This window comes from Puma concolor, chromosome A1 (assembly GCF_028749965.1).
Source record: "Puma concolor isolate L17-30 chromosome A1, mPumCon1.1.hap2, whole genome shotgun sequence".
In the NCBI taxonomy this organism is placed as follows: Eukaryota; Metazoa; Chordata; class Mammalia; order Carnivora; family Felidae; genus Puma; species Puma concolor.
Window position 1 is genome coordinate 74,912,454 of NC_141667.1, and position 72,089 is coordinate 74,984,542.

Here is a 72,089-nt window from a genome sequence, read left to right on the forward strand (position 1 = left end):
TGCAAATGGCCAGATGCCATTCTTTTTTATGGCTGAGTCACACTCCATTTAACACACGCGCACACACACACCACAAATCTTCTTTATTCATCTCCTTTCTTCTTTTTAAAGTCATTTTCACATAATGTTTTGGAAAAGATTTCATAAACTAATATTCTATTATAAAATTTTGTGTTTCAATTCTGTATTAAATTATAAAATTTAACACAAAGTAATTGATTCATTAAACAACTAAAAAATTGTTCTCATTCAAAATACCATAGCATGTAATATAAATATGCATATGGTCCAGTGTTTGGCATATACTGAGTGTACAATAAATATATATTCAATGAATGAAGACTCAATGCCAATACTGTTCTGCTTATTTGTGTGTGGGTGTGTGTGCAAGCGTGCACATGTATGTGTGGTGAGGGCTGTGAGCTCATGTTTGGTTTATTTGTCTGGATGTAGAACACTGTAGTCCATCCAAAAATATAGGACATAGGACTGCTATCATTTTTTACATTTTTTTAAAAAAAGGAAATGAGATACAAAGGTTCAATGTGTTCCTGCCTACTCTAAAAAAACTTTTCTTGTCCCTGATTTGTCTTCACAGAGTCCTTACAGGCTACCTAAAATTGCATTAAAGTCCTGGGACAAAGACAAATGAGGTTCCTGCTCAAGGTACTACAAGACCAATTAGCAGCATATAAAATATAAATATGATCATAAATACATTAAAATAGAGCCTTTAGGAGAAGTAGGTCAATGGCAAATTTGAAAATGAATGAGATTTACAAGGTTAAATACCCTAGATGGCCATAAAATAATAATTTAGAAGAAAGTGCAATATATTCTATTTAAAAAATGATATTTTATAAAAATCATCTCATCTACAAAATGATGCCCTCCAAATCGTCAAGCTTCTAAACTGGGTTTACCATCTTTAATTTTCTCATGTCTCTATTAAAATCCAACACAAATTCCAACACTCTTCAGTCTCAGAAATTTACCTTCCTGGGGAAAATGTGTAATGCACTACATTCCTTTCTTCTTAATAATAGTTATTGTTTTTACATATTTATTATTTTTTTCCAAAGGGAAAAGGTATATACTTTCTACTGAGTTATATCTTTTTTTTTTTAATTTTTTTTTTTAACGTTTATTTATTTTTGAGACAGAGAGAGACAGAGCATGAGCAGGGGAGGGTCAGAGAGAGAAGGAGACACAGAATCTGAAACGGGCTCCAGGCTCTGAGCTGTCAGCACAGAGCCCGACGCGGGGCTCGAACTCACGGACCGTGAGATCATGACCTGAGCTGAAGTCGGACGCTTAACCGACTGAACCACCCAGGCGCCCCTATATTTCTTTTTTAAGTAAGTTCTATATGGGGCTTAAACTCATGAACCTGAGATCAAGAGTTCTATGTTCTACTGACTGAGCCAGCAAGGCCCCATGAGTTACACTTCTTTATGTGGATTGTTACCTTAGAAGAATATCCTTTTCCATTAACTCCCCCTTTCACATTTATTTTAAATTTGTGTTTTTTTTCTCATCATTCACTCATAAGTATAGTCCATGTTTACCAATGCCTCATGTTATTACATCTTAGCTATCACAGGACTTAAACATTTTAATGCAGAGGTGATGGCTTATGACAAAATCCTAAGTGAGAATTAAAAGTACCCACTCTAGAAAAATACCCATTGTCAGTTTTGCAATAATCAACATGCTTTTTTATATATTTAAGATTCAACTAAGCCCTTTGGCAACATCCATATTATAAGTGTATCAGTTGGTAAATTCAAAGACCCTACTACCTCCTGTTTTTATATCTATGCTTGGCTCAGTAAAAATGTACCACTCAGTTATGGGTCTTACTTGTCTAAGCAAACAATAAATTTAGACTTCATTTCCAGAATAATGCATATTTTCACTTCTTGAATAAATACCTAGAAGTGCAATGGCTGGGGCACAAGGTGAGTAAAAGTTAAATTCTTAAGAATGTTAACTGAATACAACCACTTTCTACCAGCACTACCATTATTCCATACATGGCTCACCTGCAATGTTTCTATAGCTTCCCAAAGGCTCTGTTTCTATCCTTGTCCTCTTATTGGTCACTAAAACCACAGCAGTGATTTCAATATGTGAATCATATTACAGCATTGGTCTATTTAGAGTATTTCAAGAAGTTCCCACCACGCTTGTAATAAAACCTAACCTTTTTATCATAGGTCCTCATTTATCTCTCAAAATTTACATGCAATGTTCTACAGCCACATTAACTGCTTGGTTTTCCTCAAAACCCATCAGTGTCCCACAAATTAAGGACTTTTAACTTGATATTCCCTCTCCCTGAGTGTAATTTCTCAAATATTACTGTAGCTTATTTTTTCACTTCATCAAATTGCTTTTTAAAGGTCACTTTTGGGGCGCCTGGGTGGCTCAGTCGGTTAAGCATCCGACTTCAGCTCAGGTCATGATCTTGTGGTCCATGAGTTTGAGCCCCGCATCGGGCTCTGTGCTGACCGCTCAGAGCCTGGAGCCTATTTTGGATTCTGTGTCTCCCTCTCTCTCTGACCCTCCCCCATTCATGCTCTGTCTCTCTCTGTCTCAAAAATAAATAAACGTTAAAAAAATTAAAATAAAATAAAGGTCACTTTTTAGTTTGGTCCAAACAAGCCAATTTTAAGAATATACATTTCAGGGGCGCCTGGGTGGCGCAGTCGGTTAAGCGGCCGACTTCAGCCAGGTCACGATCTCGCGGTTCGTGAGTTCGAGCCCCGCGTCGGGCTCTGGGCTGATGGCTCAGAGCCTGGAGCCTGTTTCTGATTCTGTGTCTCCCTCTCTCTCTGCCCCTCCCCCGTTCATGCTCTGTCTCTCTCTGTCCCAAAAATAAATAAACATTGAAAAAAAAATTAAAAAAAAAAAGAATATACATTTCAGTAATTAGCTAGGTTTAATTTGTTTTATTTATAGCATTTATTGCTTTTTAACACATATAAAAGCATAAAACCATACATTTATCACCTGCCAGTGGCAATAGAATAAAAGTTCCAGAGGGTGAGGGATTTTTTCTTTATTCTTTTTGTACAGTTTCTCTAGTACCTAGAATAGTACCTAGAATAGTACCTTAAATAGCAGGAATTAAGACATTTGTTGTGGTTCCAAACAACAAATGAAACATCCTACACTTTGGCCCACTTGCTTTTGTATCACCACAGACTTCACTGAAGGGGATAAGAAATGTACAACGTATGACATGTAGTTAAACAACCTAATCTAGTGACCTCAAAGTATTTTTCTATCATTTTCTGCAGTCTGTTCTCATTTTCCTGCTTATATTAAATGATTAACAATTATAAATGCAGCTTTGCAACTGAATCAAATCCTTAGTTTTTTGTTTCCTTCAGATGAAATTACCTGATAACCCATAATCATAATGAACTCAATATATTGCATTTTCCATAGTCATCTCTGTTTGGGTGAGCATTACTTCTGAAAATCACGCATTCAGATTAGGGTCCAAAACATTCAAGACCATTAGGGTTAAATTGACACTCAAAACTTCTCTGCAAATCTATCATATTTGTCTTTTTTTAAATGTTTATTTATTTTTGAGAGAGAGGCAGAGAATGAGTGGAGGAGGGGCAGAGAGAGAGGGAGACACAGAATTTGCAGCAGGCTCCAGGTTCTGAGCTGTCAGGACAGAGCCCTACTTAGGGCTCGAACTCAAGAACCATGAGATCATGACCTGAATTAAAGTCAGTTGCTCAACCGACTGAGCTACCCAGGAGCTCCTATCATATTTGACTTTTATTTTTATTTTTATTTTTTTTAGCAATAGCTATTGTATTTCCTGACAGAATAGAAGCCATCAGACTGGAGAACTCTTACCCTCCTTTCACTCTTTATTAAGGTCTATCTATTCAAAATAAATATATTTTGTTTATATAAAATATATAAATATATTTTGTCTATCTAAAAAAAATAAATATATTTTGTTTTATCAGTACTATTTCAAAAGAAGAAATGTCCCTAGAACTCTCAAAGCCAAAATCTAATTGTCCACTGAATCCTATCCTCCTTACCTTAAGCTTTAGATGTCCTTTCTTTCTCCATTTCTAATGTATCATTTCTATAGATCTAAGAACACATTGTACTATTCATGTCCTAAAATCAAAACAAAAATCCCAAAATACTCCTACTTGCCTGTCACATCATCAAATTCGTATCTCTACTCTACACAACCATACTTCTTCAAACAATAGTCTATATATACTTTCTCCACCTCTTTATTCCCTCAGTATTCTTAGACATCCTCCAATCTAGGTTATACCTTGATTCAAATTGATCCAGCCAAGGTGACCCACGATTTCATATTGTACAATCCAATAATTTTAACCTCAACTCATTCTATTGGTTGATTTTGATTACTTTAGTTCATTAAGTATTTTCCTCCTTTTCCATCCATGATAGAATCAAATCTTAAATTTCCCTCTGATATATGGTCACCTCATCTCAACCTGTAATGCCTTCTCATACTTTACATGACCAAATGGAAGCATGTATGCCCTCAGAAAACACATGCACAAGTACACGCTCAAACAGATATGTAACCTCACACAGATATGCATATCTCACATACACATTCCCATACACACATTTCATGCATATCCCTGCACATCCATATACATACACAGACACTACCGAAAGATAATCCTATGAATTATGTGTAACCCCCTACACCGTCACTTGTACACTGGCACCCCCTCACCTAAACAGACACATATGCATCTCCCCACACACATTCACATACATGTATACATCCACCACACTTGCACACTTACATACACAAATGCACATATCCTCCATACAAACATACACACACATGCAAATTTCACATGCAGACACTCATGTACTCTCAAGCATGCACACCATACACACTTCTTTCAGACTTGGAGTGTGTATACTCAAAAAAATGAACTGTGAGGGGCGCCTGGGTGGCGCAGTCGGTTAAGCGTCCGACTTCAGCCAGGTCACGATCTCACGGTCTGTGAGTTCGAGCCCCGCGTCAGGCTCTGGGCTGATGGCTCGGAGCCTGGAGCCTGTTTCCGATTCTGTGTCTCCCTCTCTCTCTGCCCCTCCCCCGTTCATGCTCTGTCTCTGTCTGTCCCATAAATAAATAAAAAACGTTGAAAAAAAAATTAAAAAAAAAAATGAACTGTGAGGACACAGACTCAAAACTTACAACTTTCAGAAAATGAGTCAGAATCTAAAGTAAGTCTACTCTTTTCTCACAATTGCATCCTCATTTCATCACCTAAAACTCTCCATTCCTCTAAAAAGTGTACCTAGTATTTGCCTATATATTTCCATTTTGTTTGCCACCCAGCTAGATTTACCATCATTGTTTATCTACCTCCTAACATTTTTCAAGTTGCCTATTTTGCCCTGTCTATCCTATATGATTTGAACTGTGTTACTATTTCAGAACACAATTCAGATTAAACAACTAACATTTAAATTCATTCAATGACTGTCTATCAAATTCTATTTTCATTATTAAAATTGGCCTATATTGAATATATAATACTAGAAACAAAATGATAAAATAAATATCATCTATTTTAGGTAACATTTTAAATGGTTTAAAATAGATATGATAAAACTCATGTAATGTATTTCAAGGTAAAAAAATAGCAATATACCATTTCACATATAATTCCATTTCAGAGACACTATAACAAAATTTTATCAAACACTAAGAAACCATGGACAAAAATACATACTGTGGTATTACTATAATAGGGCTATTCAAAACAACATAAAAATAACACTAAGAAAAAAATAGCACTAGGGGAATAAAGGATGAAGTATCTATTCAACAGGGTATTATATACTCAAGGTATTTTTGAATAGTTTTTTAATGTTTTATTTATTTGAGAGAGAGCAGGAGTGGGAAAGGGGCAGAGAGAGAGGGCAGGACAGAGGATCTGGAGTGGGCTCTGTGCTGACAGCAGTGAGCCAGATGGGAGCCTCAAATTTACAAACTCGTGAGATCATGACCCAATCCAAAGTTGAACACTCAACCGACTGAGCCACTCAGGCACCTCTAGAATAGTTTTTATTTATATAATCAGTGTTCCTAGGAAATTGAAAATGTTTAACTATAAAAGGTATAAAAAGGGTTTAAACTTGTACCTACAATCTAATCATAGCTCAATTAAAACTAAAATAAAGAATGCAACTGATTTCTATACATTGATTTCGTATACTGCAATTTTCCTGAATTCATGTATCAGTTCTAGTAGACTTTGGGTGGAGTCTATCAGGTTTTCCATGTACAGTATCATGTAATCTGCAATAACTGAAAGCTTCACTTCATCTTTGCCAATTTTTATGCCTTTGATTTCCTTTTGTTGTCTGATTGCTGATGCTAGAACTTCCAACACTATGTTAAACAACAGAGGTGAGAGTGGACATCCGTGCTGTGTTCCTGATCTCAGGGGGAAAGCTCCTAGTATTTCTGCACTGAGGATGATATTAGCTGTGGGCTTTTCATAAATGCCTTTCATGATATTTAAGTATGTTCCTTCTATGCCGACTTTCTTGAGGGATTTTATTAAGAAAGTTTGCTTACACTAATAATGAAGCAACAGAAAGACAGATAAAGAAACTGATCCATTCACAATTGCACCAAGAATCATAAGTACCTAGGAATAAGCCTAACCAAAGATGTAAAAGATATGTATGCTGAAAACTATAGAAAGCTTATGAAGGAAATTGAAGAAGATATAAAGAAATGAAAAAACATTCCATGCTCATGGATTGGAAGAATAAATATTGTTAAAATGAAAATACTACCCATAGCAATCTACACATTCAATGCAATCCCAATAAAAAGTGCACAAGCATTCTTCTCGAAGCTAGAACAAGCAATCCTAAAATTTGTATGGAACCACAAAAGACCCCAAATAGCCAAAGTAATATAGAAGAAGAAGACCAAGCAGGAGGCATCATAATCCCAGACTTTAGCCTCTACTACAAAGCTGTCATCATCAAGACAGCATGGTATTGGCACAAAAACAGACGCATAGACCAATGGAATAGAATAAAGACTCCAGAATTGGACCCACAAAAGTATGGCCAACTAACCTTTGACAAAGCAGTAAAGAATATCCAATGGAAAAAAGATGGTCTCTTTAACAAATGGTGCTGGGAGAACTGGACAGCAACATGCAGAAGGATGAAACTAGACCACTTTCTCACACAAGTCACAAAAATAAACTCAAAATGGATCAAGGACCTGAATGTGAGACAGGAAACCATCAAAACCCTAGAAGAGAAAGCAGGGAAAAACCTCTCTGACCTCAGCTGCAGCAATTTCATAGTTGACACATCTCCAAAGGCAAAGGAATGAAAAGCAAAAATGAACTATTGGAACATCAACAAGATAAAAAGCTTCTGCACTGCAAAGGAAACAATCAACAAAACTAAAAGGCAACCAACTGAATGGGAAAAGATATTTGCAAATGACATATTGGACAAAGGGCTAGTATCCAAAATCTATAAAGAGCTCACCAAACTCCACACCAGAAAAACAAAAAATCCAGTGAAGCAATGGGCAGAAAACATGAATAGACACTTCTCTAAAGTAGACAACCAGGTGTCCAACAGCCACATGAAAAGATGCTCAACGTCACTCCTCATCAGGGAAATACAAATCAAAACCACACTCAGATATCACCTCACGCCAGTCAGAGTGGCCAAAATGAACAAATCAGGAGACTATAGATGCTGGCGAGGATGTGGAGAAACGGGAACCCTCTTGCACTGTTGGTTAGAATGCAAACTGGTGCAGCCAGTCTGGAAAACAGTGTGGAGGTTCCTCAAAAAATTAAAAATAGACCTACCCTATGACCCAGCAATAGCACTGCTAGGAATTTGCCCAAGGGATACAGGAGTGCTGATGCATAGGGACACTTTTACCCCAATACTTATAATAGCACTTTCAACAATAGCCAAATTATGGAAAGAGCCTAAATGTCCATCAACTGATGAATGGATAAAGAAATTGTGGTTTATATACACAATGGAATACTATGTGGCAATGAGAAAGAATGAAATATGGCCTTTTGTAGCAACGTGGATGGAACTGGAGAGTGCTATGCTAAGTGAAATAAGTCATACAGAGAAAGACAGATACCATATGTTTTCACTCTTAGGTGGATCCTGAGAAACTTAACAGAAGACCATGGGGGAGGAGAAGGCAAAAAAAATTAGAGAGAGAGGGAGCCAAACCATAAAAGACTCCTAAAAACTGAGAACATCTCAGGTTTGATGGCAGGGGGAGGGAGGGGAATATGGGTGATGGGTATTGAGGAGGGCACCTGTTGGGATGAGCACTGGGTGTTGTATGGAAACAAATTTGACAATAAAGTTCATATTAAAAAAAAACTAAAACAAAGAAAAATACACAAAAGCATTAATAGAGGTAACAGTTCAGTGATTTAACCATTTTAGCTTACCTCCTCTTTTCTTATCTGCATTTACCATTATGAGAATATATAAAGGAAAAGCCAGTTAACAACAGAATTATTATTTTCCTTTTTCTCTACCCTATGACAAATGGAATAAAAGTAGCTATGGAAATCTCTAGGTCATTAACCTTTTTGTATTCTTTTTGTAAACCTCAGGTTATTAATTTTTACCTATTCAAGAAAATTAATCTTAGATGCATTATTTATTTATTTCAAAGTGCCTTTTAAATATTGAAAGTATCTTTTATTTATTTATTTGGAAGTGCTTTAATCAACACCCTGACTAGAATGAAAGTTCAAAATAGATGCTATTCAAATGATGGCATAATTAGGATGGATGGCTATTACATAAACTAACTTCAAGGTGTTACTAGAAGTATTAAATGCAAACAGTAAGTATAATACAGCAGCTAAATCCTAAATGCACAATTAAATTAACAATTTTGTTATCCTTCCTTTGTTTGATAATGTAACATGTTATGAGGAAATAACATGGTCATGGGTGGGTTCTTTAGAAGCAGAATGTGATGTTCTAAATTTGGGGGGCAGACCTAGAGTGCAGTTTTCTCAAAAATACTACCAGTCAGGTGTGAAAAAAGCTTGACCGGACAGAGGAATACTTTGCATTACAGAATATTTGCACCAGCTTCCTGGGCTACCCTAAAAGTGGTTATGGAGTTGGCATGGCTCTTAAGAGTCATCCCCAACTGTGGGAAGGGCAATAACTCTTCATAGCCCTATACTGACCAGTCACTGGCTGTGGGCTACTTCTAAAAAGGGGGGTATAACCTTGGTATAAGTAGCTCTTTTCAACCAGGGTAATTACTAGAAAGGTACAAGATAATAGCCACAACACTCCGAAGAAATAGGAAAAAAAAAAGTGCTTCTATCTTCAACAAGGTGTAACAGGTAATAAATAGGAATGGAGTACAGCATAAATTCAAGTTTACTAATTTTACAAGTCTCCTAAAACTGCTATACTAAATATAGTGACTGTTTCCTCAATTCTCTAAGGTTATATTCCTACTTTACAGAAATCACTCCTGTAATAAAGAAAAATTACAAATATATAATGTTATCCTCTCTATTAGTGTTGAGATCATTGAGTATTTTCAAACCATAGTTTTTGACTTTAGAAGATACAGGAACAACTTAGAGTATTTGATAAGTAAAAATTCCTTTCATACCACCAGATAATCTGAGTTATATTTTTATAGGTAGTAAGGTAATACATAATTTTAAGTAACATTTTTCTTCTTTGTGTGTTTATTTTTCTTATACTCAAAAAGCATTAATTGTTGGAAAAATAGAGAGGGTATGGTAAAAATTGCACAGAGCCAAAGTTGAAAAGTTCTAGAACTACAGTGGCAACAAGCACACCCAGTGACCGTGTTTTGGTTTCTATATCCATTATCCAATAAAAGGAAACTGAGCTCCTTGGACAAAAACCCATTTCTATGCAAGGACAGTGAAAACAGAAGATGAGACTAGAACATCTTGTACCACCAGAAAACAAGAAAATACTAAATGATGATGATGATGATGATGATGGGGATAGTAACGATGATGTTGATGTTGTCATGTTCAAAGAAATTGAAGTCAACATGAAATATTTTCCCAATGTACAAAATTGGAACAATTTAAGCAACAAAATGAATAATGTTGATTGTTGGTTTGGGCCCCAACATTTAAAGAGCTTAGAAGTTCTCATTCTTGTTCTTACAAGGAGAAAAAGCTGAACACTCTACCCATGTATTATTTTTCCTGAAACTATCAGAGAACTGAGGCCATAGGATAGTCATCCCCAAATATGGAGAGACAGCTTAATACCAAGAATCAAATACCAAGACTCTTAATACCAAGAATCAAAACTTACATCAGCTTATGGATCTGAGAAGGTACAGAAGACATAAACTAGAAGTAACACTTAAATGGCAACTTTTATAAATTGCTGGGGGCTGAGTGTGGATGAGACTGAGAGTAAAAATCTCTAGAAGCCAAAGTCTAGGGAGAGAGGACCACATTTTCAATGGTTTTAACTCTAAAAATCAACCAGATTCTCAAGGTGAAGTACCAAGAAAGATCCTCTCATGAGTCTAGCAGAGGGGAAAGAAACATAATCCTTGTGAACAATTCCTAGAGTATCCTTCATAACAAAGTCCACTCTCCAAGGGAGAGTTTTCTAGAACCTTACCCCAAATGGAGAAGGGCATTCTTTCTACACCAGCATGCTTTGTCTTCCTACCTCATCTAAAGGAGACAAAAAAAAGTTCTGCTGTTGCAATAGTACTTCTGATGGACTCAGCCCTGATGAGGTCCCCACTACAAGACTTAAGATTTAAAGATAAGATTATAGAATGCTTCCTCTACCTAACAACTGAAAAACACACCAAAGGGGCTTCAGTTTAACAGTGAATTATAGCTGAATGAGCAATAAATTGCTCTCTTTGAGGAAGAGGACATCTATCAAGCAAAGAGCTATAAACAAGGAATCTTCAAATTAGATTAGAGGTTAGAGGTTAGAGACAGCTCCAATAATAATAGATTCCTCTATTTCTCCTTCTATTTCTATTCAGTTTTGAACTTCATCATGCACTGTTCCTGTTTATTCCTGTGAAGTGTCCTTGTTCTGAAGACTTTCTTTTGAAGTACTGCAAATAGGACACAACTACATGCTGTCTACAGGGAACCTCCTTTAAACAAAAAGGATTAGGTAAAAGGAGGGGCGCCTGGGTCTCTCAGTTGGTTAAGTGTCCGACTCTTGATTTCAGCTCACATCATGATCTCATGGTTCATGACAGTGAGCCCTGCGTCAGGCTCCATGATGACAGCTGGGAACCTGCTTAGGATTCTCTCCCTCCCTTTCTCTCTGCCCCTCCCCCACTTGTTCTCTCTGTCTCTATCTCAAAATAAATAAACACTTAAAAAATAATTAGGTAAAAGGAAATAAGGGGGAAATATGTAACATGCTAACACTAATCAAACGCAAGCTGGTATAGCCATATTGATTTTACACAAAGAAAACATCAAAACAAAGAAAAGCATTAAGAATAAAGAGTGTCATTAAATGATGAGAATCAAAAACAATCTTGAGAGTCAAAAACAATGATAGAATTAAAAGGAGAACTAGAGGTATCCACTAATTGTTGTGGGAGATGCCACAGCCCTCTTTCCGTTATAAATAAAGCAGGCAGAAAATCTGGAAGGATACTTTGGACACAAATGGCATCATCAATAAGCTTTATATAAATGACATTCACATAGTACTACAAGAACATCTGAACACTCCTCACAAGCTCTCATGGAATCCTCTCCAACATGGACACCACTCTTGGCCATGAAACATGTTTTTAGAAAAGCATAGAAATCAAATAAAAAATGTTCTTAAACATGATAATTAAACTAGTACTATGGTCAAAATGTTTGTTTCCCTCCATAATATATAGGTTGAAATTTTAATCCTTGGTGTAATAGTAATGGGAAGTGGGCCTTTGAGAGTTGCTTAGGTCATGAGGATGAAGTGCTCATGAATGGGATTAGTGCTCTTACACAAGAGACTAAAGGTGACCAACTCTTAGTACTTCTCACCATGTGAAGACACAAGAAGGTACTGTCTATGAATCAGGAAGTGGGTCCTCCATATCAAAACAGCTGGCACCATCATCTTGGACTTCCCAGGCTCCAGAATTGTGAGAAGTTAATTTGGTGTTTATAAATCACTAAGCCTCTTTTATTTTGCTATAGCAGCCCAAATGGAAAAAAACAACTAGAAATCACTAACAGAAAGATAGCTAGAAAAATCTCAAATATGTGAATATTCAGCAACATACTTCTAGACAACACATAGGTAAAATCTGAGATAAACTGCAAGTATCTGAAAATAAATGAACAAAATGAACATGAAAATATAATTTACCTAAATTTATAGGATGTAACAAATAGAGTGTTGAGGAAAAATGACAGGATTCAACATATATATTTTAGAAAGAATGTATATCTGACATCAATAACTTAAATTTCTGCCACAGGAAAGTAGAGAAAGAAGAGCAATATAAACCTAAAACAAGCAGAAGAAAACAAAAATTAGAGAAGTCAGTAAAATTGAAAAAAAGGAGAATAACAGAAAATGAACAAACCCAAAAGCTAGGTCATTTGAAAAAAAACAATGAGGAGTTGGATTGCTGAATTGTTAAGCATCTGACTTCAGCTCAGGTCATGATCTTAGGTCATGAGCCTGCATCAGCCTCTCTGTTGTCAGCACAGAGCCCACCTCAGATCCTCTGTCTGCTTCCTCTCTCTGCCCTTCCCCTGCTTTCTTTCTCTAAAATAAATAAACACTTAAAAAAATCTTCTTAGAAAGAAAAGAACAATGAGATTAATAATTTCTTGCCATGCTAAGAAATGAGAGAGGACACAAATTACTAAATCATGAAATGAAATCCTCACTACTGATGTCATGGACGTTAGAGAAATAAAGAAAAACTATGAACAAGTCTATGCTCCAAAATTTGATAACTTAGATGAAATGGACCAATTTCTTGAAGATGAAAAACACCAAAATGCACACAATGATAAAAGGATAATTTGAATGGACCTATGTCTATTAACCTGAATCAATTGAATCAATAATTAATTATCTTCCCCAACAGTAAACAGCAAACCCAGATGGTTTCATGGTGAATTCTACAAAACATTTAAAGGAAATATTATAACAATTCAAGAACAATATTTTAGTTAACTTTTCATTATTCTTTCTTAGAATTAAATTACTTGATCAAGCAGTGTATCATTTGAAATTTATTTGTTTTTGGAAAATGTGTTTTAAAGAAACCATTTACCTCCAATAATATCACTAACAACTTAGAATAACTTTTATATTTTCCTTTTCTAACAATAGCACTGGTCAAAATGGTAACAGAAGCAATATTGCATCCACTTCTCCAAATGCAGGGGTAAACAAGATGTGCAGCTGTAATCAAATCTCTTTTTACAGAAAATATCTAAATGTTCATGACAAGTTATTTTTACATTTTCTGTTTGTTAAGCTATGATGGAACTAAGTTTTGACTTACTCTAAGTTTTATTGTTATGATAGCACTTAATAAATTATTCCTAAGACCTAATTAGGATCAGATTTTAACCATTAGAGTTTAAAGCTGTAATTTTATTTCCTTAAAAAATTTTATCATCATGGTAACAGATTAGGGCCCACCATCCAGTGAAAAATCAGATTTATCACTAGGGTCAAGTTTGGAGACCATACCATGGCAAGAGTGGATGGAAATGGCAGAACTCTAAGAAAAAAAAAATTGAAAGAAAGAAAGAAAGAAAGAAAGAAAGAAAGAAAGAAAGAAAGAAAGAAAGAAAGGTTCAATAATGTAATCTATAATGCTTCAAACCATGGACCGATATTAATAATTATAACCATAATTACATTTTACTGGAATTAAGGGCAAACTATGTTCCTTTTGAGCAACATTGTGTGAAGGGCTAAGCATTGTTGGTGATTCTAAAATGAGTGGCAGCTCCTGGAACTAGCAGGACAATTGCTCCTAGGAGGAGAGGCATAGTATGCTTGTGTGTGTGAAGAATTTTTGTACCATTCTACCAAATATTTTGCTCCCAATTTACAGATTCTGTATCAATACAAATGTAATTACTTAGTACAAATATATCATACAGAGATTTATCAAGATCTTAAGAAGGCCTTGGTGGCCTAGTCGGTTAAGCTTCTGACTCTTGATCGTGACTCAGGTCATGGTCTCCAGTTTGTGGGTTCTAGGCCCTACTCGAGAACCTGCTTGAGATTCTGTCTCTCCCTCTCTTGGACCTTCCCCACCCATGCTCTCTCTTTCTCAAAATAAATAAATAATCTTTAAAAAAATAAAGAAAATCTTGGAAACATTCTACTGATGGTAATGTACAATGTAACAAAAACAATCCTCATTCAATGAAAATCTTCTAAAGGGAATTTTCCTTGGATCATTCACACATCCCAAACGATTTAATTATTGTACATTTATTAACTCCAATCACAAATTTCCACTGTATTTTAACTGCCTGCTTTAAGAATCCTTAATATAGGCAATAAGTGCATGTGATATGTTATTTTATACTAGGAGTTTTAGTTTCATTTATTGAAATTATACTATTTTAACATTGTCATTGATTCATCATGTGAAAATCATTTTATCCTGTATCTCTCATGTTTTCCAGGTTGTAAATCCAAACTGTAGTCCTTACTCTTCTACCAGAGAAGAGTATTTTCTTCTAATATAACCACCAAATAATTATGTACTTTATAGACAATGTTTATATTAATGAGTTCTTTCTCTATCAATCTTTAGCAAGCACCTTTGGAAAAAGAAGAAACATTATTTAAACATTTACATTAAAAACCTTGAGATACCTAACCATCCAGGGGCCCCGGTTGGCTCAGTCAGTTAAGCTTCCCTACCTTGGCTCAGGTTGTGATCTCATCACTCAGCTAGTGGGTTGAAGCCCCATCTCAGACTCTGTGCTGACAGCTCAGAGCCTGGAGCCTGCTTGGGATTCTGTGTGTCTTTCTCTGTCTCTCCCCCACTCATGCTATCTCTTTCTCTCTCTCTCTCTCTCTCTCAGAAATAATAAACATTAATTTTTTTTAAATCTGTCCATTTTCAATTTATATTTTTACTAATTAGTATTTATTTTATTAAAGGGAATTTGGCAAGATGTTTTCACTTACAACAATATGAATAGTTTATCTATATTGAAGTCTTTTCAGAATGCTTACTTTTGAAAATGACAGTTACAGGAAAGAAAAAAAAAACATTTGTCTTAGAAAGCAGTACCAAATTTGGTGAGTAGAGGGAAAAAGGGACATAGTGGGGTCACAAAAAATTAATTTGATTAGGATAAAAATATTCATTTTTCTAATTATATATTCTTAAATCCTACGTACGAATTTCATTCCAGCCCATTTATAAACAATTGTAGAAGTAAATTTTACTTTTCTTGAAATGGTTGAGATAAACATACAAATGTGTGCAGTAAAGGACAACAGAAATCCCATAAAACTGATCAAAGTGTTTTCCCAAAATATAATACCTCTAGCACAGTTAGTTGCAAATAGCATGAATCAGTAATAATTATTGGGTTCATCTGGGATTTGATTTTGTCTCTAAGCATAATACTAATTCTAGTTATTTAAATGAATACTTGACCAATTTTACTTACACGGCATCATAATAACCATGCGTATCATTAAATCTTAGATTAACTTTGTAATTACATTTAATTAAGACCTTAAACTCTATTTAGATATGTCCCACCTTTGTCAAACTTTGGCAGAAACCACAGTGGTAGGCAGGTAGGTGTGGTCAAGATGTTGGGATAGCTCAGGAATAACAAAAGCAGCACTGATGCTGTGAAGGCTTTGGATCCATCATTGGACACGTACATGGTTGTTTCTTTAAGACAAATACCTCCAAGTGGACTTGCTAAATGCGAAGATATCCAATTTTTAATTTTGACAGAAAATGACGAATCTCCCTCCAGTGCTTTTTTTCCTTACATCTCCAATACCATTTGTCACCAATATTTATCAACTTGAAAGATAGAAATGCACCCATAATTTTAAGATTTTTTTATGCTAAAGGAATGAGCACATGCCTACATGTTTATTGCTTATGTTTCTTATCTTTTGCCAATTTTCTATGCTTTTCTAAATTACCTATTGAGTTTTAAAACCTTATTTGCATTAAGTAGCACAATGCACTAATATGGTAATAGCATTAAACCATACTTACTGTTTTTGTGTACTGAAATGTTTTTTTCAGATTTATAGGTTTTTCAAATTTTTGGTGGAAATATGCCGAACAGATATTTTAAATAACATAATTTACAATCTTTGCTTTTATGGAATTGCTTAAGTTGTATTTCCTAAAAAATGTCTTCTCTTGCACAAATATCCATATATTAAGCATAAAAGGCAAAATCCAAATTTATCCTTTAACTTTATATTTATATTAATATAAACCATTAAATCCAAATTGCAGAGAAAGATGTAAAGCAGGAGGATTCTGAGCTCTCACTTCCTCTCATAAACACACCAAGGCTGCAAATGCATTTATTTGCAATATATACTATTATATTATGTGTGTATATATATATATATATATGCATAAATATATGTTATACATTATATGTACAATGCCCAAAGTACATTCAAAAATGATCTCAGGACTAGCAGAACACCTTTCACACTGCTATGGAAATAAACAAAAAGCCATACAGGACAGGAGGGGCAGGCATGCAGTTAGTAACCAAACCCCTGATGGAATGACCCACAGAAGCGAGTGGTATCACAGGCATAGAGATATTCCTTGAGGAGCAACGAGGTCAGGTCTTGAAGTGGGCAACTTAGCCCTAGGAATCTGCCCAGGAAGACACCCCCCATAACATCTGGCCTTAAAAATCTGCAGAGCTTAACTCCAGGGGAGACACAGGGCTATAGGAAACTGGAACCCTTCTCTTAAAGGCTCATGAATGTCAAGATGCAGCATTAAATCATAAACCCATTAACTAACTGTAATATAAACTGTACCACTGTAATAGTTTTGTAGCCACTGCCTGTTGCTATTGTGATGAGCTCATGTGTTGCTAGTATCCATTTAAAACACCAGGTGATGCTAATCATCTCCACAGTACAATTTGTCTCTCCAATAACTGTATCACAGTAAAAAGAGACATCTCACAGTTCTTATATATTTTTCACTGAGTTTAGTACAATGCATAAAAGTTTAATAACACCATGGGACCCACGTGAAATGTAACTAGTGATGTTGGAAATGCTCCCCAAAGTAGAAAGAGGTCATGACATTACAACAAAAGGTTGAAATGCTGGATGTGAACGATGTATTGAGGTCTGCAGCTGTGGTTGCCCGCCATTTCAGGATAAACGAATCCGGCATAGGGACCATTGTCAAAAAAAAAAAAAAAAAAAAAAAAGGAAATTTGTTAGGCTCTCCCTACAGCTACCCTAGCAGGCATAAAAACGTTGCTCTTTTTGCAAAATTTGCAAAATACCTTTTTATCTCCTGTTGAAAATGTAGCTTTTATGTGGGTACAGGATTGCTATAAGAAAAGTATATACAGACACTAACTGGTTTTGGAGAAAAAAGCCAAGTCATTACACGACAACGTAAAGCAAAAGGAAGGTGAAGCATCTAAAGATGGAGAACTTAATGCCAGCAAAGGATGGTTTGATAATTTTGTAAAGAGTATTGGCCATGACAAAACAGATACTAGACGATGTAGCCAAATGGCTCCGATAATTCACAAGCTTTTGACTTCTTTGATGACATGGAAACACACTGAGAACAAAGCAAGAGGTGGAATGATGAGTATAATGTAGAAACCTTTTTAGAGAAATAAAAAATGAAACAGACAGAAATTACAATGTATTTCTGTCAAGTTATCTAGTGTGCCTGCTGCTCTGCCTCCCGTTTCCACTGCCTCCACCATCACTTTGAGAGGCCAACCATCCCTCATCCTCCTCAGCTACTCAAGGTGACAACGTGGTTGAAGACCTTTAGGATGATCCCCTTCCACTTAATAGTTATGCTTTACAGTTAATAAACTTGTGTGATTGTCTTCATGTCAAATCGAGTTACTGTACGAGAACTGGAAGAGACTTTTTTGGGTCATCACCACTTCAGTTTCCATTGTGTATGACATCATGTGCAAGACTTGTATGGAACTGGGTAGCCTATCTTAGGCGTTGAGATAGTTAATATACAATTATGTTAGTTTTCTTACTGTTTTTAACTTTGCTTTGAGAAGAATGACATTACCGGATAGTACACCTCTCTATAAAGAAACTACATACCTGTCTTTCATGTGTCAGTGGTGTTTTTTTTTTAATTAACAATGTTTCTAACACTGTATTGTGAGTATGACAATAATACTCCGTCATAAAAATTTTATAATTTTATATTTATTCATTAGTGTATATTTATAATTTTATATTTATTCTTTAGTGTATAGGCAAGGCTACTGTCAAATAATCTAATTGATTGCCTTAGGCTACCATAGAATAATCATAGTGGAATTTCTTCATTATCAGTGCATGACTCATTATACCTACACATTTCTTTTTCATATTACCTTTTCATTTTTTTATATATAGTGTTAATAATCTTGATAAGTTCTTTAGCGTTTTTATCCTGTGAGACATATTGACTTAGTGACAGATAATTCATCTTATCAAGAGAGGATAGAATACTTACATTGTCAATGAATAAGTACCGTAAATGTGCTTTCTTTATAATTTTATTAATATTTTCTTTGTCTAGCTTTACTGTAAAAATATACTATATAGTATATATAACATACAAAATATATTTTAATCAACTGGTTTTGTTATCAGTAATGCTCTGACCACTAGTAGGCTATCAGTAGTTAAGTTGTGGATGAGTCAAATTTCTATGTGGATTTTCTACTGCATGAGAAGTTGGTGTTCCTAACCTCCATGTTGTTCAAGTGTTAAGTGTATAGCCAAAAATACTGTAGTAACTTTGTGTGTTTACAGATAATAACTACGCATATCATGGTGAACATTTCACATATGTATCATTGCCAAATTATTCTGTTGTGTACCTGAAACTAATAAAATATTGTAAGTGAATTATACTTCAATTAAACATAAAATTTTAAAGTATTATTCATCCTTCACTATGAAACAAAATACCATCTACACAGAAGTTTTTCTTAACTTTTTTTAATGTTTATATTTTGAGTGAGAGAAAGAGCGAGAGAGAGAGAGAGAGAGAGAGAGAGAGAGAGAGCGCTAACGTGAGCAGGAGACGGGCAGAGAGAGACAGAGACACAGAATCTGAAGCAGGCTCCAGGCTCCAGCATTGAGCCAGACATGGGGCTTGAACCCATGGACACAAGATCATGACCTGAGCTGAAGTTGGACATTCAGCCGAATGAGCCACCCAGGCTCCTGTAAAGCTACATGTTATTTTATAACATATTCTTATTTTTATATAAAACACTTTATGTATTAACATCATACATGAAGTAAAAATACATTAAGTAATGTATAATACTGAAAATTAGTATTTGGTTTGATGCCACATTTAGACACATGATAATTATTTAAAATTTAAAAATGCAACAGTCTTCTATTTAGAGAAACATACTGGACCTTCAGAGTCTTCAAATTTTATTCATCCCTACTGCTGAATATATGTGAAATACAGTATTCAACTAGTCCAACACTTTCATTTAACCATGAAGAAATTGGAAGAAATTGCATCCAAGGGAGCTTATTGGACATATCGAAGACCTCACAGATAACAGTGGAAGAATGAACAAGATTTAGGATCTGCTTATATTCTTTATGTCAGCTCATCACGATGTGTATTGTCATCTCCTTACAATAGTAATTGGTATGACTAGTAGGATGTCAAGGAAATGAACAATGAATTAAATAGATTTGAATTAAATGCTTTCATATTTTCCCCCCAAATGCCTCTTTAGAATCCCTGAGCAACACCTGTGATGCTATCCTGGAAATATATATGAATTTCATTTCGAAATAAAGAGATAAAGCTTTTATTTTACTATTAAACATGTTCTCTTGAATTGATTTACATATATCTAGAGATCCAGTAAAACTCAATACAATATTTTAAGATCTTTTAGAGGTAAAGAATTATGAAAATTAAAGATGCTGGAGTTTAAAAGAACTAATTCATAAAAAAGATGACTTAGGCTTGTGAATATAGAGAACATCAGGCTTACCCTCTCAAAGCTTTTAAATATTACACTTAATGCTACATGACTTCATGAAAATTTTACAATGAAACGCATTCTAAAATCTGAGATTAAATGCACCCTTTTTATATTCACAGTTATTCATAGTTCATGGTTTATCAGTGTTATTATGGAAGTTTGTCCTAATAGGCATCCTTTTTATTGAAAACTATAAAAAACGAATCAACGTAGAAAGGCATTTTAAGGCACAAACATGTTTCTGTATGAAATGATCCTTAAAAAACAAATTCTGGAAGGAGAATACTTAAATTGGATTACAAAATAAATTGATTCATGCCTTCATATGTAAGACATAAATGCATCTAAATCTACAGTAAAGTTAATTAGATATTTCTATTTCTTATATAAAGTAGTTATATACAGTTATTATATAGGTTATAATGACTGATTTAATGCCTAAGAATGATTTTAAAGAGAAATGTATGTTGTATTTAGAAAAGTTCAAGCCATCGCTCATTAAATGAGTTAAATATAATTGAAATATATTTTGATTCATGTAGTCAAACCATATTCACAGCAAAACTGTGTAAAGAAAATATTTTCTTCAAGTCCTCTTTCTTCTTCCTCTCAAAGTCTAAGATTTACCAACCACTCTTCAATTTCAGCTCATATTATGTCTATACCCATTTACAAAGTCTGACAAAAAAAATTGTTTGGAAAAATCAGAGTTTCTTTGAATATAAACAGTATTTCCATTTTCTAATTAGAAGTCATTACATTTCTGTTCTATAGCCTGTCCTCTGAATATAATGTAGTGTTCTTTTTTCACTTCTGTCAGATATAGGTGTAAATACTCCTGATTTATAAATATAGAGAATCTGGGGGGGGGTGAGTGGGACTTGGGAAGAAGCACATACTATCATTTTGAGAGACAATCAAGTTTAGTGCTCATAATTAAATAGCATGAAATTATTTTTTTAAAGTGTAATAAAGCAAAAACTCAGTATAGTAAGAAAAAATAGTCTCAGAGGATCAACTGTAGTTTGTTCCTAAAGGGTCTCCCAATGCCAAGGACAGTTTTATTGAAAGAAGCCTGTTCTTTACTTTTTAATAACATGTTTACTGTAGTCTACAGTTTAATAAAAGTTTTTGGAGTTTCAAATCCTTTAAGCATGCTTAACGGTGTCTCAAGAACAAGGTGCACTGGTGGCTAAGATAACTTTTGATACAAAAATAACACTTCATAGATCTTTTTATTTAGTTATTGACCCACTCCACACCTGCACATTTTTTTGTTGCCACAAGGTTAAAGGCCCAAGCTATTCAATATATACAACAATTGAAATTGGCAATTTTTGTACCTGCTGAAAAATTATTTATTTTGGAAATACTCTTCTTAAACAAATTTCATAGATTGTATTTTCCTTAACTGTGCCCAAATTCATACATAATTTTTGTTAATATCATACTGGCAAAGCTTTTGCAGTGAAAATTCAAGCTCTCAAATTTTACTTGATACTTATCCTGTACTCAAGTATCTTTCTTATGAAATATTATAGATAGTAACATTCATTTTTTAAAGTTTATTTATTTATTTTGAGAGAGAGGGAGAGAGAAGAGAGAATGAGTAGGGAAGGGGCAGAGAAAGGGAGAGAGAATCCAAGCAGGCTCCATGCGGTCCGCACAGAGCCCGATGTGGAGCTTGAACTCACTATGACATCATGACCTGAGCCTAAATCAAGAGCTGGATGCTTAACCAACTAAGCCACCCAGGCGCTCTGATAGTAACATTCATTTTTAATAGCATTTTTTTCTCATGTTTCAGTTTTGCTCCACATTTAATTGTTCATTTTCATTGGGAGTTGGGTTCAAGCCTATGATACTACAGCAGCAATTTATTAAGAACTGGCACTTTTAAGGTTCTGTATTGAAAGATTAACAGTGAATTATAGTACTGATTGAACATTAAACTACCATCTTGTGCAACAAATGTTACAGATAATCTGCTACCTGAAATATTGGTATTTTACGGCTTTGGAGATTACATTAATTACAGTCACTTTAATAATGCAATAATTAGAATGTTTTATGGTAGTCACTAAGGTCAGTTTATACAAGTAATTATTCACCTGCTACAAAGCTTTGTGAAGGCATTAAGTAAGCAAAAATATATACATATATTCTCTTTGTGTGGGGCTCTCACAAGCTGTGATGTTTAGGAAGTGTAATACTAGTGAATGGTGTTTCTGTGACAAAAAAAAAAGCATTTGAAATAAAAATGGGTAATCTCTGGCATTACATTTAAGAAATAAGATATAATGCCTACACATTAAAGTCTGTGTTAACTAATAGTATTTTACTATGTATTAATAAACTATGCTGACAGAAAAATTTTTCATCAAAAATTTCTGGAAAATAACCCATTTTTACTAACAAAAAGGGTAAGGTACTATAATATTTATCTCAATAACTTACCCATCAATTGTATAGAAAAATACCAGTATTAATTTTGGCATAATTCATGTATATTACATTTCTAATTTTATGTTTATCAAAAAACTAACATGGGATACATGGGAGCATTATATATTTAAAAAAGAAAGATACATTGAAAGAATAAGCATTATAGATGGGAAATATAACATTAAATAAGAAATATTGCTACTGATAGGTGTTACAAACATTTAAAGCTTGAGCTACAATCACTGTTAAGAAAATGACCCAGGTGTACAGTATTATAACAGTGAACAAACCTAAATTCTCAAAATATTTTCAACTGCCATGGTTCTACTATACTTTATGTAGTCTGACTACAGCTTTTGAGCCATTATCACTAGGAGTTCAAGAGAACATTTAGGTCTTAGAACCTCATCCGTCAATGAACAAATTAGTAAGCACTTATGGTATGTCAGGACCTAGACAAAGCATTTAAAATACACACAAGAAAAATGTAAACACATATTTTCCACATAAACTTTTCTGTCCCCACTTTCTATTTCCTCGCTTTCAAGAATTCGGCCCCCACTTTCTACTTCCTCCCTATGTTTAATGTTTCAACATAGTATTCCATCATTAGAATATACTCCAGGTACTGGATGTTTAAATTACCCATTCCACTCACCAACAGAAACATGTGTATTGTTCTTAACTAGGCCGAAGAATCGGAAATAGAAAACTATTATCTAAACTTAGTTTTTCCTTGTAATTTACCTTCTCTAATAGTTCTAATGTATTGTAGGAAAGAATGACGGTATCCCCAGTTCATATAATTTTTTTCAGGAATCACATTATGTTCCTCTTCAGGCCTCTTCTGTCCATCATGAACACTGACATGTTTACTGAATAATTTTTCTGCTCCAGGATTTTTTGGTAATATGTGTATCAAATTAGTCTTTCCTCAAATTATGCTAATACCAAATGTTTGTATCTTTGAAGACAAAGACTCCATGATAAAAGACCACACTGTTTAACACATAGAAGATAGTACTAAAATATTCACAGTTCTAATAGCAAGGTATGTTGACAGAAAACAAATTATATATGATTGTTGTCATTTACTTGGAAAATTCAAATGGCTCCTTCTATTCTAAATGAAGTAACCTCAAAGTAACTACAATCAGTGCAAAATTAAGCAAAAGAATTGGTAGAAATAGGAAATGGAGGCTATTCTTACATTCAGTAAGAACATAACTGACCAAGGAGGGTAACATGAATGTTGTGCAGAAAGCAAAGAGAAAAGATAAATAAAAGAAATGCCATGTCATGAAAGGCTGCAGACATTTTCTGAGAAGGTAAAAATCACTTTTATGGAAAGATTTGTGATTAAAATATGAATTGGTTGATTTAGGCTAAAAGTTCTACATACAAGTAATTTGTAGCACTGTATTTAACTATTTGGTAAAGGAATTTTTATTGAATGAGTTGTAATTATTTTTTTTCTCTTCATGTAGAGATGCCTAACTATAAAAATCTTACAATGGAAAAAAGACTTTTCATATGTGTGAATACTTTGATCACTTAAATTTTTTGTTTACTGAGTCAAAAGTTGTCCCTAAACTCATTCCAGTTAGCAACCTTTCCATTATATGGTTGTTTTCAGAAATGATTGTGGAGAATTTCAGATGAAAAGAGGAAACATTTTTCTATCAACACTGTAACAGTCTGATAAGTTAAAGGAAATAGGATCTTACTTTTAAAAGAAATGCTTTAAGGACACTATAATTATAACAGATTATCATACATACCTCAAGTTTAAAATGTTTGAATGACTTATTACTGCAAGATCTTTCACAGACGCTATAATTAGACAGGCCCATGGATGGAGGTCTTAAGGAGCATAGTATTAACTATAGATAGCTGCATTAAAACAAATGCTCATGTGTTGTTGGATATATCACATGGCTTGTATCATCCAGTCCAAGTATTTTTTTTTTGGTATAAACTTAACTGGCCTTTAGTTTCATATTTAACAGCTTATAATTACAGCTGTGTACTTTATACTTAAGAATATACCAAACACCTCTAACAGGCTTTTTGGCTTTCAGTCATTTTTCTCTAATCAATTCTACAGTTTTTCGTAAGCCTTCTTCCAGAAGTACAATTAGATCACATTAATCCCTAGCTCAGAACACAATCAATAATGCCCCATTGCCTACAGAATTAAACCCTTACACCTGAGGATCAGATCCCCTTATAATCTGGTCTCAACTTCAATTTCCAAAAGCATGCCCCATCTCTCTTTTGCTCCTGCTGTGTTCTCTAGCAGCATATTTAAATAGGAAAATGTTCACATCTGATAAATGATAAATTGTTCAGCTTGGTAAAGCAGGGTTTTTTTCTTTTTCAACCTGCATTTTGAAGAAAATTAATAATTACTTCTCACTAGAAGGGAGTCGGTTTTGGAGGGGAGGTGAATACTAGGAATAATGGAGAGGACACCTGACAGCGATCCAAATCTCCTTTTGGTCCATGCTCGCACAGTGTTTTTCTTTTCATGTATCCCTACTTCCACATTTGTATAGTTTTTTACATTTTATTTATAACACTAACTGCCAACCTTAGGTATGTGGTTATTTGCATATAAAATGTGTCTCTTTTATAGAGGAGAGAAAATGTGTAAACTTTTGGATCTGTTTCTTGAAATCTTCAATAGTTTCTCTCTACAAGTGGGTGAGAGCTAGAGATTCATCGCCTGGCTTGACCAACTTAAGAACACAAGAATCTCTCCTCTCTATCAGACTTCAGGCTAGAAACTATCTTCCCATTGCTTAAAAACAAGAGTTTCCTCCCTGCTCAGGTAAAGCTATGATTAAACAATCAACCAAATGCAATCTCAACCTGAGGCCGCACAAAACATCTGCATGCAATAACCACTTATCTTATTAAAGGAGCATGAAAACCTGAAAAGTAACAAACTAATGTGACTGAAATGGTTGATATCCAGAGAAGTGGGCAGTACAAACATGAAACTACCCAAATCACCACATGAGTATGCTTTAAAGCCCAAAACACACAGGCATGCCATAGTAACCAACACTTTAAATAAATAAGCTGGGCCTTGTTTCAGGGTTAGAAACAGGGTTTTGGAAGCCACCACTCAATCTCTACAACAAGCAAAACAAAACAAAAAAACTGAAAAACCAACAGCTCTTCTTGGATCCATAAGAGGAGGGAATACACAGGACAAACCGCTGTCTCCAAATTTGGATAGTCAGGTGAATAGAGGGAGTCACCACTTACCAGAATGAACATTCCTTTGCAGAAATTAGTGCCAGGGTAGCAAAACTTGAACTGTAGTTGATGATTTACTGGAGGCTCATTGTGGACATATCTGGGAGTTAAAAACTCCACAGGGATCCAGGTATAGAGGGGCCACCACACTACTCACACTTCTTTGAGTTTTACCTCCAGGAGGTGGACTAGGTTTTCAGAGTAAACACCGAAGAAAAAACCTCTTTATGCTCTGACAGGGGTAGAAGAAGAGGAACCATTTTAAATACTCCAGAGCACCTGGTTCTTCTTAACAAGGCCTGCCCTCAGGAGAAACTATTTAACTAGAGCCTAAACTGCTGTGGTTTAATCAAACCCATATTGGCCTTTGGGAAACAAAATATCCAACTCCAGCCACACTTAGCCTTTCACTTGGGAAAAGGGAAATGCCCAACTGCAGCTCACTTTAACCATTCTGTTAAATTCCTCCAATTCAAAGGGGGAGATGAGAGAACTGGGAGGCATGTGTGAAGTTCACAGTCCAAAGGAACAGGCTCACTAAAACACTGAGTCCTGACTATAGGCCTATGGAATTCTTCCCATTCCCGCAACCAATTTACCCCAGATCACTAAAGGCCTGTTTACAACACATGTTTTTACCTACGACATCTTATCTGGATATCCAGAAAAACTTACAAGAAATACCGAAAGGCAGCAAACACAATTAGAGGAGACGGGGCAAGCATAAGAAGCAGACATGATAAGGATGTTGGAATTACCTGACTGGCAGTTGAAAACAAGTCTGATGAACATGCTAAGGGCTCCAATGGATAAAGTAGATGGCATTTAAGAAAAGATGGGCCATATTTCCTTTGCTGTGCAGAAGCTTTTTATCTTGATGAAGTCCCAAAAGTTCATTTTTGCTTTTGTTTTCCTTGCCTCTGGAGACATGCTAAGTAAGAAGTTGCTGAGGCTGAGGTCAAAGAGGTTGCTGCCTGTTTTCTCCTGTAGGGTTTTGATGGTTTCCTGTCTCACATTTCACCCATTTTGAGTTTATTTTGGTATATGGTTCAAGAAAGTGGTCCAGGTTCATTCTTGTGCATGTCGCTGTCCAGTTCTCCCAGCACCACTTGCTGAAGAGACTGTCTCTTCTCCATTGGATACTCTTTCCTACTTAGTCAAAGATCAGTTGGCCACATATTTGTGGGTCCATTTCTCGGTTCTCTATTCTGTTGCATGATCCAGGTGTCTGTTTTTGTCCCAGTACCATACTGTCTTGATGATTACAGCTTGTAATACAGCTTGACGTCCAGAATTGTGACGCCTCCAGCACTGGTTCTCTTTTTCACTGTTACTTTGGCTATTTGGGGTCTTTTCTGGTTCCATACAATTTTAGGATTGTTTGTTCTAGCTCTGTGAAGAATGCTGGTGTTATTTTTATAGGGATTGCATTGAATGTGTAGATTGCTTTGGGTAGTATAGACATTTTAACATTTGTTCTTCCAATACATGATCATAGAATGTTTTTCCAGTTCTTTCTGTCTTCTTCAATTTCTTTCATAAGTTTAGATCTCTTACCTCTTTGGTTAAGTCTATTCCCACACATCGTATGGTGTTTGATGCAATTTTGGATGGGATCGATTCCTTGGTATCTCTGCTGCTTCATTAATGGTCTATAGAAATGCAACCAATTTCTGTATGTTGATTTTATATCCTGTGACTTTGATGAATTAATGTATCAGGTCTAGAAATTTTTTTGGTGGAATCTTTCAGATTTTCCACATAGAGTATTATATCATGCAAAAAGTAAAACAACAAAACTAAAAGAATGGGAAAAGTTATTTGCAAATGATATATCAGATAAAGTGTTAGACTCCAAAATGTATAAAGAACTTATCAAACTCAACACTCAAAAAATAAAAAATCCAGTGAAGAAATAGGCAGAACACATGAATAGACACTTTACCAAAGAAGACATCCACAGGCATAATGGGCACATGACTCATCACTCATTATTAGGGAAATACAAATTAAAGTCACAATGAGATATCACCTCACACTTGCCAAAATGGCTAAAATTAAGAATTCAGGAAACAACAAATGTTGGCAAGGATGTGGAGAAAGGGGAACACTTTTCACAGCTGGTGGGAATGCAAACTGGTTTAGCCACTCTGGAAAACAGTATGGAGGTTATTCAAAAAATTTAAAAATAAAATTATCCTATGATCCAGCAATTACACTACTTGGTATTTATCCAAAGGATACAAAAATGCTAATTCAAAGGGGCACATGTCCCCCATTGTTTACAGCAGTGCTATCAACAATAGCCAAAATATGGAAAGAGCCCAAATTCCTCTACTGATGAATAGATAAAGAAGATGTGGTGTATATATATTATATTATATATATAACATATATAATTCTACATATATTGCAACAATGTGGATGGAACTAGAATGTATTATGCTAAGCAAAATAAGTCAGAAAAAGATAAGTATCATATGATTTCACTCATATGTGGAATTTAAGAAACACAACAGATGAACATAGGGGAAGGGAAGGAAAAATAATATAAAAACAGAGAGGGAGGCAAACTATAAGAGACTCTTAAATACAGAGAACAAATTGAGTGTTGCTGGAGGGGATTTAGGTGGGGACATAGGCTAAATGGGCGTTGGCATTAAGGAGGGCACTTGTTGGGAGGAGCACTCAGTGTTATATGTAAGTGATGAATCACTGGGCTCTACTCCAGAAACCAACACTACACCGTATGTTAACTAAATTGCAGTAAGTTAGATAAAGTAAAAAAAAAAAAAAAAAAAAAAAAAGTTGGCCAATGTAAGCAGAAATATGGAAATCTTTTGAAATAACCAAAAAGAAATGCCAGAGATCAAAAACTGTAACAGAAATGAAGAATGCCTATGACAAAGTTATTAGTTGACTAGATTTGGCTGGGGAAATAATCTCTGAGCTAGGGGACATGTCAATCAATAGAAACCTCCACTATGGAAAAGCAAAAAGAACAAGATTGAAAGAAAAAAAAAAGGCAGAACAGAACAGAATATCCAAGGACTGTGGGACAACTACAAAAGCTGTAACATACACATAATAAGAATACTAAAAGGAAAAGAGAGAAGGGAACAGAAGAAATATCTTAAAAAATATTGACTGAGAATTTATCCAAATTAATGTCAGAGAGCAAATCATAGATCCAAGAAGCTCAGAGAATACCAAATGGAATATATGCAAACAAAACAAAACAAAACAAAAACCCCACTATTTTGGCATATCATTATCAAATACAGAAATAAAAAAATAAACAAAAATTCCCGAGGAAGCCAGAGAGCAGAAAACATCTTACCTGTAGAGAAGCAGAAATAAGAATTGCATCTGACCTTTTTTTTTTTTTTCCAGAAACTGTTTATTTTCCATCTGTTTATTTGCCTCTGTAGAAGAGCAGCTTAAGACCACTCAGTGGTTGTCCCTACCCAATCAGTGGCCTAAGTAGAGCGAGCTGCAGACGAGTCTTCAGTGGCAGGCTGAGTGCTCCAATATTCAGTAGGGAACTGCTGAAAGGCACAGAGGGCACCTGCACACCTTCAGACCAGTCTGCGACTTCAGGTTGAGTAGCGATTAGCTCAGGAGCTGCAGCAGTCCATTCACCCTGAAATTCCTCTTTGGTCACGGCCTTTTCAGCAGCAGTCTGCTCTTCCTTTTCAATCTCTTCAGGATCTCTGTAGACAGATTAGGCATGACTTCCCCTGGGTGTTCACAGGAAATGGTGCCACACATGTGCAGAACTTCCCAGGCCATCATCCACCACATTAGACCCACTGCATGAGCAACTGTGTTGTTGAAAGGATGGCAATGTCCACACAGTGCAGAGGAGAGTCTGTATTACACAGAGCAATGGTAGGCAGGTTTATATAAGACATCAGGCTGGTGGTCAGCCCTGGGATCAGTAACCACCAGAAGCCTTGGCTCCCAGAAGGATACCTAGATCTGGTTAGTGAAGATGCCAGGAGTGAAGTGGTCAGCAATAGTGGTGGCTCCAGTAGCAGCAGCAAACTTGGGCACAGCTCACTGGCCAGTATTCCTGGATGATAAGACATTGACATCAGCTGAGTTTTCAATGGCAACAATGGCACGAGCTACCAACTGAAGCTTCTCCCAGCTTCTCTTCAGATTTCTGATAGAGATACCATCACTTTTCCTTTTGTAGATGTACTGTTTTATTTAGAGGTCAAGTGGGTTCCTGCTACAAGAAATTTGAGGACATCCTCCTCCTTCATTTGCTGGACATCAAGGGCTTCAGACACTGTGAAAATTTCCCTTTAAGTTACGATGAAAATGCAAAACAACTGTATGGACCCCCCGACTGGAAAAGCAAAAACTGCATATGACTTCTTAAACCCTGTACAGGCCAGAAGAGAATGGGGTGAAAACATTTAAAGAGTAGACATAAAAAAACCAACAAGCTGGAATTCTGTACCCTGAATAATTATCCTTCCAAAATGAAGTAGAAATAGACTTTTTCAAACAAAAATTGAGGGAATCTCCTGCCAGTAGATAGTGTTGAGAGACATGTTAGAAATTCTTTAGAGAGAAGATAAATAATATAGGTCAGAAACTCAGATTAAGAGGAAGACTACTGAAGAAAGAATACCGAAGGTAAAATAAAACCTTTTTTTTTTAAATTTTTAATTGCTCTAACAGATAAGCTTGTTCAAAACAATAATAGCCAATGTATTCAATTATGTAATCTTTTGTATATATCTTATGTGTATATATGTATGCTTACTTGTAAGTGAGATAACTGAGCAAGTGGGAAGGTTAAATCAGGATTATTTGCTTGGTATAAGGTACTCACACTACCTATGAAGGTATTTTGTTTAGCTAAAGAAAAACAAACAAAAAGGTCATGACCAGACTTTGAAAACTTCATGAGTTTGTAATCCCCTTTGAGAGAGAGTTTAGAAGATGGAATGAAGTGGAGAATTTATACTCCACTAGTTAAAAATAACATTATAGGGGTGCCTGTGTGGCTCAATTGGTTAAGTATATAGGGCACTGGCAAATCTCTGAGATTAAAGTAAGAACAGAGATATGGTTGGAGTAGGACCCTGAGATCTGGGATAAGAAGAATATCTGCATTGACATTTGGCACAACTTTCTGGCCTACAGTATTGAACACAGAAAAAAATGGATGAATAAAAAAAATGTATCTGGAATTATAGAACCTTTAAGCCCATGGAGCTGAATCTAATATTCTTAAAGTGTATTGCAGAAAAATTAGATCAAATGCACGTCGATGTCATACCTGGAATCACACTACCATAATTATAAAATAGAGATTAGTGAGCAATTTAGATTTTATTGACCCTGTGTTTTAAAATAGTCTTCCACTCAAGATGCTGAAAGTTAATCTTCATAGGTTTATTGAAATTATTACTACAATGTCCTTGTAAGAGCCCTGCTCTGTGTAGAAATTCTAGAGTGATACATATTGAGAGACATTTGTTTTGACTATTAAAACTCTGTGTGACACATGCAGGAGTACTCACATGCACGAGTACACTAAATGACCTGGGATTTGAATGGAGTACAGGGCATGGAGCAGTTATGCTCCCCAGAGCCAATCACCTCTCTTGACTCTGAACTTTGCCAGATGACCTCTACTTTGGAAATGACGCAAAGTGCTGACTGAGACTGTATGCCAAAATCACTGCCATTGGTCAATGAATGGCTTCTCTCTCCCGGATACATAATGTTAGTCATGTTGCTTCTATGGGATCATTCAGGAAGGCATTCATATTGTGGAGAAATTCAAACTTGTAAGCTCACTTAAATTAGTTCTATTATATCAGGCCTCATGTACTTAAAATTTAAGAAAAATGACTTTATAACCTACATTAAGAGAAAATTACATCGTGAGGAGAAAGTGGATTTTGTTTAGCTTTTTACAATTTAGAATTGCAGACTATCTGATCATAATTTGCAGTTTATTTCCTCTCACTTCTTCACTTTCCTTATGTAGCTACAGCTTAAACAATGGATTTTATTTTGAGGAGTAAAAGTAATAAAATTGGAAATATTGGTTCACCTGGGTAACCTTATAACTGCTATAGGCCAAAGTATTGTGGTTGTCAATTTTAAATAATACTATGATTTTTTAAAAATGTTTGTTTATTTTTGCAAGTGTGCGCTTGAGCGGGGGAGGGGCAGGGAGCAGGACGGATGAGGATCCAAAACAGACTCCAGGCTGATGTGGGGCTTAAGCTCACGAAATGTGAAACTCTTGAACCATGAACTCACTAGCCATGTGATTATGACCTGAGCCAAAGTCAGATGTTCAACTGACTGGGCCACCTAGGTGCCCCAACTGATGCTATGATTTAACCCTTTAGGATAGGCAGTGTTAGAAAGAGTATCAGTCATCTGGGTTTGCTTTCTACCTCCACCACTTAAAGTATCTGTGACTTTAAATAACTGCTTTGTAATCTCTGATTAGCAAGTATTTTTCTTTAAAACATCTATAAGAATGTCTACTTCCCATAAATTCTGTCAGCGTTTATTAAGATAACTATGTAAAAATACTCCTTTGCTTATAGTGGTGCTAAATGAATATGGCATATATACACAATATATATGCCATATATACACAAATATTCTCTGCCTCGCTTTTCATGTAATGGGGCAGAGATCTATATAACTGGACATTCTAAGTTTATTGATTCTTTTTTTTTTAAATTTTTTTTTCAACGTTTATTTATTTTTGGGACAGAGAGAGACAGAGCATGAACGGGGGAGGGGCAGAGAGAGAGGGAGACACAGAATCGGAAACAGGCTCCAGGCTCTGAGCCATCAGCCCAGAGCCCGACGCGGGGCTCGAACTCACAGACCGCGAGATCGTGACCTGGCTGAAGTCGGAGGCTTAACCGACTGCGCCACCCAGGCGCCCCCTAAGTTTATTGATTCTTAAATGAAACTATATGTAACCATAAAGGACAATCTATAAATAATATCAATTTATATGTATGATTTATCAGTGTTTTATATATGTATATACATGTAATGCATATAATACATAATATATGTGTGTGTTGTATATATAGGCATGTGTGTACATTTTGCAAGATGAACCATTGGAAGAAGGATTGTTTTGTTCCATGAATGATTTGGGGATCATTGAATATCTATATACAAAAAAAAGTGTTTTATATACACTTCACAGCATATACAAAAATAAACTCAAAATGTTTTGTAATCCAAACATTTTACAAAATGTTTTGTAAAATTTCTAGAAGAAAACATAGGAGAAGACCTTTGTAATCTATTAAATGACATCAATTTCTGCAACACCAAAAGCACAGTCCATAAAAAAAGAAGTTGACAAATTTGTTTTCATAAAATTAAAATGTATGTTGTCCAAAAACAAAACAAAACAAAACAACAACAACAACAACAAAACCACCAAGGGAATGGAAAGACAAAACAGGGATTGGGAGAAAATATTTGTAAATTGTGTATATCCAAAATATCTCAAGTCTACTCAAAACTTAACAAGGAAACAACAACAAAAAATTAAAATTGGAAAAATACTTTAACATTTTATCAAATAATATATATAGATAGGAAATAAGCATGTGAAAAGATGCTACAGATCCTCAGTCATTCGGGAAGTACAAATTAAAACAATGAGAGAATACTATATATCTATTAGAATGGATACATTTAAACCATATCAAGTGCTGGAAAAGATATGAAGCAAGTCTTTTACATTTCTGGAAGGAATTCACAGTGGTAGACCACTTAGAAAAAATGTCAACTGCCTTAAAAAATGAACTGTACACCTACCATGAACTATTTACTCAAGAAAACTGAATGCATATAGAAATATTCATATAAATACTTCAAAGAACAAATACAACCCAACACCCAAAAAACTAAATCAATTTAAAAATGGGCAGAAGACATGAACAGACATTTCTCCAAAGAAGACTCACAGATATCCAAAAGACACATGAAAAGATGCTCAACAAATGAAAACTACAATGATAGAACACCTTGCACCTGTCAGTATGGCTAAAATCCACAACACAAGACATTAGACATCTTAGTGAAGATACAGTAAAAAAGAAACCTCCCTCTTGCATTGTTGGTGGGAATGCAAACTGGTGCAGCCACTGTGGAAAACAGTATGAAGAACATTCTTCAAATAGTTAAAAACAGAACCACCTTATGATCCAACAATTGCACTACTAGATATTTACCCAAAAAATAGAAAATTCAAAGGGATACACACACCCCTATGTTTATAGCAGCATTATTTACAATAGCCAAGATATGGAAGCAGCCCAAGTGTCTACTGACAAATGAATAAAGAAGACACACACACACGCACACACACGCACACACACACACACACACACACACACACACACACACATACACATATAATGGGGTATTATTCAGCCATAAAAAATGATTTCTTGTCATTTGCAACAACATGGATGGAGCTAGAGAGTATAATGCTAAGCAAAATAAGTCAACTAGAGAAAAACAAATACCATATGATCTCATTCATATGTAGAATTTTAGAAACAAAACAAACAAGCAAAGAGAGACAGAGAGAGAGAGAAAGAGAGAGAGAAACCCAAAACACAGACTATTAGCTCTAGAACAAACTGATGGTTACCAGAAGAGGGGGTGGGTCAGAAGGTGAGTTAAATAGGTGATGGGGACTAAAGAGTACCATTATCATGTAGGAAAAAAATAATAAAATAAAAACAAGTAAATAAAGTATAAACTGACTATAAAACAAGAAAATAAAATATTACCTAGAAATCAGGAAATAAACCTCGGTATATTCTGTTATTACTAGTTATGTTGCAATGGATAATACTTTGGTGTAACCAAATAGTGCTTCATTAAGAGTGCATTTCTACTCTACAAACATTTGAATTCTCTTGTTTCTTACAAGCTTTATACCTCTCAAAACACCTCAACTATACAAATCTATGAGTGGTTGCTTTGGTACAACATCTTAATGTGTTTAGCTATGAAGAGTTCAAATATAGATTTAAAATGAGTTATAAATATGACTTGGTTCATTTCATTGTTGTGTTAATAATTTGGGTGTTCTTAACAGTATATATGTATATTAAAGATTATAAAAGTCCAAATATTTCATAATATCATTGGAGAATGTAAATTTCTCCGTTACCTAACAAGATGGGTTATATAATACAACTTACTTTTGGGATAAATGCATGTTTTTAACCTCACCAGAAAAACACAAATCTGTATGTGGCTTTTATGAGTTACATGGAATGTACAGAAAACGTACCCCCCTTTTTTATGCTTCCTTTATAAAGTGACATAATGACTTAATTTGAGGATTTGAAAGGTACCTCCACCCCTCTCTTTAAGAAAATGAGTGAGTGATGGAATTAGAAGCTAACTGGAAAGGCTGCGCAGAAGTCGGAACCTGGTCTTTTTATTTCTGAGGTATGCATTCCAAAGAGGTAGCTTATCCCTCAACTAAGAAAGTGAACAGTCTCGACCACTGCAGGTCAGAAGTTTAAACTGAAAGGAAAATGTCTGGAACTGGACTCATGCATATAACAAAATCTGAACCCAAAAGAAAGCCAATTGCATAGTTTGACAGTGACCCTGGAGGAGGCAAATCCAATTAATTGGGAAAAGAATTAGTTTGAAGAGACCCCTCAAGTGGAGCTTGCCAGAAAGGATCTATCTCAGTAGCACATTTGAAGAACAGCCATCAAGTCAGGTGGATTATCAGTGCCCCTGTGCTAATCTCCAGTCAGAACATGAGATAGTTCATCTGCATTTTTTAGAAGCTGTCTTCCAATTAAAAGCTGATTTGTAAAAACAATGCCTTGTGTACTCTTAAGCCCCAAATACCCTGAGAAACCAATAGCAAAAAAAAAAAAAAAAAAAAAAAAAAAAAAAAAAAAAAAAAACCCAAAACAAAATACAAGGAATATTAGCTACAAGTTACTTTCACCAGCAGAAGGAGCTTATGTACCAATACTATGGGGATGGTCTAAAGCAAATTAATGCAGGCTCAGCTATAAAAAGAGCAGACGGAGCCCTCTGTTAAATAAAATTTAAATTCCAAAGATAACATTTCATAAGAAGGAGAAAGCAATGAAAGCATTCTTAAGCTAAAAATAAGATTTTTCATTTGTTTGAAGAAGAAAACGAAATTCACAGTGGTTTAGTTTACCAAGAAATAGAATTATTAACCTTAGTCTTCTGCTTTTGAGATTGTCATTAATGCAATGAAGACATTACATTACCTTCCTTCGAAGGTACATAAATGGAAATCACATTTTGAATCCATCAAAAAGATATAAGGTTAATTGTTTGTACTTTGGGCTTTGCTTTTCACTTATAATATTTATTTAACAATTAAATGTACCAGACATTGTGTTAGATTTCATGAATTCACGAGTTAATAAGAGCTAGCCGTTCTCAATAAACTTATCTTAGAGGTTTAGGTGGGTGAAGGAAAGAACACTAACAAAATAATTAGCAGTAGGTACTGAAGAGATGTATCTGTAACTGTTAATATCATTTTAACTTTTTAGAATGAGAAGTTTTAAAATCATAGAATATGTGTTGCTTATGATATGGGTAATAAAATTTTATAATCCAATTTTTTTAAGTCATCTGTGTAATTTCCTTCTGATTCTTGATCCTATCAACTATACTCATCAAAAGCCTTTTGTGAAATACTAGGACCAGTCATGTCACTAGTCAAGGTCAGTATAAGGAATATTAGATATATGACTGTATGACAAACCTTAATACTAGCACTAGTGATTTTTTAAAGGTATTAATTTCTCAAATAATTATTTAGTGTTATGAATTGAACAGCATTATTATTATAGAGATATAATAGTGAGAGAGTTGTTAAGTCCTTCCAATGGAAACTGATACTTTCCTGAAGAAGACACATAATAAATAAATGAATATATAAACAGGTAAATGGATACTATCATATGATACAGTAACAAATTATGTGAGGCAAAGTTAAGCTTTTGCTTAAAAGTCAAAATTAAAAGTAAGAAGTAAAGATTGATGGGAAGGAGGGGTATTGTAGATAGGTGGCAAAAAAACAAAAAACAAAAAGCCAATCTGAGAAGTCTTCATTAAACAGAGAATTGGAGTGAGGAAGATACTGAGTGGAAGAATATCAAAAGCATCTAATTTGAACTGTCAGCCCAGAGCCTGACTCGGGGGCTTGAAATCATGAACCACGAGATAATAAATGACCTGAGCTGAAGTTGGACGCCTGACGGACTGAGCCACCCAGGCGCCCTGATAATTTGACGTTAAATTCACAAAAACAATTATGGTTTGCTACATTTAAACTTGACTCATTAGACTCTAGGAATTACCTAAGTGCTTGAGAGAGTTCATTTGGTTATTCAGACAATTTAAGGACTTAAAAAGAACATGAATTATTAAAATTATAAATGCCGGTATCATTTAAACATGTTAAGTGACAAAATTGTAAGTCTTTTCAATAGTGATAATTAAATTGTACTAGTGTATAAGATATCATATATGCTCAATCTGTTTTTTTTTCATATATTAAGTCAACAAATTAAATTAGCAATTTAAAAAATCAAATTGCTCCAAATGAGGTGGTTTTTTTTGGTTTACAAAGATCACAAGTATACCATAGAACTTTGAGAATACATATTACTTTCTCAAGAAATATTTATTAAATAATCAATGAATAATTGGCTTTTCAGTACTTTTAGGATCATTTCCTTTATTAACCACGTTTTAGAATCATCTATGATAATTGTTAAACAATACAGACTTGCAGAGTCTCCCCCACTTATAACTACTGATTGAGTAGGTATTGGTGTAGTCTAGAAATCTGTTTTTCAATAATGTCTCTTTTGACTCTCAGCAATAGGCAAAGTTGTACTACACTGCCCTAAAGCACATTTCTAATTTGCTTCCTATCCAGTCTAGGCAGTTTTTTGACTAAGTCCCATGTCTGATGCCATCAACCTTTCTGATACAAACTTTCTCTGCGTGGATGTGTATCAGTGCAAGTTATGGCTCCTCTTTACTAGCTGGGATGCCTACCTGCCTCCAGATCACATGTATCCTGGGCTAAGAATCCTGGATAATGTGTTCTGATCCATCAGCAAGCTGCTTACTAATCTCATTTCATAATAATTCTTTTCACTTTATGACAGCCTGTACATGTCAGAAATAGGCATGAAAATAGCAAATTTGGATGGCAACTCACAGTAGAGCTTGACTACTTTTATGTTCCTTTCAGAAAAGCAACTCAGTTATTATGAATGTTTATTTGAATATGTTAAGATTACACTAAGGCTCTTGAGTGACACTTTTCTTTCTTCCTTTCTTTTTTGACATTATCCTAAAAATGACTCAGTTTTTGCTATTTGTAATAAAATCAAATATGTTATTCAATTGCAAATGCAGAAAATAACCTTCCAGTTTGATCTATTCCTAGGATGTACTATTTGAACATTAATAATTCCTTTTATAATTCATGGATCCTTAGCTTGCTATGAAATGATACTCTTTCCTGTGTAAAATCACGGTAAACATGCTCATTCAATAACTACCAACCATAGAGTTTACTCAGACAATGGAAGATTGGTTCTTAAAGTTATTGAAATCTATGCCATTTTCTACTGTCACTTTATATTCAAAATACTTCATCTGAATAAGATCTGTGATTATTGAGGACTGTCTCTTACATCCTATTGTCTGCCAGCAGAATTACTTGGGCTGAGTTGAATTTTTTCAGTCTACTGCATTTTTTCTAAAAAAAATAATGCATAAACCTATCATCTAAGTAAGGTACATGAGTTATCTAGTTCCCATTGGATAAAAAAGAAAAAAAACAAAAACAAAAACATTGCTACCCATGCAATCTTACAATGACAAAAACGTGGCAGCATACTATGTTACAAATCACCCTAAATTAAATTCACTCATATTTATCCTTATTTTCAGTTTCTTTTTTTTGTAAATTGAAAGCACAATTCAGTCTTTTTCATACTAAAAATAAGAATACCTTTTGTTAGTCATGTCATTTCTTAATTGCAGACAGAGAGATCAAGAAAGTGGTGTTTTGCAGGATCACTGTAGCTGCAAATTTGTAGCACAGTAATTGCCCAGCATGTGCTAACAAACTGTTCAGCTCATCCAGGCACACTCAGTCAAAGAGTGCAAGCAGGTAAAGAGAAGAAAGATAATCAATGGTAATCATTTCTGTATTTTTTCACTTCCTTTCAAATGCCATTGTCATCTCATTTATGTGAGAAAAACAAAAAGCAATTTAGAAAGTTACCAAAATTAAAAGGAGAAAAGTGCAATTTAGAGACAGGAAATATCCATGTGAATTGAAAGAAGGCTGGGTTCCTTCAACATTGAATGAGTACACTTTTGCAACAAAAAAAAGGATAACAGTATGTTGTTGTTCTAGTGATAATAGCCATCACGAGGAAAATCCAGAAGTATTGCATGATGAATTGAATTATGCTGTGCATATCAACAGGAGATAAGTAGATAAATGAATTACTGATTATAGTGACATACAGTGTGGTCCACAGTATTTTAGATTTTGAACATAATCAATGAAAAATGAGTACCCCAGTACTCTAAATATATAGTTAACTGTCAATAGTTCCTATACAAATATGGCTGATCATATTCATTAACTACCTGGCATACTTTTCTAGTGTAAGAAAAAAACGAGCTCTAAGTCTTTATCATTCCATATCTTTCCATATTCATTTGCATATATGTATATTTTCAGGCCTAGCCTCAATCTGAATAAAGACATGCATTTAAAGTGATTTAAAATTGACATTTCACTCAAAATGCCTGAAACATGTTCAAATTACAAAATTTGATTTTGTGATATCCTTATATCACCTAGGCATAATAAGAAACTCAAATGGATGCACTAATATACTTCGATTTCAATACTTGGATGTCTTTCCTTGTTTGGGGTTAAATAAGTTTTAAGTAAGTGTCTGATTTAAAATATTTGCAGAAAGTATGATTATTCAGATTTTTATTTCTCTGGTTCAGGGTTTTCTTGCTCATAATTCATGATGAATATCAAATCTTATATTTACATTTGGTGGGAGATTATCAAGTCACGTTTTACACCTACTAACGTTTACTTTATGGTGATAAGCTTAGAATCACTCTGCTGTTATGATAGTTCTTATTCCTAATTTCAGGTTTAATGGCAGGAGGAATGGGGGTAAAGAGCAACACATCTAAAGAAAATGACCCAATTGTTTCCTGTTTTTTTTTTTTAATATATTTTTAAATTTAAATCCAAGTAGGTTAACATACACTGTAATAATGACTTCAGGAATAGAATTTAATGATTCATCACTTACATTTAACACCCAGTGCTCATCCCGACAAGAGTCCTCTTCAATGCCCCTCGCCCATTTAGCCCATCCCCCAACTCAACTCCCCACCAGCAACCCTCAGTTTGTTCTATATATTTAAGAGTCTTTAATGGTTTGTCTCCCTCTCTGTTTTTTATCTTATTTTTCCTTCCCTTCCCTTCCCTTCATCTGTTTTGTTTCTTAAATTCCCCATTATGAGTGAAATCATATGACATTTGTCTTTCTCTGATTTATTTCGCTTAGCATAATACACTCTAGTTCCATGCACATTGTTGCAAATGGCAAGATTTCATTCTTTTTGATCACCAAGTAATATTCCATTGTGTGTGTGTGTGTGTGTGTGTGTGTGTGTGTGTGTACATCTTTTTTATACATTCACCTGTCTATGGACATTTGGGCTCTTTCCATACTTGGGCTATTTTCAATAGTGCTGCTATAAACATTGGGGTGCATGTGCCCCTTTGAATCAGCATTCCTGTATTCTTTGGATAAATACCTACTAGTGCAATTGCTGGGTTGTAGGGTAGTTCTATTTTTAATTTTCTGAGGAATCTCCATACTGTTTTCCAGAGTTGCTGTACCACTTTGCATTCCCATCGACGGTGTAAAAGGGTTCCTCTTTCTCCACATCTTTGCCAAAATCTGTTGTTTCCTGAGTTGTAGTTTTAGCAATTTTGACAGATGTGAGGTGGTATCTCATTGTGGTTTTGGTATGGATTTCCCTGATGATGAGTGATGTTAAGCATTTTTTCATGTGTCTGCTAGGCATCTGGATGTCTTCTTTGGAAAAGTGTTTATTCATGTCTTTTGCCCATTTCTTTACTGGATTATTTGTGTTTTGGTTGTTGAGTTTGATAAATTCGTTATAGCTTTTTGATACTAACCTTTTATCCGATAAGTCATTTACAAATATCTTCTCCATTCTGTTGGATGCCTCTTAGTTTTGCTGATTGTTTCCTTCGCTGTGCAGAAGCTGTTTATCTTGATGAGGTCTGAATAGTTCATTTTTTGCTTTTGTTTCCCTTGCCTCCAGAGACATATCAAATAAGAAGTTGCTGTGGCGGAGGTCAAAGAGGCTGTTGCCTGTTTTCTCCTCTAGGATTTTGATGGCTTCCTGTCTTATGTTTAGGTCTTTCATCCTTTTTGAGTTTATTTTTGTGTATGGTGTAAGAAAGTCTGACCCTGTTCTTTAACCTTAGGATTTACATCTCACTTGCTGCCTTTTATTTAATTTACAAAGTTATTTGCCTTCTCATACAAGCCCCATATTTAAGCCTATCAATCTGGATAACGTCTACAAAACGTTTTCAGATGTCCTGCTCACATATACAGTTATCACCAGGATTACTGGGTAACTAGTTTTCTAAAGTTAATACTACTTTTTAGCAAACATTTTAGTGATTGATTACAACTCATGAGTAATCATAATTCAGCATGTTTAGCACTTAGATAATATAACCCACCATGAATCTGCAGCAAATTATGAGTCAATCAGGCAGGAATCTATTTTATATTGCTGAAATTATCACATGTGGTCTATTCTCTGTCCTTTTAGGTCAATTCTGCAGATGAGAGTTACAACTTATTTCCTTAAAGCTATAAGAGTGCCTGTGTATCAGGCTGTCTTTAATTTTGTCCAAAACACTTGTATCATTTCTGTATATGCCCCTCTCCTGTTGAAGTGAAATATAAGTCTTTACCTCTATAACTATCTCTTTCTGTTTCTAGCATCTTGCAGTTTTAAGCTCTGGATTCTGTGGTGCCAAGACTTATTTTTATTTTTAATAAAAGCTTTATTCCAGAATAGTTTTAGATTTACATAAAGTTAAAATAGTAGCATGCCCCACATGTACCCACAAGTGCCATATCCATCAAGCCCAGATATTCCTATTATTAACATCTTACATTACTACAATATGTTTGTCACAATTAATAAATGTTGAAACATTATTATCAACAAAAGTTCATAATACTTCCAGATTTCCTTACTTTATACCTAATGTTCTTTTTTCTGTTCCAGAATCCCACCCAGGGAACATTACATTAATCTTCATGTAATCTTCATTAGGTTCCTCCTTCTGTAAAAGTTTATCAGACCTCCTTTGTATTCAATAATCTTGAAAGTTTTTTTCAGAGAGGTAAGAATAGATATTTATTCCATGAAAGAAAATATATTAAAATAGGAACGGAGAAGTAGAAACCCTCTGAGAAAATAGAAATATGGTATCAAACCTTTTTTAATTTTTAAATTTTATTTAAATCCAAGTTAGTTAACATATAGTACAATAATAATTCCAGGGATGGAATCTAGTGATCATCACTTACCTATAACACCAGTGCTCATCGCAACAAGTGCCCTCCTTAGTACCCATTACCCATTTAGCCCAGGCCCATATACAACACCCCTCTAGCAACCCTCAATACTAGTCAGATAATTTATAGAACACCCCTTAATTGGAATTTATCTAATATTCTTCTTTTGATAAGGTTGTGGTTATGGGCTTTTTGGGGGAAGAACACAGAGGAGGGCATTTTCACACATCCATATCTAGGGTATATGATATCAACATTACTCATCACTGTTGCTATTAATTTTGCTCATTTGGCTGAGGTAGTGTTTGTCAGGATTCTTCACTGTAAAGTCAATCTTGTTTTGCTTTTCTCATACTGTACTCTTTGGAGGGAAGTGACTATGCAGAGCTCACTTACAGTGTAAGGACTTATGCTCCATCCCCTTGAAGGATATTTGGACATAAAACATTACACTCCTAAATAATACATGAGCCAAAGGATAAACTCAAAAGAAATTAAGAAATATTTTGAACTAAATTAAAGTGGAAACACAATTTACCAAAATTTCGGGGATAAAGCAAAAGCAGTGTGTAGAGAGAAGCTTATAGTATTGAACACATATTAGAAAAAAAAATCTAAAATCAATAATCTAAGTTTTTAGATCTAAAAATCTTTTTCTAAAGGACTGGAAAAAGAAGAGCAAACTAAATCCCGGCAAACAGAAGAAAAAAATAAGAATTAGAACAGAAAATAAACTAGAAAACAGGAAAAATATGCAGAAAGTAATGAAACCAAAAGCTGTTTAAAAAAAAAAAGCAATAAAAGCAATAAGCCTTAGCCAGGAAACTAAGAAAAAAAAAAAGAGAGAGAGAGAGAGAGAGAGAGAGAGAGAGAGAGAAAGGACACAAACTACTAACATTAGAAATGAAAGAGGAGACATCACTACAAATCCAATGAACATTAAAAGTATAATACAGGAATGTTATGAACAATTCTATATCCACAAATTTGAGAACCTAGATGAAATGAATATCAACTCCTTGAAAGACAAAAGCTGCCACAACTCATAGGAGAAGAAATAGACAATCCTAATAGGCTTATGTAGATTAAAGAAACTGTAAGAGTTTGGGTATCATGATGATATTTTAGATACCAAAGATGCAACCCGTGAAAAAAAAATAATTGATAAGCTGGACTTAATTAAAATTACAAACTTCTGGGGCATCTGGGTGACTCAGTCGGTTGAGCGTCAGACTCTTGGTTGCAGCTCAGGTCATGATCCCAGGGTCTTAGGATAGAGCCCTGTGTTGGGCTCTGTGCTGAGCCTGGAGACTGCTTAAGATTCTCTCTCCCTCTTCCTCTGCCCCTCTCCCCATTACTTACTCTCTCTCTCTCTCTCTCTCTCTCTCAGATAAACAAAACAAAATAAAACAAGAAAACCCACTTTTGCTCTGCAAAAGACCCCGACAGAGAATGAAAAGATAAGCTACAGACTGGGAGAAAATATTTGCAAAAGACACATACAGTAAAAAAAAAAAAAGAAAATCCTGCGATCCAAAATATACAAAGAATAAGAAAACAAACAAACCAATTTAAAAATATTTCCAAAAGCTGGGGTGCCTGGGTGGCTCAGTCGGTTAAGCGTCCGACTTCAGCTCAGGTCATGATCTCACGGTCCGTGCGTTCGAGCCCTGCATCGGGCTCTTTGCTGACAGCTCAGAGCCTGGAGTCTGTTTCGGATTCTGTGTCTCCCTCTCTCTCTGCCCCTCCCCTGTTGATGCTCTGTCTCTCTCTGTCTTAAAAATAAGTAAACGTTAAAAAAATTAAAAAAATATATATTTCCAAAAGCCAGAACACTGGGTGCCTGGGTGGCTCTGTCAGTTAAGTGTCCAACTATTGGTTTCAGGTCAGGTCATGATCTCACAGTTTGTGAGTTCAAGCCCACATCAGGCTCTGAGCTGATAGTGCAGGGCTTGCTTGGGATTCTCTCTCTTCCTCTCTCTCTCCCTCTCTCTCTCTCTGCCCTTCCCCCACTCACTGTCTCTGCCTCTCTCTCAAAAATAAAGAAATAAACTAAAAAAAATTTTTTTAAATGCCCAAAAGCCAGAACAGACACATTACCAAAGAGGACATATAGATGGCAAATTAGCATATGAAAAGATGCTCAACATCATTTTGTCAATAGGCAAATGCAAATTAAAACAACACTGAAATGCTACTTATTAGAATGGGCAAAATCCAAAACACTCACAACTCCAAATGGTAACAAGAATGTGGTAAAGGTGTAGAGTAATAGGAACTCTCCTTCATTACCAGTAGGAATGGAAATGGCATAGATATGGCACTTTGGCACTTTGGAAGATGGCTTGGTGGTTTCTTACAAAACTAGCCATACTCTTACCATATGATCCAGCAATTATATTCCTTGGTGTTTATCAAAGGAGTTCAAAGCTAATGCCCATCCAAAACCTGCACTAAGATATATAGCAGTGTTATCTATAATGCCAAAACTTGGAATCACTGAAGATGTCCTTCAGTAGGTGAATGGATACATAAACTGTGGTACCTCCAGACAATGGAATATTATTCAATGCTAAAAAGAGATGAGCTATCAAGACAGGAAAAGACATAAGAGAAACTTAAATGCATATTACAAAGTGAAATAAGCCAATCTGAAAGGACTACATATTGTGGTGATTTTAACAATATGGCATGCTAGAAAAGGCAAAATTGGAAATCAGAAAGTTATTAGTGGGGTGGCAATCAATACGTGTAACGATTTTTAGGGCATCAAAAATACCTTGTATGATACTGTGATGACAGATACATGACATTATACATTTTTGCAAATCTACAGAAGAGAAAACCCCAAGAGTGGACCCTAATGTAAACTTTGGATGATTATGATGTGTTAATGTAGGTTTATCAGTTATAACATATGTACCACTCTAGCGGAAGATGTTGACAATGAAGGAGGCAATGCACATGTTGGGGCCAGGGTATGTAGGAAATCTCTGTATTTTCCTCTCAATTTTGCTGTAAAACTAAAACTGCTTTAAAAAATAGAGTCTAAAAATTTTTCCATTAGGGTCTTCAAAGCTTTTGCTGAGACTTTTCAATCATTTGTTTGTTTCAAATGTTTTGTAATTGCTTCTTGAAGCATTTTATGATTATGAGTTAAAATCCTTGTCAGATAATTCTATAATCTGTGCCATTTCAATTTTGGCATATGCCGCCTTTTTTTTATTCACCTTGAGCTTTTCCTGATTTTTTGCAACAGAGAAAAGGAGGCGACACCAATTATTTACTTCCAAATGGGATTGTAAGTCTAGCTTTCCCACTCAGCTTCTGTTGATACCTAGTGGGGAGGTTTTCCTGCTTTCTCAGGGCATGAGTGGGAATAATGGCTACCCAATAAGGTCTTCATTTACAGCACATTGGCTGAGAAGGTGATTCCTACTTGGCCTCTGTGGGAGTACTTTCCTTATAATAGGAAATGGTCAAAGTCCTGACTCTCCCCTAGGTCCCTCTGATGCCATCTCAACATAGATGGAAAGGGAGCTTCATCTCTGGGTAGGAGTGGAAATTCAGGCTTTCTGTATGGTCACTGATAGGGGTGGGTAGGTTGTGGCTCAGTACTGCAGGACAGTGATGAAGGTACCTACTCAATATCATGTCTTGTTTGACACCTCATCAGCAGGGGTTGGTGTGGAATTAGGTCTTCTGATTACAAGCTGGTGCAACTGAAGTCTAGACAGCTGTCAGTGGTAGAGATTTGACAGCATTTTTTCTGTGGTTTTTCTTTCCTGTGGAGTAGTATGATCATTGTTTAAAAGATTGCTGTCTTGCCAGCTGTCCCTTTTCTGGTCTGTTGTCTTAAGGGAGTAAGTTTTTTAAGGCCTTTTTTGGTCTGTATCTGTTGGTGTTTCCAGGTTGCCAGCCTCTCCAGGCTTTGTCTGTATATATAAAGCAAAAAGAAAACCGGGGAAATTCACCTTTCATTGAGCCCTGAGGGCCCAAGCTTGTTTGCGTTCTTGCTGCCTTTCAGAGTATTATTTTTGTAACATTTATGTTTAGATGATCAATTTCCCACTGGGAGGGTGGAACAGGAAGAAGTACATATATTCTACCTCTTTGGAGTTCTAGGCTTATTGAAGCTTTTTATATATGAAAATGGTATGATTAGGCTTACACTTTGAAGAGAAGAATCTTCTGTGGGGACATAGTTACAAGGTACAGAAACACAAGGCAAGAAATGATGTAAAGAAGAACTGAACACTGGCTGTACCATTAGAAGAGGGAACACAAATACAAAAATAAAGACATGAAGAGGCTAAGATTGTAGTTGTTTGTGATGAGTTGTTTGATAGAAAACATCACCCAGTAAACGTTTAAAATGTATAATATTGATGATACCTCTAGAAACTTATTCCCCATACATTAAACACTCTATGGTTCTGAAGACTTTTTTTTCATTTACAGAACTCTAATTGATATTTTAATATATAAAGAAAGAACCACATTCTAAAACATGGGGAATTATAAGGAAAAATATGCTTTGATCAAGGGCAAGAAAGTGCATGGTAGAGCAGAATAACATATTTATAGTAGCTACATTCCTTACTACATACAATGACTTACTGGAGAGTAAGGTTATATAATAAGAAACATCAGAAATTTTATAATCCTATGTTTGAATCCTAGAAAACACTAAAAACAAGATTCTAGTGAAAATGATTCTTCAAATTAACGCTTTAAATGGTAAAAATATTACATAACTCCTTCTATTAAGAATAAAATATATCAAAAAGAAAAGAATCGGATTAAAAATTAAATTTTTAAAGCAAATCATTAAAGACTGGTAGTAAACATGTTAAGCTTATATATTCATATATTGGGAATATGTATGTGCATACACTCACACATATATGCACACACATACACATGTATACATACAAACACACAAATGCAAACTAGTTGTAAAATCTCAGAACCCTTCTTCTTTATTTTTTAAACATGTTTGTAATACAGGTTTTGATTTTTAAAAGGATAGCAATGGTTTCACATCTGGAAAAAAATAAATTCATTAGGAAATCTGAAGTTAAAATGACTTCAATGAATACAAAATCTCAAAACTATGTGTTCAATATTGCTGATGAAACTTCACAACCTGACTTTTATTGAATATTTAGCACTTTTGACAAGTTTTTTCAGGTCCTAAATATCCTTATAAATTTTACGAACAAAATTTAATACAGCAGTCATATAAAGCCAAGCGATTGTTTATCTATCTTTCTTCTCAGAAACATTATCATTTTGACTTTATAAGATGCTCATCATGATAATAAAGTGATATAAATAGCTAATATTTACTGACACTTAACCCTGAATCAGGCATTATAATAAATGCTTTATGTGCAATCTCATTATAGTTAATAGATTCATCTGGGTGGTTGTTCAAAATTATACCAAGTAAGGATCAAGAGCAATATTCAAACTCAAAACTTCTCTATAGGATGTGTACTTAATCCCCATTACATTATCCTGAATTTGTATATAATTACATTTTCTTTTACAATGAAAGCTGGTGCAGCCACTCTGGAAAACAGTATGGAGGTTCCTCAAAAAAACTAAAAATATAACTACCCTATGACCCAGCAATTGCACTACTAGGCATTTATCCATGGGATACAGGTGTGCTGTTTTGAAGGGACACATGCACCCCCATGTTTATAGCAGCACTATCAACAATAGCCAAAGTATGGGAATAGCCCAAATGTCCACCGATGGATGAATGGATAAAGAAGATGTGGTATATATATATATACAATGGAGTATTAATCAGCAGTCAAAAAGAATGAAATCTTACCATTTGCAACTACGTGGATGGAACTGGAGGGTATTATGCTAAGTGAAATTAGTCAGAGAAAGACAAAAATCATATGACTTCACTCATATGAGGACTTTAAGAGACAAAACAGATGAACATAAGGGAAGGGAAACAAAAATAATATAAAAACAGGGAGGGGGACAAAACAGAAAAGACTCATATATATGGAGAACAAACTGAGGGTTACTGGAGGGATTGTGGGAGGGGGATGGGCTAAATGGGTAAGGGGCATTAAGGAATCTACTCCTGAAATCATTGTTTCACTATAGGCTAACTAATTTGGATGTAAATTTTTTAAATAAAAAAATTAAATTAAAATCTTTGTGGGTAAGGGGAGAGTAAACAAAATATGTTACCCAAAATAATTGTACCAATGTGAAATTTTTGACATCTAAAAAAGATAAAATTACCATAAGCGTAAGGCAAAAATCCTTTAGCTTGCAATTGAAAAAAATAATACTTTAGCTAATAGTTGGACAAAAAGTAATCTGCTGTTCCAGATATAAACAACATACCATTTATCTTTAGAAGGCCAAGGAAAATTTACAAATACCTCAACCATAATATATTTACTAAGATCTATTAGTATCTTTATAGATTTTGCTGAGCCTGTGGAGGACATCAGTTACTACCCTATTTTTACCACCCCTTTAAGCCACTCACAGAGATTACATTCTAAAAAGATTAAGGGGCACATGGGTGGTCCAGTGGGTTAAGTGTCTAACTCTTGATTTCAGCTCAGGTTATGATCTCATGGTTGTGAGATCCAGCCCCGCATCAGGCTCTGCACTGAGGAGGGAGCCTGCTTGGGATTTTCTCTCTCCTTCTCTCTCTGCCCCTCCCTACTCACACTCTCTCAAAATAAATAAACATTAAAAAAAAAAACCCAGAAAATAAAAAAAATAAAAATATTGAAAGACTCTCTAATACAACATAACAATTCTTATTTTTAAAACTAGTAGTTAGAACATAGTAGGTTTTTTAATCCTCAATTTTGATTACTTGAATAGCATACCGTCAGGCTCAGCCTCATGTGTACCACCTGCAGCTTTGCTCAGTTGACTTTGAACTGTGCATCCAGGAACATACAACTGAGATTTATCATAGATAAAGGATGTTTACCAATAGAGAATGAAATGATCAAGCTTTTTCCACAAGGAAGGATAAAACAAGTTGTACTTTTAACAGTTTTCATATATAACCTCAAATCCTGTTTATCCTTTTACCTGTAGCTGATTTCACAATCAATTTTAATTCTAAAGATCAAATGAAGAATAAAAAGGAGAATATATTTTATATTTTGAAAATCAATTCTGAAAAGCAACTCTGCACCAGCTTTCAAAACTTTGCTTAAGAATTAGTTGAGGAGCATTCTGACAGCTACCAAGCCACTCTCATGGCCAGTGGTCTCTGCAGCCCATCAGGCTGGTAAGAGTCACCAGGTGCTAGGTCGGGCACGCATACAGGGATCATGCATGCAGGTATGCATAGGGTTCATGGACATATCAGCTGCTGCATCAACTGCAACATAAAAGGCCCCACATGGAGGGCTATGTAATCACCCTGATGGAATCTGAGCAAGTGGCTTGGAGGCTGTGCTGAGCCTACAGCATCCTAGATGTCTGAGTTGATGACCACTTGGCCAATATGCATGATTTGCAACTATTAAAAAAGTGTATATACTGTATTTCAAAAATAAAAAAAAATTATTTGAGTAAAATAAACACCTATATTCTGAAATAATATTTCCCAGAACGGGCAGTACACTTTTAAGGATTATTTCATGTGTATTGACTTCCTATTTGGCAGTCAATAAATTGACAAAGAGAAAGATGTTAAATACAACTTACTCAAGTAGTCCCAAATATGTGTATTGAGCAAAAGTACTTAAAACTGTATAAATTCCAGTTCTTTGCAAAGTCATTCAACACACACACACACACACACACACACACACCCCTAGACTACTACACTTGGAACAGTAGCTGAACTAACACTGAAAACAAATAATTTTCTACATAGTACACTTTTGTGGATTTTGACAGCAGACAAGGAAAATAAATGTTTCATCCCCAAACCCTCCGGCTTTAAGTCAATGTTGTACCTTCTTGTTTTCCCCCACCTTTAATGCTTTCTAACATCCCAGGTGAAAGATGAAGGGTTATCTGTAACCTCAGGTTCTATCATTTTGAAGTGGAGTGATTGCAAACTCTCAAAATCAGGAAAATTGAACATTTTAAACGTGAGCTTTCAGCTTCATTCCTGAGTTTTTGATCCTATACAGTTAACTTTGTATGATATTGGGGATAAGTAAGCTACTAATGTCACTGGAGGTGTAATGATGTTAAGCAGACATCACATCACAGTCACAGATGTCAGGATAAAATTAGCTTATTCTATCAGAAGACATCAAACCTCAATTTTCATAAATAGAATACATGGATGGCACTGATTAAAGCAAAACAATAATTACAGTTAAAGGAAAGAAAACTATAGCTTCACAGAGTCACAGCCAATGTTTTTCTAAGCATTTTAGATGGAATCAAAGCCAATCCTAAAAACAATTGACTAAGCCTGCATAAAGATTGTTCTTTAGGCAAATTAATAAACAATGACTAAATCTTAGTAATGATAGTCCTGAAGCAAAATGCACATATCTATGTATAATTTCCCATTATAGAGTATAGAATATATTAAAGGGAGACAAAAAGAACCATGATTGTCCATGACTGTATTTAGATAGTTGGATTCAAAGAATTCTTTTTAATCATTACCTAGGAGATTATATTTGGAAAGAAAAAGTTAGTCTCACTTAAAGATATATTCCTCAATTAGATTCTGTGGTAAGGAGAATTCTAGATGACCCTGAAGGTTCAAATGCACCAGTATACATGTCTCTACAAACTCTCCCTCTGACTATTGGAAGAACTCCTGAATACGATGTGATATAAAGCTAGGTATTTTACATGACAAAATATTTTCAGATGTAATTAAAGCCCTTAATCAGTTGTGTTTGACTTAATTAAAGGGGAGGTTACCCTAAGAGGACTTGATCTAATCAGGTAAAAGAAAGACTAGAGCCTTCATGGAGATCAGATATGTTCTCCTGCTGGCTGCTTTGAAAACATGAACCAAAAAGTCAAAGTGTCAAGGCAGAGCAAAGGGCAAAGAACTGAACCTAGTGTTAGTCTCCAACAGCTAGCAAGAAAAGGGGACCTAAGGGGGACTTGGGTGGCTCAGTCAGTTGAGCGTCTGACTTTGGTTCAGGTCTTCATCTCACAGCTTGTGAGTTCAAGTTCCCTCTGTACTTACATCTCAGAGCCTGGAGCCTGTTTTGGATTCTGTGTCTCCATCTCTCTCTGCCCCTCTCCTGCTGGCACTCTGTCTTTCTTTCTCTCAAAAATAAATAAACATTAAAAAAGAAAAAAAAAAAGAAGGAAAATGGGACCTGAATCATATAGCCGCAAGGAACTGAACTCTACTAAAAACCATAGGCTTTGGAAGAGGGCCTCAAGCAGCAGAAAGGAACACAACGTGGAAACCATTTTGATTTCATCCTTGTGAGAGACCCTGAGAGGAGAATCCAATGAAGACATGCCCAGATCCCTGACACATGGAAACTGTGAGACCATACATGTATGTTGTTTTACATGGTTTAGTTTTTGGTAACTTGTTACATAGTCACAGAAAGTGACTCTTAACCTCAGAGTAAACTCTAGTTCCTACCAAGAGAACCAACATAAGCTTCATCTATTTTTATTATAATCACATATTGCTTAATTCAAGTCAAATCACATTTTTCCAAAAAAATTATATATTTTTTGTCAAGAATATATTTCACACACAAATACCCCATATATTCCTCAGGGACTATATTTTCTTCATTTAGACATAGGTATAATTTGAAAGAATTAAGTTCTACTTTTTACTCTCAAGCAGGCCCAAACTATTCATATTTCACTGATTAAAGCATGTTTAATTGTGGAACCCTAAATTAACACTCAGAATTGAAAACATAAATGCCTTATGATGCATGTGGCTGCAAAACTTATAGAGCATATTGATCCAATACATAGAGTTGCAGAAATATGTAATCATGTACAAGTATAGCTATTTGAGGAAGAAATTAATTGCTGAGGTAAGTTTTAGTTTGCTGTGTTTTGTAATGACACACAAAATAAGTAGTATTTTTAGTAAAAAGCAAAATATATTGTTATCTTTAATATTCATCACATTTGCTTGTAAAGGTTATTTGGCCAACAGTCATGAATGTACCAACTATTCACAAAGCATTCTCCAATGTGCTCCTAGGGATGCCTAGATTGCTATCTGCTCACAGAGGACTTAGACTTAAGACTCTTAGTTGATGCTAATGTTTTCCCTTCTCAGAAATAGTTAACTCCTGATTCAAAATGTTTATCAGTAAGGATAGATCATTAGAATAATTCTATAACATGGATTTTTATCTGTTTTTACATTGTGGGAAATCATGACACTTCAAAAAAAGTAACCATTCTTCATATGCTGTCACTCTGTATGACTAGAAAAGGGTATGATGGACTATTCCCGACCCCCTGCTAATAAATCTTCCCAAATAACTTTAACAACTTATTAAATGATTGCAATGGGTAAGCCTGCTGTGCAGTATCTTGAATTTCTTATAGAACACCTAAAAGATTTTAACCCTAAATGCAAAGGCTAAAGCTTAGCAACTTACTCTGAGGTCACAGCCAATGGAAGCCAAGCAGAGATGCTAACCATCTATCTCATTCCGGAGCTACTTTTCTTTCCCAATTCAAATGACTCTCCATCTTGTCTATATCTATCCTATCACTAGCCACCAAATAAATTGGTTTCCCCTCCTTGACTTCCTCAAAGAGCATCCTAAGCTTCATTGCTCTGAATCACCCAATTCTGAAGCCACAGTAAACAAGGAGAAAAAACAAGATGGAGAATATTAAAAAGGATCATGTTCTTCCTTTTATAGGCTTCCATTCTGAGGCTGGTAAAATGACTGAACACAGAGGCAACTTAGAGTTTGTATTCGTCTATGGGACTAAACAATCTTATTTCTGAATCGCTGAAATTAAAGGGGATTTCTGGACGGTTTATATAATATGCAGTAAAATCACCATCCTGCTAGAATTTTCATCTGGGTCAGGGAAATTTACACTGAATGAATAAAATTTAAGGGAGCAGTGGAAGATAAGTTGTGCTTGCTCCCAGCTAAAGTTGGAGCATTTTCTTACCCCTATTTGCTTTAATACTGCTCTCACTCAAATAGATTTAGCTTTTATAATTAACTATTTTGGTGACAGAAAAATCAATGCAAACTGGCTTACAACAATGGAATATACTGACTCATAAGCACAAACCCCAATGATGGCACTGGCTTGTGCTATCTTTCTACATTCTTCAATTGGTTAACTTCATTCTGTGGCCGTGCATATTGGCAAGATATGTGGATACAATAGACACCTCCTTGTTAAAGTCCAGTGGAAAGGAGATCTTTTCTGAAGTGATCTGAAAAGCCTGGAGAATCGCTCTGATCAGAGTAGCTTGGATTATGTGCTCACCCTAATTGAATTATGTGGCCAGGAATTGTTACCCAAGGATGGGTGTAGGCTTGGTTCATAGGCCCCTTACTTATTGCTAGAGTGAAGCCTGTTTCAGGCCACATAGACTGGGATTAAGGGAAGGATAGAACTGCAAATGAAGAGCCAGGGCTGTCACAAGAAGAAAGAGTGGACACTGGGCAAGCAAGTAACCATCTACTGAGAATAATCTTTGTAAAAGTTCTATTCCAGGAGGATTTATTTATTTCTGAATATTCCAAGCATTGTACCAGATTTTAAGAACCAGATCCATTTAATTTAAGCCTTTTTTTTTTCCACAAACTGCAGTCTTCATACTTTTATACATTAGCTTTTTACATCTTTGACTATTATCCCCATCTGCAGGTGTTCAGCCCTGAGTTAAAATAAGAATCGTTCAGAGCCTGTGTTCCAGAAGCTTGATGACAGTCTTTCTCTCTTGTCCCATTGTCAAAGATGGGTTCAAGTGCTGCTCATAAATGTTTAAGAAGAAGATGAAATGTCTAAATCAGCCAAATGAATAGCCAAGTGTGATTTTCAGTCTGTAGCTTTTACTTGATGCCAAGTTATTGAAATTTTCTCAGAAAGACTCCAGAACTACAATTTTTCTAGAATTTCTTTGTCAGAACCCTCGTTGAGTTTGAAAAGCTGCACTGCAATGATGAAGCCATATAATGGCCTTCAATTCCATAGCCATTTGCTCCCACTTGCACATTTAAATTTGTAGCAGAAATCCAAATGTTTAGCTTAATTGCCCTACTATGAAATACAGAGATTTATGAAAAGATGCTAACAGCCTGTCCCCGTGCCATCATTGAAAAGGCTCACTGGGTATTCAATAATAGGAAAGAAAAAAAGCATAAGTATAAAGAGGCAAAAATTACATTTAAATCAACATGGCAAAAGGTTTCCATGGTACAAAGAAAAATTAAATCAAACAGTGGGGTTCTTTTCAATTGAGGCCTTTAAGGAAACGGGAAAGATGTAATGTTCTTTATTTGTCAGACAAGTGACACAGTTAATCAGTGCTAATTGCCCAGGATTGGCCTCTCAGTTATGTCAGTTAATTAAAGTACATTCTCATATGTACTGACCAAACCCCTGTATGTGGTGGGTAGACAGAGAAATGAAAGGCATAGATAGTGGGTCCCTCTGTCACTTGGAAAAAGAAATCAATACTGATTTAGTTGTAGCAGAATTGAGCTATTTTGTCTGCAGTCTTTTTATCTGCAAGGCCCCCTGGCCATCAGTGTGGGAAAACATTCATGGAACGAATGCATTTAGCAGGAGTAATCATCATCATCGTGAAGTGCTTATCAGAAATGAAGACAAAATGCAATTAGGCTAGATTTACAGTTGGACCAATAATTACCACTCAGATGTTTCAGCTGAATGGAAAATACATGATTCCCAACCATGACATTTGTGTTCGATTGCTTTCTCCTCCTTTCTCTTGTGATCTCTAACCCTCCTCCATTTTCTTTTCTTCTTTATTTTTTCACTTATAAAATATGTCAGTCATGATGTAGCACAGCTGAATAATTGTCATAGAGTCAAATGCTTGCAGGTGGTTAATGGAAACAGAAAATTAAATGAACAGCAGTAAAGAAACTCATACAAAATTAAAGAACTCTATTGCAAATTTAAAGGGTCATTTGGTTTCATCAAAAATCAAATAATATGAATATGTTATCCTCTGCATGAAAGAGACTATGTTAAATTGTTTTGAGAGCTGAAAAATGAGCAATCAATGGTGTGCTAATGAAATTTGTGAAAAAATCATGCACTATTGAAATATGCTGTAAATTGTCATTTAGTCCCTGCAGATGAAGGCCTACTTTGAGGGATCAATTTTTTTTTCTTGAACTTATTGTTTACCTAAATTATTGAATTGAAGATATGACTTAAAAAAAGTTAAGACTGTTACTAAAAAGAAATCAGAGTAGGATTAAACTAAGCAGACCTTTCTATCTTTCTTAGATGCACAAAAACAAAACAAAACAAAAAAATAAAATAAATCCACCAAACTAGTTACTCCTTCAAAAATGTCTTGTCTGAGACCTTTTCTCCTCATGTGACAGAAACCCAGCAATTCATAACACATTCACGATATGTCCAAAGAACTGAATCAATGGCCCCATTGACCTGCAAGGACTTAAGATGGTTTAGATCAACTAAGCTCTCATCTGCCTGGCAGTTTTGAAATATATAATTGATAAAACTTTTGTGAAAAGAAAAGCTGTCTTTCTGGTGAAGAATTAGATATGATGTTGTATGGTGTCATTCAGAAGTGGATTTCAGTTACAGATTCTTCAAGAATAGATTTCAAGATTACAAAGCATTACATTCTTTATTCACTCCTTTTTATTTTTCATTATGCTCTTCATTCTCTGGGAAACCCAGAAGTCAATATGAAATGTCTTTTGTCCATCATAGAAATGATTTTCTTCTTTGTTGGTTGCTCATATCAAAGGGAAAGAAAAATGAAGACATATAATTGAGTCTTCATTGAAAATAACTCAGACATTTGTGACATTGCCTTGAATGGCTATCTCGTAGCTGAATATTTTTAACGACTAACAAAATCTTAGAGGGTGTTTGAAAGTGAATCAGTTTTTCACATAAAAAAAAAGACAAAAATAAATATTCTTAAAAGAACAGCTTTAAAAAGGATGAAATAAAGCATGTTTTTTAAACAATATAAATCCCTTAAGATGATTCATAGCCTTTTCAAATGCAAAACAAAATGCATCTTATCTTGTGCTAATGAGAAAGAAATAATATAAACACACAGTTATTTTCTTTTCAATTATCCTTGTTGATTTAAACCATTAAAAGTATCTTTGATAGTTTTTTCCCCCTCTGTCAAACTTATGAGTTGTCAGTGGATTATATATATGAAAGTGATGCACAGGTGAAAATATTGATTCATCCTTTTTCTGAATGAGTATCAAATACTTTTATTTTAATAATACCTAGCAAAGGTAAAGTTTAGTTGCTTGTTATTTCATGTTAAAGTAATATAAAAACCAAAATACCTCAAAGAATCTGACTAGTTTGCATGAAAAATATAATGAAATGCCCAATTTTTTGAGTTAAAGCATTTTTTCTTTATATTTTTCAAACATTACTTCAATTTTAAAATTGTTCTGCCCTTTTTCTTTTTTTTTTAATGTTTTATTTATTTATTTATTTTTTTATGTATTTATTTAGAGACAGAGACAGAGTGCAAGTGGAGGAGTGGCAGAGAGAGAGAGAGGGAGACACAGAATCAGAAGCAGGCTCCAGACTCTGAGCTGTCAGCGCAGAGTTCGATATGGAGCTCCTAGCCATGAACCAAACCATGAGATTATGACCTGAGCTGAAGTCAGATGCTTAACTTGACTGAGCCACCCAGGCACCCCTGAAATTTTTCTGCCCTTTTTCTAACTGAAGCCCTTTAAAGCCCCCATATTTATATAACAGTAATATTGTTGTCATTTAAATCCAGCCATCTAAATACTAAATGTAGAAACATTACAATTTTCAAAATGGTACTCTTTGAAGACTCACTACTACGAAAAAATGATAGATGAAATTCATAGCAGGGACATTGCCAGTATTCCCATTTAACATCATCACTTTTCTGCTGTCACAGACTAGAAGTCTGGAGTTCTCTCTTGTCCAGCAAGAGACCAGACACAGAATTGAATACAAGAGAGGCTATGTCCAGGTGGAGACAAGAGCTCCAAACAGGGGTTTCTTCTCTGTATTTATTGAGCTCACAAGATATTACCCACATGATGAATGTGAAGAAAATAAGATCTTACACAGATGAACATGGAGAAATCAGACTGTAATCATTAACTTGTGTGTGTAAGAAGCAAATGGTCTGAGGGGCATGTGGTGTTTGTGATCAAGGTACGTTGGCACCAGACGGAAAGTAGTTTCCTGTAGGTTATATAACCAGTTACTTGTGATCCCATTAAAATATCTGGCTAGCTAACCTCAGGCAATTTGCTTCCTGGTGGCGGCTTTCTGCCCTAAGCTTTTTCCTAATCCATTTATGTAAGTGGAACCATTTTCCCACATTCTGCCTTTCTTAAAGGCAGAATTAAAATTAAATTAAAATTTTAACTTTTTTTTTTTTTACCTTTCAAATAAAATGTAGGAAACTTTTATGCCAGAGACAAACATCTTTATTTTCATGTATTACACTGAAATTTTTATATATATCCCAGCCCCACTAAAGACCTGTATTCAAGATTTCCGTTCAGTACAAAGGACATTTCATACAGATAGAATACAGTGTATAGATGAGTCTGAAACATTATATATCTTGATAAATACATTCCCTTTTGATAATTCTATTCCGTTAAATTAATACATATCAAGGCTAGAAGTTTGAGTGGAAAATATAAAACATCTATGCTAGTATTAAGAGTGCCTAAGTTCAGGATGGCACTAGAGGCTAGGAAAGATGTTTTCTCAGCAGTCTGAGATTCTGTGGATGAGACTAGTCTAACAAATATGAAATAAATACAAAAATAAGTTTAAGTTCATTGTAATTTTCTAGAGCTGTCAAGGTAAAAAAAAAATTAAGGAAAACCAGAGTGGAAAGTGTTAACCCTGCTCAGGCCCACCTTCAGAAATAGGGCGCTCATTATCCCAGCCACCAAGAATGTTTGCCACTGACAGCCCAGAGCTGAGTTCCTCTCCTGGAACTACACGTCACCTACTGCTACTGCCTTGAAAACTTGCTTGCTTTCACTTCATTCTGCATCTGGTGATTTATGTCAGTACAAAGGTTGCACCCTTGCCTCAATTCCACACATGTCTAAAAGGCCACTCTTTTCAACACTCCCCATGGGATCAGATAAAAACATTGTTATTACCTCCTTAATTTGTGCAGTACTGCTTCCCTTATATCATCGTCATTGTGGGTTTCTTCAGAGCAAGCCTCAAGAAACTTTTGCACACAGATCTTCATCTCGGAATTGGGTTTCCAGTAACACAAAGAGAGAGACCTTCATTTGTCCTTGAGTGATAGGAAGCATTTGGATAATTAGAGAGATGAAGGGAAAGCATCATAGCCTGGTGTGGTATGGAACACACAAACTGTGGTGAAAAGTGCAAATGACTCACTATGATCCTAAGATGGTGAAGAGCCCCTGGTCTGACGATCTGAGAGATTTTCAGGGAATTACTTAAAATGAGAAGGGAGAAGATAGGTGTTGGTAGAATGTGAAAGATATTAAACGTCATGTAAAGGATTTGGATTTTATTGAGTAGATGTTTGCAAGTCACTCTAAGACTAGAGTTAAAGTGCAATGCTTAAGGAAGCTTGGTTAAGGAAGGATATGCAGGATGGAATAGAATCAGGAATGGCAGCACAAGTCCATGTCTTAGAGAGTAAAAGCCTGCAGAGGGACAACAGGAAGAATAAACAAATTTCTCTTTCCACTTTCTGTCTTTCTCTCTCTCTCTCTCTCTCTGTGTGTGTGTGTGTTTGTGTGTGTGTTGTGTTGAAAAAGAGAAAAAAAAAATCTGACATATACTTTCTAAGGAAACCCTGGAAGGAATAAATAGGTCTTTTGATGAATCCTTTTACGAACTGTTACTTCCAAATCTACCATCAGAGAGAAATAACCTGGTATATTTTTCCTTCCATTATGTATTTCCTATTTCTATTTTGTAGAGATACTCATGAAAACTAAAACAAACATGTGAAGAAAGCCAGAAGAAGAAGGGGGATAATCAAAGGATCTGGATAATGGTACATAAACTAAATAATTGCCTTCTGGCATAACTGAAAATTGTTTTTCTTTAACTCAGCCTGCACTCTGTGTTCAAATCATCTCCCTAGGATACAAGGTGAATGATAAAAGACCTGAAGGAAATAGTCAAATTTCCTAAAATTTAATTACATTTTTGTCAACCTTGGATAAGGCACTAGGTGCTCATCACACACCTTGTTGTCCAGGACCGTTTTCGATATTGTTCTTTCCCTTTCAGAGCACTTTGAATTTGTCTTTGAACATGACAACATCTATCATCCTTCAGTGAATTAGCAAGTATATCAGTAGGTTATCATTAATATCCAAATAAAGATCCTAAATGCAAATTCCTGGCAGTCTTATCATTACTCTCAAGTACTCATGCTATTTCTATTATTTATTTCTAATTTTTTCACAATTAAGAAGATGTCCAATTTAGATTATCTTGCAATATCTCCTCATACACAGATGAATAAACAATTAAGAAGGTAAATATTATTTCAGATAATAACTATTACACTTGTTCCTTAGAAAAAACTGAGGATACCGTAACAGATTCATAGAGCATTTTGCTGACTCTAGCCTAGGAGCCCTTGGAATAAAAACAAATACTATATTGCTATGGGTTCCTCTAAATTTCTGTCTTCCTAAGAAAGGAGTTATCCAAATTTATTGGTTTAAAGACTTCAGTATAATAGTATTTGAATCTAAATGGTTCCCCTTCATTTTGATTTTACATTCTTAAATAATCAAATATAGGCCCAAAATCTAAATTCCTCCAAGTAATGGTGAGGAAAAGGAGGCTAGAATAGGATACCTACTTTAAACTTCAACCACACATTAAATTTCCATCAAATTAACTTAGTAATTCTAATTTTCTATTTTCTAGATTTCTATTTTCTAGAAATTCCTCCTTGCCTGATTATGGAAAGTTGAGTTCTGACAAAAATCCTTTATTTAAAAAATTCAAAAGGACATGATTTTTTTTCACAGGTCACTGACTCTTATAAATATTGCCAAATAGCAGTGATGTTTTGCCATGTCTAGCAAAACATAGGCATTTAATACTGAACAATAATGTACTTTGTTGTTCTTTCTGCCTAGTTTTTTAAGAGTGTGCTTTGACTTGATTTTGTAATGAAGCAGAGGGAACTTTATCTATGTTTTTCTCTTCTATTTCTATTTTGTCATAATAGTCCAAATTATCTTGAATAAAATGACAATAGGACATCTTATAACATCTTGAAATTATTCATATAATTCTGGTATTGCTCTGGCCACACTAAAGCTGAAACTGCATTTTGGCATACATTGCTAATTGAAGATTCAAGTTTGACTATCAGAATTCAAGGTGGGCAACCAGTGCCTGAAAATCTCTGGAATCCTACAGAACTCTCTTAATACCAGTCCCTGCATCACCACTATTGATGTAGACAGAGGTTATGCAGGAAGGGCGAAGGGAATTAGCAAACTTTTTAAAGTCACTTGCCAACAAAGTGAGGGGAAAGAGTTCTTGGAATCTAAGTCAAAGGAAACGAGGTTTATCAAATGGAATAGGTGACAGTGATTTTCTTCAATTTACATCATTTTGATTGTGCTACTGAATGTCACAGATAGCTTAGCAAGAAAACAGTAGTAACATTTCCAGAAGTATTTTTGTTTCACGTAATTAAGGACTTGTATACTCAAAAAGTAATTAAATAATGGAACAAAATTATGTGGAGCTGTGGACATTTAATAATATAATGAAGGGTTAGGGACCCAAACTGTTTGCTTACTTAGGTGATTACAGCAGATGATTTACATTGAGAATCAATCAGTGTTTTTCAGGTGTTTCAAATTATTCCAATCAAAGTGTCATCTGCTTAATTTTGAAAACAAAGTTTTTATCTTATTTTTTCTACTTGTGATTGGACTAAAATGTTCAAGGCTACTGAAAGTTAAGTGAATAACTTCATAATTGGCTAATTTTTACTTGGGAATTAAAATGCAGACAAAATACAGGTCCAACAATTGTTTGGGGGCATTTTAGGCTATGGCAATTTAATAATGAGAATAAATAATAACAGCAATGAAAATTATCATTCACAGGGAAATTTCTATGTTCAAGGCACAGTTTGAATCATATTTTACATTATATCAACTCATTCACTCATTTAATATAATCTCAAGTAGCCCTACATGTCTTGGATCTTTTTAGCCATGCCTCAATTTCCCTTCTTACAGACATTTTCTTGAGTTATGCAATAAAGTTATGGAAATATTCTATAAATTTCTTATTTAATTCTAACCATGACTTTGTGGAAGAGATTCTGTACTTGACATTTATAGCAAACAGAAAGTTCTCTCTTTGGCTGTTCATGATTCAGCGGATACTTGCCAAATGGAGTTATGGCAAATTACAGATTTTGAGTATGATAGCAAGTTTAGCATTAAGGTAGCTTGTAGTTTAGAAGTTTTATGTTCTAAATCTTGGAACATACGACCTTCGATCATTAATAATAGCTCTGGGAAGATGTAATTCAAGACAAGTGAGTTTCCCTGAACTTTTAGGGAAAGGATTTCAAAAGATAGCAGAGACTCTGGGTGGTGAGTGATGCCTCAGTGTCAGAAAACACATCCCATTAGCTTGCAAATGAAAGCAAAGGACAATTCTGTGGGAAAGAGTGCCAGAGAAAAATATCTAACACTTCTGCCAACGTCGTGTATGGACAGGTTGGTAGGCACCTGAAACCAGAGCAACACGACTTTCAAGTTGTCTTTCCGTAGGGAGCCCCTGGTCACTAACTGTAGCCTTGCTGCCATCTCAACAGCACTAGTTCTACTCCCCTGCCATCTCAATTCAAACAAGTAATAAATGGCTCTCCAGATACAGAAAGTATTTCTAGGGCAACCCCATCTTAAGGCAGCTGCAATTATTAGCAGCCATCAAAATATGTCACAGTTTGGATTTAGAAATCTAAAATATTAGTGATGGAACATAATTACCATGAATCTCAAAAACCAGTATTTGCTTGATCTCCTAAGAGAGAAAAATGTTGTCCATAAACACGAACCTGTGGATATATTTAATTTAACTTACAAACTCTTAAAACCTATCTCTTTATGGCTAAGGCAACCTATTGTGTACCACAAAATTTCCTTCACAAAAATACAGCTGCCAAAGTGTCAGGGCTTAAAGTCATCGTGTGGTGTGGTGGTTTCCCCAATTCAAGATGGGAGATATCTTTAGTTAAAATTGTTTCTTGAAATAAGTCCTCAACACAAAGGATTGTTCATATCAATTCTTTTTGAAGATTTCTTTGACTAGTCTTATTTGTTTCATCATACTGGCAAATTGTAGGCAGATCTATGAGTTTTCCAATACCAAGTCTACTGAAACTTCAGATTTAAATTTCTTTACACACTAGTATTGCAATATGTTTAAAAATAAGCCCTAAAAATGCCTTAAGGGTACCTAAATATTATTTACTCAGAATATAGTAGATGATAGAAATAACTTTAGGCTACATTCCAGGGAAATCTTCTTCACTATATGTCATTAAGGAGCTTGAATGCATTGAAGAAGAGTCTAATAGTTCTTTAGAAGGGCTATCCACTGAAGATGCAATAGAGAATATGTTTTAAAGGGACAAAAAAATTTCTGTAGTGTTGGATGTTTTTACAGACCTAGCGTAAAGTTTTACAAGTCTTTATGTTTTTCATAGTTTTTTATGAATAAGAAACTGACCAGCATTCGAGACAGAGGGGAAAACAACTTTTCATCTTGAATTAACTGCTTGTTAAAGTGAAAACTAGTACAATATATTTACTACGTAAGCTCAAGGAGTACAAAAATGTCTTGAGTTATTTTATTATAAACAAAGACATATTATCAACATTCTTGTCCTACATACTAGAAGAAATGCTACACTGAAAAGATTTATCTTACCACTTTCAACTGACATCTGACTGCCTGAAATTGGTCATGCATGTGTCATTTTTATGGAATCCAAGGAACTTACAAATTGTAAAGAAATATAAAATGAACTTTAAAAAATCCCATATTGTAGCATGAATCTACATCCATGCAAAATTCTATTGACTGATAACTATACAAAATATAACCTAAATCTATGAATTTGTTTATCTAAGGAATAGAAAACATAATTATTAAATAGTCCTATAACTAATTACTGTGAAATAATACAGTGGGTATCTATTGTTTTCTACTGCTCAGCTAATTATTATCTTCCACACTAGCATCCAGATTTCCGGTTATAAAACCACCCCTTCTTCTTGATCAGTAATTCTCTGTATGTGAGGTTGACCCTAACTTGTCATTCTTTGAGTGGGCATGAGTATCATATCACCCTGGCCATAAAGACTGCTCGGGGATGGGCAGATTACTTATATTCAGTTTACTGAATGAAAAGAGCAATTGGCTCTATACATTTTACTATAAATTTCAGAATGAAAAAAATCTCCTTTTGCACTGGGATCATCAAGCTGGAGCTCTGGCAACTATTTGATTATCAATTTCGAGAAAACTACCTGAGAATAAAAACAAACACAGGGAAGTGCAACTAAGATAAAAAAGGAATGGATTTCTGATGATGTCATCTGAGAGCCAATATCCTTTCATGTTTGATGCTAGATTGAACACTTAGTATCTTTTTGCCAGAGCCAGCTTCTACTGGGTTTCTGTAATGTAAGATTTACAGAGTCCTGACCCACATAATTACACTCATAATTAGAGAGATAAAATAATCTTAATGTATTAATAAAAAAAATCAGCAAACTCTTCAGATATGTGAATCTGTGGTCTTAAGGCATGATACACATGGCTGACTGACTCACTCTATCCTTTCCAACCCATTTGCAGATGAGTTACTTTCTCAATCTCAATCTGTTTACGAATTCTAATGGGAATCTTGTTAAAATGCAGATGGTGAGTCAATAGGTTTGGGATGAGACTTGAGACTCTGCATTTCCAATTAGTTCCCAGATGATTAGAGACCACTGTAGTGGAAGGAACTTGAAGAAATAAAAAGTCACTGTATGCTAGAAGTTGGAAATCCGAAGAATACACTCCTCAGCTTTCTTTAGCTTGGATTTGGATTGTGGCTCCGTTCCTACTAAGCAGACATACAGCAGGAGATTTAGAGGAAATTTATGGGGTGGAGAATGTTCCTATTCTTCAGCTGATCCTCGTGTTGGGAAGGTCTACCATGGCATGGGATATTCTTTTTGCTGATAAAGATTATGGCTAAAGTAGTGTGGGCCTGGATGTAATAGTTTTGGAAGTAGCTTTCTGGTCCTCAGGTAACAACCAGGGCCATGTGGTTCACAAGCTAGCAGTTACAGCAGCAAGTTCCTGGCTCTTTAGGTTTCTAACCATAGTGCAGCTCCCTCAGGAGCAAGTTCTGGTTGTGCTTTTTCTAGGAGGCAGAGCCTAGAGTCTTCTCAAGTCCTTACCTAACCTGGATAACCAGTAAGTCACCATGTTCAATCCCTTTCACTAAAAACTAACAAAAATATTTTTTATATGCTGAAGTTAAAAAGTATAAATTAGGGGCACCTGGGTGGCTCAGTCTGGTTAAGCCTCTGACTTTGGCTAAGGTCTTGATCTCATGATTCCTGAGTTCAAACACTGCATCAGCCTCTGTGCTGACAGCTCAGAGCCTGGAGCCTGCTGCAGATTCTGTGTCTCCCTGTCTCTCTGCCCCTCTCCCACCCTCTCTCTCTCTCTCTCAAAAATAAATAACAATAAAAAATGTAATATTTTTTAAAGTACAAATTAAATACCTTCTTAGGGTATAAAAAAAAGGGGGGAAAATGTATGATGAAATGGAAGGATAAAAGGAGCAAAGCAGTGACATGACCTCCTGAGGAAACTGAGCATTCTCCTTCTTGTGAGCTTTCTATATCTTACCAAAGAGTTTGTCTGGGCCACATCACATGAGGCAACATGATGGCAGCATGGCTAGAGTGGTTATATGGTGTTCAAAAATCTGGATGCTTTTACGGGTTTAACAGTGACAAATGTCTGTGAGGAGCAGGAAGGTGGCACAAGTGATGGAAACATATTGGGTACATTTCAAATAGGTAGAGACCATGTAATCTTTTGCAAGTATGGATATCAATCCAGGCAGATCGAACAATTAGTGTTCAAAATATTACAAACTAATATTATCCTGATTTTTAAATATATATAATTACTGTTTTATCAAATGCTATGTTGGCTAAATAGCATATATTTCCTAGGATATATTCACAATCATTTAGAAACTTCATTGCTATTCCTTTCAATTATTATTTCACAAACTTGAGGCTTAGTATATTTCTGTATATGTATCATGTAAATAAAGCTTGGTGTACAGTAAGAAATCAATAAAGCATTTCTATTACTATTCTTAGCTGTCTTTGTACTTCATAGAAATATGGAAAACCATGAAAATAAGAAGCACATGACTTACAATTAGTTAGGTTATATAAATGTGCAGCATTAGTTTAGACAAAAATTCTGTTTTATAAGAAAATTAAATGTCAATAACACTGTAAAGCAGGTTACAGAACTACTCAAAATAGGTGTGTATTGACTTTGATATATGGAGCAAAGACTCAAAACTCTCCTCTGATGAGTAGAAAGTAAGTTCTATATTTTTAATTGATTTATTTTCACTCTCACATGATCGACAGCAAGTCATAAATAATATACCCCCATATAAACTATGGGTCTATACTGTATACTCAGTAGAGGATACACATTTCAGGAACTAAAAGCTCATCTATCTGCAGGCTTCTGGTTATGGAATGAATAAGTCACAGGAATAAAAGGCAGAGCATAAGGAATACAGTAAATGATATTGTACCAGGACACATGGTAGCTGCACTTACAGGGAGCATAGCGTAAAATATGAATTTGTTGAATCACTATATTGTACACCTGAAACTAATGTAACATTGTATATCAACCATACTCAGATTATAAAAAATTAATTAATTAACTAATTAATTAAAAATTTATCTATGAATGATGCACCTACTTGACTCATTATAGATTAATTATTGATAAAAAATTAGTTCAGCACGTGCTTCCTTTAATTAGATTATAAAATTCATGGCAAAGATGAGACTAATCTAAGCCCCCCAAAATGGAATATGCATTAATCAGTGAGATTAAGGATTGGGAGATTGGATTTTAAAATATTTTTCCAAAATGAGTCATTTAAGTTTTATTTCAATAACATCAATCATATAAATTTTAAAAACTAAAATAGAGACAGCATATATGGATTTGAATGCACATCTCCAATCTTAAAATAAAAATCAACTTGCTAATGAATTTTTTGACAAAAACAGGGATTTTCTGTTTTATTTTCCTCTTGTGTTTACTTCAGCTTCTCCCTAATAAATGATGTAGAATTCAACTAGTTCATCATTCCTTAACAAATATGATATTTTCAAATTTGATGCCTTTTAAATCCTTTTTAATAATTTGACTATTACTTTTTGAGATGTATTATACCAAAGTTTGGGTATTTATTTTGTAATTAATTATATATATGTACTTACATACTTGCATATATACACTCTATGAACATGTACAATCTATATATCACATATATAACACTTTTGAGCCTTAAAATGTTAGCTGCCACAGTAAACTTCTTTTATTTATGTATTTATTAATTAAGAAATACAACTTATTTTCCAAAAAGATCTGAAATTTATATATATATATGCTTTTGTTGTTTCAATCTACAGGCACTACAGTGTTTGAACAGAGAATAGAAAATTATTTACCATAGAAATAACTATACCAAGGATCTGGAATACATTGTAAAGCACAGTGGAATGTGAAGTGAAATTTGCTTTGAAGGATGATTACTGTTCTGTTTCAAACCGGGGTTGGGGGGAAAGACACAGAGAAAACTACTTCTTCTACAGTACAGAAGCAATAAACAGTACAGAAGCAAAGAGCAGGGATTTACGCAGCAAATGTAAGAAGACCTAGGTGTTTGATGGAACTGGAACACAAGTTATACAAGAGTGTGTGAGGGGTTTGAGAGATGGTACAAAAGTCAGACCTCAAAATTCAAGGAGTATATGAGAGATGAGGAAAACAGAGCAAAACCTTGGTACTGGGAGTATGAATGTGTGAATGTGGGGAATAGATGCCTGGGTGGGAAGTGTCCAGGATTAAGGATAGTATTTGGTTTGTTTATTTTAATGTCACTGTCTGCGTGTGTATTTGTCTGATGATAAGAATGCACTATTAAGTGAGACTGGAAAGTTGAGAAAGAAGACACTATAACAAGACTTCATGGCAATAAAATAAGAGGACCTACCCATAAGTGGTTAAGAAATGCATGCAATACAGTGTTATATGCTTTTCATATGCACCTCTGAAGGCTAAAATCTGTATAGAATGTAAATAGGAATGCACTGTATATAGAAGAGAGAATGTGTGCAATATAAACCATTGCTATATGTCTGTTACACAAATGAGAGAATATATTTAAACATGAAGAAAACGTATATTAATATGATCAATTCACATACATAGGGCATGTGAATCTCTTGTGAATCTCTGCTCAGCTAATAGTGATGTTATAGATTGATTACTCTGTGGAGGTATGGACATCAGGGTATATATAGGCCTTGGGAAATAGAACTCTGTTTCGGTGAAAAACTGCCATTAGATCAAGGGTATCAGTGGGAATTCTGTGCATTTTTGGAAGTACAGAATTTCATGGTTGCAATCTGTCATATTCTATGAAAGAAGATAAGTGCCCTTTAAAAGATTTTGACAAATCATCAAGTGTTATTAAAACAATAAATCACCAACCCATAGTCTTTGAACATTTCTTTTAACTCTATACTCTGGCTATTCCCTTTCTCATAACTTTCTTGGCTATTTATCTTCATGGTGCACCAAAGACCCATATCAGAATCATGTACGCATTGCCATGTGATGACTGTATCCACCAAATACTTCACTGTCACTGCAATATTCTCAATGGAATTTCAAGTTCGGCCTTTCTGTTGACTAAAAGAATACTTTTACTGTAGCAAATACATTCAGAGGTGATTAGAAAAACCTTTTAAAACAATGTACATCATTTTGAAAGAGAATAATGCCCATAATTCATTAAAGCACATTTAAATGTTTATAGAACACAATTGGAACATAAAGTAGGTATTCTAACACAAAACTGTGACTTGCTTAGACTATGAATTTCTTTCACAATAAGATTCCTAAAATAAACTGCTTTGTAGCCCTAAACCATGATTTTAGTCAAAATAATTGCTGGTTCTAGCTTCTGGAAAATTTAATTTAATGTATAAGATCTTGTTCTATTTTTCTCTTCATAACTTCATTTGATGAAGTCTAGTGTTTTGTTTTTTTTTGTTTTTGGTTTTTTTTGTTTGTTTGTTTGTTTTTGCTTTGAGCCCCTTTTGCTCTCCTGTCAATTTTAAGTTCATTTTCCCTAAGCTTCCTCTTCTTCAAGAGAACTATATTGTGCACAATTACTCTTCAAAATAGACAGGGTCAACTATTGTTTCACTTGTTATCATGCGTTATGAATGCTGATAACTGACTTCTCTCATTGTTGACACCAAACTATGTGCCTAAGGAAATCTCACTCCTATAATGGATTGTGAAAGACTTGTAGTTCAAAACTCATAGCTACACTTGCTTTAGAAGTGAATGTTTTTATAGGAATGAATTAACTCTTATATACTTAAAACCAATAGCAGATATACTATTGCAGATTATGTGGCTTAGCAGATACTTAAAACCAATAGCAGATATATGTGGCTTAGATGCAACAAGGCAATATTAAACAATTGTTGACATGGTTTCCAGATAGAGAGAAGAATAAGGTGAATAATAACAACACTCTGCTTGAAACTATTTGGAACAATCCACTCTAGTCCTAGACACCTTGATTTATAAGGATTTAAGAGAGACATTGACAGGGGCGCCTGGGTGGCGCAGTTGGTTAAGCGTGCGACTTCAGCCGGGTCACGATCTCCCGGTCTGTGAGTTCCAGCCCCGCGTCAGGCTCTGGGCTGATGGCTCAGAGCCTGGAGCCTGTTTCCGATTCTGTGTCTCCCTCTCTCTCTGCCCCTCCCCCGTTCATGCTCTGTCTCTGTCTGTCTCAAAAATAAATAAACGTTGAAAAAAAAATTAGAATAAAAGAGAGACATTGACAAACATTGGTTTATTTTTTAAAAATAATTAGAATGGTGATTTGGAACCATATCATGTGAGATATGTTTCAAAGGAATTGGGATATTTAGCCTGCATTGAACTAGATGCAAGAAGAACGAATCTTTAAGTATTTGAAACGATGTTATTAGAAAAAACGACTGAAGATACCTTGTATATTGCCAAGGATTAGATTTAGAAATGAAAGAGCAGAAGAGTTACAAAGATATTTTAAACTCCATTTAAGGAAGTATATTCTAACCATCAGAATTTTACCTAGATATAATTTCACATATATGATCTTATCTATCTGTACATCTATCCATCTATATAATTATGAGCTAATAAATGACAGGTACTCTTCTAGACCCTAAAAGTAAATCAATAAATAAAACAAAATGTCCTTCTTTTCTTAGAGTGCATAGAAAAATTCAGAAATTCAGTGGTAATAGTATGAAACTACGAGTTCTAAGGAAGAACAAATATATCCAAAAATGGAAAATCGTCATTCCATATATTCAAACAGACTAAAAAAGCCCTCTGGATATTATTTTCTATATGCACTGAATTGCTGGTTATTAACCCAGCTTCATCACTGCCAACTTTTAAGGACTCTTTTCAGTTACAGAGGTGTTGGGATCTATATCCGCCGTGATTTTCTTCCTTTTATGGTCCTAGCTTAAAGTCTTTCAAGAAGAAGCCATTATTTTCCAGAGATAATGACGGCCACACTTGTGGGACAACCAAAGGCATTTGCTTTTTCGGGTTAAGCCCTCGTGAATAACTTGCTTTGCCGCTGCAGACTGATACATTTGTCAAAGATTCTCAGCTTTGAGATTCCACTAACAAGCTGATATTCTCATTGATAATATTTTCATAACCTCACTCCTCCAGCAATAACCTCATTCCTCTTTCAATAACTGCATAAACACATATTCAAAAATATTAAAATCTTCAGCATTTTTAATTAATACAAAATTTTCTCTATTCCTAAATTAACACTGACTGATACATATGTGGCTACCAGAGATTATTTCAGGGGGAAAAATCTTCAAAAATGACAATCTAAAATTGGCTCTCTATTCTGATTTATCTGAAGTCAATAAAGTCCTCTTTAACACTGGAATGAGATAGTCATGAACCCATATTCAGTTCCCAGATATAAGCCAATTCCAGACCCAGATCTTCATGAGAGAGGCAAGGACCACTTCAGCAAGGAGCTTGAAATGCTGCCACAATTACATAATATAACACTTCTCCCAGTCTTTCTCAAGGGAACCTGAACCCATTTGCCAGAGTGAATTTGGAGGGGGGGGGAATGGGGAGAGAGGAAAAATCAAAAACTTTTCATGGACTACTTGGCACTATCTCTGAACTGAAGTTAATTCCTTGGGACCAGAAACACTCCTCTGGCTTACCAGTAAAAACAAGGGCTATTAGTAGTGAGATGATAGAGATTTTGTCGTGGTCCATTGCACAATGTACCTGGTGGGTCACATAACTTACTCTGTGGGTCTTTTTTTTTTTTTTTGCCAGTTCTCAGATATACAATATGAACAGATAAATTCCACACTGTCAGAATTCCCACATTAGTCCCATGATAAATGAAGTGTGGACTATCAGGATGGAAAAGGTTAAGCACAAGTCTCTGGGACTCCTTCTTCTTACCAAAAGAATAAACCAAAAGTTATATACCACATCCTGGAAGACTGAAGAGATTAATATCATAATCAAATACCTGAAAGATGCAGTGGTGGATATCACATTTACATTCCCAAACTCCTGTTTGGCCTGTGCAAAAGAAAAACTCATCTTGGAGAATTAAAGTGGGTTTCCAGAAACTTCCTACAATTGCAGCTGAATTCCAGATGTGGTTACTTAATAGGAGCAAATT

At 35.0% G+C, this 72,089-nt stretch overlaps 1 pseudogene; it reads right to left on the minus strand.

The window, feature by feature from the left end:
• Positions 1-29,464: 29,464 nt before the first annotated feature.
• Positions 29,465-59,207, minus strand: LOC112860546 (small ribosomal subunit protein uS2 pseudogene; annotated as a pseudogene).
• Between the last annotated feature and the right edge of the window lie 12,882 nt (positions 59,208-72,089).